The 52,433-nt window shown below is 45.8% G+C and overlaps 2 protein-coding genes across 5 annotated transcripts; one reads left to right on the plus strand and one right to left on the minus strand.

Moving 5' to 3' along the window:
* Positions 1 to 20,007: 20,007 nt before the first annotated feature.
* On the minus strand, positions 20,008 to 27,177 carry CEP19 (centrosomal protein 19). Its single transcript, XM_044291902.1, has 3 exons — positions 27,146 to 27,177; positions 22,328 to 22,486; positions 20,008 to 20,747 (listed from the first exon to the last, which is right to left on the minus strand). The coding sequence occupies exons 2-3, from the start codon at positions 22,452 to 22,454 to the stop codon at positions 20,386 to 20,388; spliced, it is 489 nt and encodes a 162-aa protein (XP_044147837.1). The 5' UTR covers positions 22,455 to 22,486; positions 27,146 to 27,177; the 3' UTR covers positions 20,008 to 20,385.
* A 217-nt stretch (positions 27,178 to 27,394) lies between these two features.
* Positions 27,395 to 49,266, plus strand: PIGX (phosphatidylinositol glycan anchor biosynthesis class X). 4 transcript variants are annotated; one of them, XM_044290832.1, is made up of 7 exons: positions 27,395 to 27,437; positions 30,223 to 30,298; positions 32,929 to 32,989; positions 44,958 to 45,099; positions 46,718 to 46,928; positions 47,841 to 47,941; positions 48,953 to 49,266. In XM_044290832.1, the coding sequence occupies exons 2-7, from the start codon at positions 30,229 to 30,231 to the stop codon at positions 49,094 to 49,096; spliced, it is 729 nt and encodes a 242-aa protein (XP_044146767.1). In that variant the 5' UTR covers positions 27,395 to 27,437; positions 30,223 to 30,228; the 3' UTR covers positions 49,097 to 49,266. The 4 variants fall into 4 exon arrangements, with proteins under 4 accessions (XP_044146767.1, XP_044146766.1, XP_044146764.1 ...); XM_044290831.1 differs by having other exon boundaries at positions 27,397 to 27,437; positions 32,926 to 32,989; XM_044290829.1 differs by lacking the exon at positions 27,395 to 27,437 and adding an exon at positions 28,620 to 29,189 and having other exon boundaries at positions 32,926 to 32,989.
* The last annotated feature ends 3,167 nt before the right edge of the window (positions 49,267 to 52,433 follow it).

Consider the following 52,433-nt stretch of genomic DNA (forward strand, 5'->3'; position numbering starts at 1 on the left):
ACAAGTTGAATTATATTACAAGTCTGGATCTCATTTACTGCTACCAAGTTCCTCAATTACTCCTACTAGCAACACTCAATTTATTGCAAGTGAGCCAGGATCCAAGAGTCCAGCCGTACCCAGGTAGGAGACACCGTTGACACTACACAGAGACACTATCCCCACTCTGGCATTCCTCACCTGGTACCTGAGTTATTACATCTTAAAGGGCCCTGCAACAGTACCCTGCGTACATTGCAATTGGCGTCAAGGACAAACTATAGACTTATACATCTATCCTGACCCACTGCATAGTTGGCCACCGTACCACGGTCCTGCTCATTGCACATCTTATAAAGGGAAAAGCAATGAGCGCTTCCATCTTTATTGATGGAAGCGCTCATTGCTTCTGTTCTGGCACCCCCCTGAGAGCCGGCACCCGGGGTGGAGCACGCCCCCCCCCCCTCGGGCACGCCACTGATGAGCCCTAGTTCCACGGTTAGCCCAGCGGTCCGTGCTGATGCCGCTGCCCCTATCAACGGGCATAAGTGCCGGGCTCCCTCTTTCTCATTCATGCCGACAAACACGGGCAGCAGGTAGCTTAACTATGCCATCTGTGTTCCATGTGGGGGCCGCCCTATAAGGTAGCATAATAATTCGACTAGAGCTAGCCTGATGTAAGGTCCTCTTTAACTATGCTATCTGTGTTCCATGCCAGAGTTTCCTTCCTACTGGAGACTTGCACTGCTGTTTGAGCTTGCGTGGGTGTGTCTCTCTTCACCTGTGAGGCAACACATACACGCCCTCTCTCTCACCAGCCTATGGCTGGATTGCAGCAGGTATTTAAAGGCGCTTCCTACTACAGGAAGATGCCTGAGCAATCTCATAGTTTTTGCTTGTCTATCTCCAAGTGCTAAGTTGTCTCTCTTGTCTGCTTCACTTTGTACCGGACCTTGCCTGTCCTTGGCTGCCCATTAACCCCTGAAGAAGCCAGAATACTGGCAAAACATGTCGGGGGGCAGTGTTAGTTTTTAATCGCTGTGCACCACTCCACTGTAAACCAGCAACTAGCGGTCAGGTGGCCGAGGTTGCTTGGTTTGGTTTAGCAATCAAGTTAGTTGTGGTTTGCAATCAAGTTAATTGTGGTTTTGGCTACTGTGCACCGAGTCCGTCTTGCGGTGTTAGTTGCCACTAATCCCAGGCTGAGATCAACTGAGACGCTTTATGCGCCATTCACATAGTGGGTTGATTTCCATTTCTCCCACCACTCTATATGGCTGTTATTACAACCATTCTCAGCTGGCAGAGTCACCGCGGACGGTGGTACGGTAGTGTTCTGCCCTTACAGTGGTAAGGGTGAGAGATAGTGCACATCTCTTCACCCCGCCTAATTGTCAAAGCAATACACCTATCAGTAAAGTGGTGTACTGTGTTTTTAACACCCCTTAATTTTTTGGTTCTGTTTAAGTTCAATTAAAGAGTGCACCTCGCACACACTTAGCATTTAGGTTTTACTTGTATTCAAATAAAAGTGAAGTATTAATTTATACCTGGGTCAAGGTTCTATTGCCTGGATAGGCATTTGTAAATAAACTAGTAAAATTACCTTACCCAGGTCAGGTCCTAATTATATTCATTCGGACCTTGCCTGTTTGCCATCTGCCTCTGACCTTGTTTATGAACTTTACCTGTTTGCCGCCTGCCCCTGACCTCAGATCTAGTTTATGGACTTTGTTTACTGCCTGCCTCTGATCTCTGACTTCGCTTACTGATGCCGATTGATTGCCGCCTGTCCAGACCCGGAATCTCCTGGCCACGCAAGTCCCCTCCGTGCTTGCACCGAGTACTCTGACCCCCTGGTCAGCTGCCACTGACTCGGGGACTGCTCTGGAGTAGCCCCTTGCAACTACCCTAACGGCCCAATCCTATCCTCACCATCAGAAGCTCTAGTGAAGACCAGGTAGTAGCTTAGTTACGCCCCTCCAGAGTATACCCAGTGAGTGGCGCAGTGGGTCCAAACCTGCTTGCATAACAACCAACTAAAGTAGTCCCAGTGGCTCCAGAGTCTGAACGAAAGAAAGATTTGCTGTGGGGACATGTGTCCAAGATTGCTTGCCATCCAGGTCAATGTGGGACCTTGAATCTCATCTCCCGACATTACTGGTGGCCATTCGTGTCAACGGATATTAAAGACTTAATGGATTCCTGTACCTTGTGTGCCCAAAACATATCTCCTAGGTTGAGACCTGCGGGTCTATTTTTGCCAGTGCCTGAGGTCACCTGGCAGCGTATTGGTATGGACTTTGTGACCAATTTACTTGTCTCTAATGGTTGTACAGTCATCTGGGTTGTCGTTGACCTTTTTTCCAAAATGTCACATTTTATTTCGCTTCTAGGTCTGCCATCTGCTCCCCGTCTGTCTGAGCTATTCATTATTCATATTTTCTGCCTACATGGATTTTCTCATCACATTGTCTCTGATAGATGGGTACAGTTCACCTCCCGCTTCTGGAGATCTTGATGTAAGTCTCTGAATGTGTCTTTGGACTTATCCTCTGCTTACCACCCACAGTCTAATGGCCAAGTGGAATGCATTAACCAAATACTCGTCAACTTCCTGCAACATTTCACCAATACCCATCAGGACAACTGAGTGAATCTTCTTCCCTGGTCGGAGTTTGCTCATAACAATCGAGTCAGCCTAGCCACAGGTAACTCTCCATATTTTTTGTGGTCTACGGTCCGAGTGTTCCTCTTCCTGTGCAGCCTTCTTCGGCGGTTCCTGCAGCAGATTTTGTGTGTAGCAGTTCTCTCGGTTCTGGTTTGACACTAAGGAATCTCTTCGGAGAACAGCAGATCAGATAAAAAGGTCCACGGATAAGAGGTGCAGACCTCCTCCTCAGTTTGCCATTGGAGACAAGGTATGGCTTTCTTCCAGAAATATTCGTCTCTGACTTCCCTCTTACAAACTGGCTCTGCAATTCTTGGTACCATTACCAGTAATCAAGAAAATTAATTCTGTTGTCTATAAGCTCAAGCTACCAGCCACCTTGCGGATTTTCGACTCATTACATGTTTCCTTACTTAAACCAGCTGTATTTAATAGGTTCTGCAGACCCCTACTCCTGTCACTATGGATGATGAATTCGAAGTCAAGGACATCATGGACAGGAGGATCATCAGGGGTAAGACCTTCTATTTGGTGGACTGGAAGGGCTACGGGCCTGAAGAGAGGTCTTGGGAATCTGCAGAGAATATTCATGCCCCTATCTTACTGAATAAATATTTCTGCAAGTTGGCTGTGTGGAGGAGGGGGCGTGAGAGGGGGAGTACTGTCAGTATTAGGTCCGTGGCCTCACCACCGTGTGGCAGACCACCATCTGCACACTGCAGCGCCATGGGTCCCAGCTCTGGCCTACCTCGCAGGAGTAACAGGCACCCGCCAGCATTGCCTGACTACGAATCTGCCTGCCGTCATATGTAAGTTCGTCTGGACCTCTGACCTTGCACTACCTGACTACACGACCGCCTGACCCAGTATACCGCATTACTGTGAACTTTTTTTGCCTTTGTTTCAAGTGACTGTTGTCTACCTTCTGCCAGTAAAGATATGTTCCATTACTCTGCCTTTGTTGGACTCTGTACACACTCCTGCAGTTAGCTGTTTTCTGGGTGACTGATATAAACACCAGGGTCCTGACTCTGGGAGTCAGCAGTCAGCAATATTGGGCTAATTCCTAGTCCACTATCAGCTGACCCAGAGGATCCACATCCTCTGGTCGTGGCAGACGTCACATACATCACATAGCCTGTCCGCAGCTCAGTTACATTTAAGTGAATGGGACTGAACTGCAATACAAAGCACAGTGGCTATGCAATAGACAGTGCATTTCTTGGTAGATGAGCATCACATCTCCTTCAAACAGCTGATCGGGTGGTAGTGGGAGTCAGACCCCCACTGATCTGATATTGATGTCCTGTTTTGAAGTAGGTAATCAAAATCTAAGTCTTCGGCAACCTCTTTAAACTGTTTGTACACATTAGATTGACAAATCCCATTTTTCTGGTTCCGTTAATGCTTTTCAGATCGGACAATTTAGAAAATCTGTCACCAATCTGAGGACTGGGAGACTCCCTTTGTAGACCCTTCAAAGGGGAAATGAAACAGCCACATTAGTTATTTTTCTTGTTGGTTAATTTTTCGTCTTTTCCTTAAATGGAGTCAATTCGCTTTCCCTAATCACTATGGATGAAAATGCAGAAATGTTCAGAATACCGTCATATTTTGATATCTCTCTATTGCCCAGATAAATTTTGTATGTTCCCAATAATGGCTAATCTGAAAATAACTGCTGGAGGATGAGTCCTGTCAGGTTAAAGGTAACTATACACATTAGTCTAAAGTTGATCAAAGCAGATGATTTCAACAAAAATGATCAGGTGAAATCTAACAACAAACAATTATTTCAGCCGACCAACGGCAGACTGTTATCATCTGAATATGAATGTGTATGGGGGAGCAGGAGCGAGCCTGGAGAGATAGCTTTTGGCCAAACGATCGTTCATTTGACAGCTACTGAATGAGTATGGCCGCCTTACAGGAAATTTGTAACCCCGTTTTGTGGTATCCTAACTAAGGGTAATAAACTAGTGACAGATCCCTTCAGAAAATGCTGGGCCTCTTTCTTTAATTGATAACAGCTCCATTAAACAGCTTCAGCTCATGCTGATGAGTCCGAAATATTCATGAGCTTCTGATTTTCTCCGCAGGGGGAGGAAAAAGCCAGAAGCTCATGAATATCGGGACTCGTTGGCATGCGACGGAGCTGTTTGAACTTAGCAGCATCAAACTGGAGACAAATTCCCTATAGGATCTTTATTTGAAACAATGTTCACAGAAAGCTCTTTCGTCCATTGCCCGGTTTCATTGAACTTGTATGGACAGTCTGATCAACTGGAATGGCTGATATGGACTAAAATGTGTATGGCCGTGCCTGCAAGAAGATTGTTTGTTCAACTGCTGCTCAACAAACTTCTACCATAAAGGGGTTTTCCAAGATTTTTTTTACTGATGACCTATCCTGAGGCCCCCCCCCCCCCCCCCATTGTCTTTTCAAACAGCTGATCGTGGGGGGTCTCTGACTTGGAATCTAGAAATATTATTAGTTGTAATCAGCTCGCATCAAAGTTTGTGTAAGGAAAAAGGTAAATCCCTGTTCCCTTAGCCACAGTCAGAGACAGACCCAGGTGCTACCATCTTGATTGAATTCTGAACAACTCCTCTCCTCCCTGCTCAACTTGTGTCTTTTTCTATTTACTAACAAAAGGTGTAAAAGGGGCTGGCCCAAGACAAGGATATGACATACAGGAAGTGATGACATATCAAAGGACAGAGAGAGGCAATCAATGTGGCTGGGCAGACAATGCACACACCCCATCCCTGTATAAGGAAGGATGAGTCATGCCCATTGCCCGACCAGCCAGGTGGCCACCCACCCCCCATCACTGTCAACATGGACCTCATTCAATACTGCTCAAAAGTGATCAGTATCTAATAAAGATCATTCTACTGGATCTCAAAGGTTTGAGATTATCTGCGAGGCATTGCTACGGCTATTGTCAGTATACTGTACGAGTATACCGACAAGGCAGATATGCATGTCTTAAAAGCAGATATGTATCCAGAAAGGGATAGCGAAGCCGCAGCAGAGGTATAATATGTATCTCTCGTTATGCAGACTTCACTTCTCTAATGTGTATAGACATTTGAAGGGAAGAAGCCCAGTGCTTGCACTTAGTGCTCACAAACCAGCAAACACCCCCCTACACACTGAGAACACGTCTCCAAGCCCATGAGAAGGTTTTCATACTGACGGTTTTACCACTGGTCCCGATTCAGCCAAAGTACCCTCTGCTAGAGTGTTCTCTGACTAAATCCGACACAGGGAGACAGATGACAATCTATAAAAACACACACACATCCTAAAGTAAAATGTCTGCATAATAAAATTTCCACAACACAGGTTAGCACTCGCCTTTATTGCAGTCACCTTATTTGGTCAGACGAGCACGGTTCCCGCTGCTGAGACGCCATCTTGGAGGCTGCATAGAGGCCACCACACACCCGGCCCAGCGGCACTAGGGGACCCTTCAGATAACGGCGACCACGGTGGCTCAGGTAGCGGTGACCGCTATTCGTTTTTTCTGCCCCACTGACCACGGTCGGCTCCTACTCCATAAACGGACTGCCATATGATTCACTGACCGTATGGCCCTCCTGCTGCCACTACTCTCCATTGTTCCATCAATACTATACCCCTTCAAAGGCACAGCCTTAATTTCTTAATTTTTACTGAACCCTCATCCAAAAAAAAATAAAAAATCAGGGGTTCTACTCTTCATTCTGACACTTAAAGCTCCTTTAACCCAATTTTTACGGCCACCCCAGGGACCACAAAAATCATGTACCCCACCCCATCCCGGTCCCAAAAGCTGCTGCACTAACCTCCCTTCACCCAGAAAACCGGGGACACCAACCAGGAGGAAATCTGGACATACGTGTACCACCGGCAGTTGATCACACATGAAAACCAGTCGCCGTCCCACAGTAATGGTGAATATACAGGTCCTTCTCAAAAAATTAGCATATTGTGATAAAGTTCATTATTTTCTGTAATGTACTGATAAACATTAGACTTTCATATATTTTAGATTCATTACACACCAACTGAAGTAGTTCAAGCCTTTTATTGTTTTAATATTGATGATTTTGGCATACAGCTCATGAAAACCCAAAATTCCTATCTCAAAAAATTAGCATATCATGAAAAGGTTCTCTAAACGAGCTATTAACCTAATCATCTGAATCAACTAATTAACTCTAAACACCTGCAAAAGATTCCTGAGGCTTTTAAAAACTCCCAGCCTGGTTCATTACTCAAAACCGCAATCATGGGTAAGACTGCCGACCTGACTGCTGTCCAGAAGGCCATCATTGACACCCTCAAGCAAGAGGGTAAGACACAGAAAGAAATTTCTGAACGAATAGGCTGTTCCCAGAGTGCTGTATCAAGGCACCTCAGTGGGAAGTCTGTGGGAAGGAAAAAGTGTGGCAGAAAACGCTGCACAACGAGAAGAGGTGACCGGACCCTGAGGAAGATTGTGGAGAAGGACCGATTCCAGACCTTGGGGGACCTGCGGAAGCAGTGGACTGAGTCTGGAGTAGAAACATCCAGAGCCACCGTGTACAGGCGTGTGCAGGAAATGGGCTACAGGTGCCGCATTCCCCAGAAACAGCGGCAGAAGCGCCTGACCTGGGCTACAGAGAAGCAGCACTGGACTGTTGCATGTCATTCGGAAATCAAGGTGCCAGAGTCTGGAGGAAGACTGGGGAGAGGGAAATGCCAAAATGCCTGAAGTCCAGTGTCAAGTCCCCACAGTCAGTGATGGTCTGGAGTGCCATGTCAGCTGCTGGTGTTGGTCCACTGTGTTTTATCAAGGGCAGGGTCAATGCAGCTAGCTATCAGGAGATTTTGGAGCACTTCATGCTTCCATCTGCTGAAAAGCTTTATGGAGATGAAGATTTCATTTTTCAGCACGACCTGGCACCTGCTCACAGTGCCAAAACCACTGGTAAATGATTTACTGACCATGGTATCACTGTGCTCTATTGGCCTGCCAACTCTCCTGACCTGAACCCCATAGAGAATCTGTGGGATATTGGGAAGAGAAAGTTGAGAGACGCAAGACCCAACACTCTGGATGAGCTTAAGGCCGCTATCGAAGCCTCCTGGGCCTCCATAACACCTCAGCAGTGCCACAGGCTGATTGCCTCCATGCCACGCCGAATTGAAGCGGTCATTTCTGCAAAAGGATTCCCGACCAAGTATTGAGTGCAGAACTGAACATAATTATTTGAAGGTTGACTTTTTTTGTATTAAAAACACTTTTCTTTTATTGGTCGGATGAAATATGCAAATTTTTTGAGATAGGAAATTTGGGTTTTCATGAGCTGTATGCCAAAATCATCAATATTAAAACAATAAAAGGCTTGAACTACTTCAGTTGGTGTGTAATGAATCTAAAATATATGAAAGTCTAATGTTTATCAGTACATTACAGAAAATAATGAACTTTATCACAATATGCTAATTATTTGAGAAGGACCTGTAGGTCCCCAGGAACATCGCCATACCCCTTCACACAGGCTCCCTGGACTCCTACATACAGAAAGGTCAACCAACTGCTCTAGCTATATCCTCTCAGCCGCGTAAATCTTCCCCAGGCAGAATTGCAGAGAGATATCCCTCACCTAATTTACAAGAAATGGATAGTGACGGTAAAGATACACAGGATAACAAGAGTCTCCCCATTTTAAGATCTTTTCTTGGCAAAGCACTCTCTAAAGCTCTTGAACCCGTCATGAAAGAACTACAAGACGTTAAACAAGACATGAGAAATATTGAAGGAAGAGTGGAGCAATTAGAATCTACTCAATCACAGCTGATTTCATACTCAGAAGTAGCATACTCGGCCTTCAGCTCTTGCCAAACACATATGAATAAAAATGGTGAACTGGCTGGAAGACCAGGAAAAGAGAGCACTCCGCAACAACTTACGACTAAAAGGGGTCCCTGAATCAATCCAAGTCGAAGCCTTACCAGAAAAAGTCAAACAGATCTTTATCAATTTTGGGAGACTCATACCCACTAGAGATCACCACCGAAAGGGTACATAGATCCCTAAGGGCAAAACCTGCACCCACGACCCACCGAGGGATGTAATCTGTAGACTCTTCCACTCTAAAGTCAGAGATGATATCTCACACTTGGCCAGAAATAACCCTCCTGACCCTGACCACAAATACAACACCTACAGACAGAGATAAGCAAGCTAGAGAAACTACACAAACAATCCCTAGCCTCAACCCACCTTCAGCAACTCACAGATGCCCGTCTACAATTACGCGAACTTTTAAACAAAAACCTAGTTAAAGTCTATATGTCCATGAAACACTCCTTCTATGCCCACGGTGACAAAGCATCAAAGCTTATGATGTCCCTTATCAAAAGACGAAAACCCTGCACCCACATCACTGAGATTCGAACTAAAGCAGGCCACCTCTTAACAGATTCAGCGGTAATAGAACAAGAATTTATTGACTTCTATACTTCATTATACCAAAATAACCCCTCTGAACAGACTTGTCAAACACAGGACAAAATCCCATCCATTACGAAATTCCTATCACGCATAACTTTGCCTTCCCTCCCAACCACAGCACACACTGCACTACTTAAACCCTTCACCTTAGACGAGGTCCGGTCCACCCTGCTGAGGTGCCCAAAAAGCAAGGCCCTAGACCCAAATGGATTCCCATGTTCTTAGTACAGATTCTTCTCCTCGGTACTACTCCCACGACTGACACATTTAACACATACCTGACTGGGGCCCCAATCCTAAAACAATCACTGGAAGCATATATCAAACTGATTCATAAGGAAGGGAAGGCCCCTGCAAACTGCGGAAGCTACAGACCCATCTCACTACTGAACACAGACTTAAAGCTTTATGCCAGTCTACTCACACACAGAATGGGACCATCTTTAGTTTCTCCTGAACAGGTTGAATTCCTGGTGGGTAGAGAGGGGAAGGATAATACTATGAGAGTGCTGTCCCTACTACAGAATCATAGCGTCTCAAAAGAAACAGCCACTTGTGCTATTGGGGACAGATGCGGAGAAGGCCTTCGACAGGATGGACTGGACTTACATGAGGGGGGTCTTAAGCCGTTTTAACTTCCCTCCTCCCTTCATAGAGGCTATCTTTGCAATGTATTTATGACCATCCGCCAGACTATGTATTAACCATTCTTTAACCTCCCCATTTTAAATTTGCAACGGAACAAGACAGAGTTGCCCCCTATCCCCTATTCTGTTTGTGTTGTCCCTAGAGCCCCTCCTGCAAATCATCACAGAACACCCAGATATAAAAGGATGCACAAGTGAAAAATCCACGCATTATGTGGTGGCATATGCAGACGATATCCTCGTGATTCTGACGAACCCTATATATAATGGCCTTTCCAGCACTACAATCTATTCTGCAAGACTATGGTGCCATTTCCAACTTCAAAATAAACACCACCAAATCAGAGGCATCACATATTTAGGGCTCAAAATCAGCCCTCATTGGAAAGACCTATACACTCTGAATTACGCCCCTATCACAAATTTATTCCAATCTACCCTAGAATCATGGTCGCTACCGTTCCTTTCATGGATGGTCCGGTACAATCTTATTAAGGCAATACTGCTGCCAAAACTTCTTTACTTATTTCAAACTCTCCCTATCCCTCTCCCATCCCTCTCCCCCTCAACTTCTTTGCTACGATCAAGAAAATAACAAACAAATATTTGTTGCAAGATAAAAGACCACGTCTAAACAATGCCCTTCTCACCAAACATAAGGTGGAATGGCCCTCCGAGATTGCAGGCTTTTTTATGAAGCGGTGAACCTCACTAGATTGTTACACTGGTCTAGAGCAGATGTCAGTAAACTCTGGGTACCCCTAGAGGAACACCAAGTGTCCATACCATTACGCCCCCTTATATGGCATATAGACAACTCCCAACCTACTCATCACACACGAAACGTAGTCATCAAAACCACACTCGAGATCTGGGACCAGTTCAAGGACAAACTCAGCCCTACCCCTTCCCTAATCATGTCAGTAGCGGACCTCTCTGACCTATACCTCCCCAAATACGCTGACATTCAGCTGAAAGGGACAGACCTCAGATTTATCCCAATCTCCTATTTAGACGCCGAGGAAAACGAAGACCCACTAGTCGCCACCTCATTACATTCCCTGCAAAAAGCTCATATCAAATTATTCCTTGCCTCCTACCACTCAAACTCAGACTCTAGAAGAGCCCTCACACAATTTGAAAAACTGATGGCTTCCACACTCCCTCCGAAACACCTGTTATTCCAGATATACCACATTCTCTAACAGAAACTAAATTGCTGTATGGAGTAAAGATTTTGACACAACATGGACAGAGTTAGAAATAAAACAACTGTACCGCTTGTGTCATTGTATCTATCGTTGCACACGTCTTCAGGAGAACTCATTCAAACTGATCACCAGAAGGTATCTCACTCCAGTACGTCTCAAACAAATGAACTGCCTAAGCTCAGACACCTGTTTGAAATGTGCCCAATCCCAAGGCACATACCTGCATATGTGGTGGTCATGCCCAGTGCTACAGACCTTCTGGGCTGAGACCCTAGAGTCCATTAGGAAAATATGCTCTTTGAACAAGCTCCCAACACCTTTCTCTGTACTATTAAATATTAGATTACAAAACATCCCTCAGACAAAACAGACACTTTTCCAATACTTGTCCGCCGCTGCTAAATCCTTAATACTACATGCTCACTTGGTGAGTTGGATCCATAAGGCAACTTATCCAGTAGAGCTGATTTTGAAGCAGCCTGGCTATGTGCGTCTGGTGTAGCAGAGCTGGAGGACTGGTGTAGCAGACTGAAGGATCAATGCTGCAGAGCTGCACAGCCAATGTATCAGAGTCAAAGGGCTAAGGTGGTAGCTTCATGTGTTAGGCTGTAGATATAGCAGAGCTGGAAGTCTGGTGTAGCACACCTGTAAACCCGATATAGCAGAGATGTACTAAGGGCTGATGTAGTAGAAGTGAACTGAACACTGATGAAGTACAGCTGAAGTGAGGACTGATGTAGTAGACAATGGTAAGGGAAAGATAAAAGCATAGAGGCAGCAAATCCCCCTGTCACAGATGGTTGGGGGTGTGTTAGTGTTAACTAGCACCAAATGGGCCCCAATGTAATTTTTTTAGTGCCCCCCTTACATATATAATGCAACATTGTGGATGGTAAAGTACTAGACGGGATGTATATCTTACCCTGAATGTTCAGATGGGTCAGGAAAGCTAGGTGGTTTCAGCAAAGTGTAGTCTGTCACCATGATCTTGGACTATTATCTGAAGTAATACACGAGTACTATAACACATAAGGAGTCCAGATCGCTGTTTTTTATTTACCTGCCCCTCATTCTTTCGCTGTAAGAAAAATGCAGCACAAAAGTATTCTTCAATACTTCTTTATTTTCTCATATAGTGCATAATACATTCACAATGCGTTTCGGCCCATCCAAGCCTTTGTCAACCAGCAACCCTCATTCTTTCGCTGTCAGCTCTCCAAGTTGCACTGAAATACACAGGCCAGACTGATGTGCTGTGTACACATAATGGAGAGGACACCTATGTGTAATACGTGTGCGCAGCAGTTCTGACAATATATTGCAGCACAGCTTTAAACGCTGGCAGTGGGGGAAGGGGGGAGTGCAGTAGGGAATTAAAAAGTAGTGATCAGGATTCATTATCTGCTGTACTACTCATGGGTTACTGCAGATAGTTTAAAATCGTGGGGATTTTTATAGAATGGTGGGTAGGTTGGTAGAGAGACCTGCCAATCCCTCCCGACTCCAGTACAACATTTTTCCCTCGCCTGAAGTAATCCCAGGTGTAGATGCTGGGCTCATTACTGCGGGGATAATTACCAGGCTGAAATGCTCATTCAGCTGAGGAGAGTCTGATCGTGTGTCCACCAGCTACCTAGGTGCGGTGATGATTCTGTTTAGTTAGTGCCCAAACGGGAACAATACTTTTGTTGTTTATGGACTATAGTGGACTATTAAACTGCTAAAGCTACATTCACACTAGTGTTAAATTTGTCCAGCAGGCTGTTTCGGCAGGGAACAGCCTTCCGGATCTGTACTAACGCTTGCATAAGTGTGCTGCCGGAAGTCCAGCCCCATTCACTATAATGGGGACTGGCGGAAGATGCGGACGAAGTTCGGCAAACATGCCGAGAGGCAGCCGGACAAATACCACAGCGTGGTGTTATGACTGACCCCACCTACACGTACAGGTCCCAACAATATATATATATATATATATATAGTATATATATACTTTAGATAAAATATATATATATATATAATTTTATTTCCTATTTCTCACAGCATTGTACTGATATATACTGTACCTGGATATCAGAGCAAGAACATTTTATAGTGATTGTCTAATGGTAGGACAATATTAAATATAGTAACCGGACAGAATATTTCCCCTAAAGGGAACAGAAGCAATGGAAAGTTGGCAGGAAGGGGGGTCTTCGTGCCCATTAACTTCCTCTTTTAGTGCAGTTCTCCAAGCTTTGCACGTTTCTTCAGAGGAAATCAGTTACTGAAGAATAAGAAAGGAGAAGGCCTTCATGACAGCAGCTTCCTGCTCCGCACTTCTTCTTTCTCAAGAGAAAGCAACTGTTCATGGTGACTAATGGATTGCTCAAGAGGAATGAACAGAGGAATATACAACATTTAAGTGCTAACAGCTAAGCAACATCCTAACTTCTAATGGTAGGTATTGCACATGTGTGGAACCAGAGGCTGTCTTTACCACCACACAATGTAACTGCCTGGAGTCCCCGCCTGTCAGTCTATCTGAGGAGTGGTGTAAGGTACTAGTAGAGATGTGCGGCCACCTATTTAAAGTTAAAGTTACTGCAGGATATGGATTACAATTTAAAAATGTGACTTTCAAATGTACACTCCTGTGAGCGGCGGGGAGGGGGATCTGTGGATGACACTGTTATGGGGTGGGATCTGTGGATGACACTGTTATAAGGAGAGGGATCTGTGGATGACACCGTTATGGTGTGGGGGATCTGTATATGACACTGTCATAGGGTGGATGACACATATAGCATAAGTTGCTGTATACGGTATGTGTCATCCACAGATTCCCCTCCATAACAGTGTCATCCACAGATCCCTCCCATAGCAGTGTCATCCACAGATCCCCCCATAGAAGTGTCATCCACAGATCCCCCTCCATAACAGTGTCATCCACAGATCCCCCCATAAGTGTCATCCACAGATTCCCCTCCATAACAGTGTCATCCACAGATCCCCTTCCATAACAGTGTCATCCACAGATCCCCCATAAGTGTCATCCACAGATTCCCCTCCATAACAGTGTCATCCACAGATCCCCCTCCATAAGCGTCATCCACAGATCCCCCTCCATAAGCGTCATCCACAGATCCCCCTCCATAACAGTGTCATCAACAGATCCTCCCCCATAAGTGTCATCCACAGATCCCCCTCCATAACAGTGTCATCCACAGATGCCTCCATAACAGTGTCATCCACAGATCCCCCCCATAAGTGTCATTTACAGATCCCCCTCCATAACAGTGTAATCCACAGATCCCCATAATTCTTATGTACAGGATTCGTAGGATTCCAAATTTCGAAAGATTCAATATATTCGAGAACCTTTTCGGATTCGGATTTGAAAAAAATTGGATTCGTCCCACCTTGTTAAAAGGGAACCTGTCACATTGAACATAATGTCTGAGAGGCAGGCAGCAGGTCATAGAGCAGGAGGAGCTGAGCAGATTATTATATCGTTTTCTGGGAATATATTCAGTAAAACTTATCATTAATTCTGGTCTTCAAAGTCCAGGAGGCGGTCCTATCAGTGATTGACAGCTATCTCTGTATAAAAAACATTTCCCGAACTTGGGTTCGGTTCCAAGTGGTACCTTGGAACCGAACCCGAGTTCGGGAAACGTTTTTTTACAGTATAAATCAATTTCTGAAGTTATTATGCGAAGAACTTCAGCTCATCGGAGCCAATACATTCTAAAACTGTACGGAGCGCTCGCTCTGTACAGTATTGAAACGAAGTTTTATGCGAATCAACTTCGGATGTTTCATACGAAGTCGATTCGCTCGTCCCTACTGTCAATCACTGATAGGACCGCCTCCTGGACTTCAAAGACCAGAATGAGCAGGAATTTAAATGAATAAATTACTAGTTTTTCTGAATCTTTTCCCATAAAACTATATATCAATCTGCTCAGCTCCTCCTGCTCTATAACGTGCTGCCTGTCGATTAGTTTACAATTTCATGGTAACAGGTTACCTTTAATTTCACAATTGATGCAATATTATTTATCCAAAATCAGGAGTAGATCCTAACCAAATGAAAAGCATATGGGAGAGTGTATACCCTTCTCGTTTCCATGGTTATGACCACCCTGCAATCCAATGTTGGTGGTCGTGCTTAAAGGGAACCTGTCACCTGGATTTTGGGTATAGAGCTGAGGACATGGGTTGCTAGATGGCCACTAGCACATCCGTAATACCCAGTCCCCATAGCCCTGTGTAAAACGATTTGATACATATGCAAATTAACACAAAAGAGTCATATCTTACTTGTGTGACCAAAGAAGAGTCATATTTTCAAGCTCTGACTCATCTCAGGTTAATTTGCATATGTATCATATCGGGTTTTTTTTACTCAATAAAAGCACACAGAGCTATGGGGACTGGGTATTGCGGATGTGCTAGCGGCCATCTAGCAACCCATGTCCTCAGCTCTATACCCAAAATCCCGGTGACAGGTTCCCTTTAAACACTATAGGAAAAAGCCTCGGCCTATGTACGCTCCTATGGTCCTGGCCACCAGAGAGGCCAGCGCTTTTTTCTATAGTGTGCAAGCACGGCCACCGATGCTGGATTGATAAATGGTCATAACCCCTGGAAACAAGCAATGTATAATGTGATGGAAAAATTAAACAGCCAACAAAGGAAGCAAAAGAGATAATCACAATACATTAGTAAGTGCCTTGTATTAATTTTCTCTACATGATAAATGCCATTTACTGAAGTGAGACAACCCCTTTAATGGAAAAAATAAAAATCAGACATCATATAGTACATGACAATCTCTTTCTAACAAAGCTAGATCCAGCCCTGTACACTTGGATCCAGAGATCTCCACATTTATTGTTCCAATTGCTCCGCTAGATTTATTTCAATCTGGCAGATCAGGACGTATGTCCATTGTGCTACAACTTTCTCCCTATCACAGATCAGGGGTCATGTCCTTTCTGCTGCAGACCTCTCCCCATGACAGCTCAGGGTGTGTGTCCTTTCTGCAACAGCTCTATCACAGATCAGGGGTCATGTCCTTTCTGCTGCAAACCTCTCCCTATGACAGCTCAGGGTGTGTGTCCTTTCTGCCACAGCTCTATCACAGATCAGGGGTCATGTCCTTTCTGCTGCAGACCTCTCCCTATGACAGCTCAGGGTGTGTGTCCTTTCTGCCACAGCTCCATCACAGCTCCAGGGGCGTGTCTTGTCTGCTGCAGCTTTCTCCTTCTAACCGTCACAGCTCAGGAGGTGTGTCCTTTCTCAGGGGGCATATCTGTTCTTCTGTAGCTCTCTCGAGTAACTGTCACAGCTTCTAACTGTAGATATGGCTGGTGGCAATTGAAGGATAGAACTACTGAGCATGTGTGACCACCTCAGTAATTTTACTGAGGTGGACAGAGAAATAAGGAAAATAACAAACAGCATGTGGCACTATACAGGTAAGTATTATAACTCAGCAGCTACACAAAATTTTTAATTACATACAAAAAATATTCAGATCCACCTGCTGGTTTGAAAAATGTAGAACAGTTTTGTGGCAAAAACCCTTTAAAGTAAAAAATGGAGCGAGTATTTATAATTACACTACACCACCGCTCCACAGGAGATGACGTGTAATGAACAGGAAGTACAGCTCGCATGGAGTGCTGCCACCTCAGCTGATCGGCAGGGTCTCGGGCGTCGGACCCCTACTGATCAGATATTGATGACCTATCCTGAGCATAGGTCATCAATATAAATGGCAGAACAACCCCTTTAAAATCCAACACTAACATTAGTATGACCCCCCCCCCACCATCAATATCAGACTGGGGGGGGTGCACCCACGCCGATTCTGCTCCACTTCAGTCAGCCCAATGCTTACAAGCTCATACAGACTGGGGAGCCTCTGAACTATTGTTATGCAAAAATATTCTGATTAGCTGGCATTACATATTTTATAGTACTTTTCTCTTAAAAGAAGTTAAAAATACACAATTTACCTACCGGTAATTTGTGTTTTTTTCCAATGTTTTCAGTATGAAAGACCAATAAAAGACCTCAGTCTATTAGGCAGTATTCACACAAGCAGCTTTGGTTGCAGGTTTTTTTTTGAGTTGGGGTGAATAACATTTTATTAAAAATGACAGGTGTGAAGCCAGCCTAATGCAGAGGACATTTATCTATATCAATATACCCTTATAATAGTATGTATGTTCATATATACTGTATGTGTATTGTGTGTGGATTCGCTCTGGTAGTCAGGATAAGCGGGCACAGTACAGAGGCAAAATAAAAGTTTGTAATTCAAACTTCAGTGTTTATTCACACATGGTGCCAAAAACAAAACATCACTTTTGCAGTGTTGGTGTTACTTCACACCCAATGGCAAGTTATTATAACTAAAAATCACGTTGGTGGCAGTTCTGCCTCAGAAAGTCCAAATACAGGCTTTAGGCGGCCAGATCCCAGCACACAGACATGGCTTCTGGGCCCAGCTGCCTATTTAAGGACAGCCAGGTGCTGCCAAAACCCGGACGGGCACTTAAAATCCGGTCCGGTATTTGACCTCACCTGGCTGTAAATTAGCCTTGCAGCACATGCTGGGAGGAAAATGTTTTCCCAGACCAAACCTCTCACTGTGTCACAATTGTTATATATTATATTATTACCATTTTATATACAGTATCATGCTTCCTGTATTTTGCTGGAGCAGGCTATACACATCTCTTTGACTCCTGGCTATCTCCTATTTTTATTTGATAATCTGATATTGTAATTGTATACCGGTATATTGGTGATGAAATAAAGAATCATTTGTATTTTTGGATATTTCTTCAGCCTCACTTTGGTTCCCTTTGGTATTATTACTAATATGATATCTTGTAATAAGGGAGACAAAACAGAAATAAAAAATGTTGCAAAATATTTTTATTTGTTGTGATACAAAAATCAAGAAAAACATTAAAACGACGCAAATTTAGAGTGAGGATATAAAAGCTCTTCTGTCATATCAATTATATAATTTTACAGTCATGATCCATAGGAATAAAATATGTTGTACATATACAAATAGTTTTTGGGGAAAAATAACATGAAATGAAACTTACTGGAAGTTTTGGCGGCGCTGTGTAATAACAAGTACTCGCTCCAAATGGAGGGAGTACTTGTTATTACACTATGCCGCCGCTCCACAGGAGACGACGTGTAGTGTAATGAAGAGGAAGCGGCATTCGCATGGAGCACCACCTCCTCTTTTAGGCTGGGTTCACACCTGAGCGTTTTACAGCGCATTCCTACGCGCTGTAAAACGCTCAGACAAAAACCAATGATTCCCTATGGTCATGGTTCTCACCTGAGCGTTTTACAGGGCGTACGAACGCGCTGTAAAACACCCTACGCCCCAAGAAGTACAGGAGCTTCTTTGGGGTGTAATGTCCTACCTGCTTGCCAGGGCTGGCTCCTTCCTTCTCCTCTTGACCTGCGATGCTCCGCTGGGTTCCCTCGCTATAAACATCCGGTTTGACCTCACCTGCAGCCAATCACTGCCTGCGTCGGTGATCGGATCCCCTTGCGTCATGTGACCATTTTTCATGAAGTAAGTGGAGCTGGTTACCGCTGCAGCCAGTGACTGGCTGTGGAGATATCAAACTGGATCTTTATAGTGAGGGAACCCAGCGGAGCATCACAGGTCAGGAGGAGAAGGAGCGGGGAGCCAGTGCCAGGAAGCAGGTAAGTATTCTTCCCTTTACAGCTCCTGTAAAGTAGGGGTGGAGGGGTGTGCCAAAGCTCACCTTAATGCATTTTTCAATTCAGAAAATATGGAGGAAGACTCTGTTTATAACGGAAACCACAACACTCTGCTGGATCCGTTGCATGACAGATATCAGCAACAGATCCCATCAAGTTCTAATCACATCTGTCATGTTCAACTGAGGTGTTCATAGCTTTCAAGAGAAAAACAGTATTGCAATCAGAATCAGTGCTATTTTGGAATCTGCAATGATAGCCTCCTGTGAACATTCTCATACTGTATGATCACACTGGCGGCTTACTAACCTATTTTATTATTTGCGGATTCTGCACCAAACATCGGTAACACAGACCAGTGCAAGAAACTGAGTAGGGTGTTACATACACAAAAATCTGTGTGGATTTAAGGACATGGCACGGATTTCTCTTTCAACAATTCTTTTGTTTGCTGACAGCAAGCAGAGATCTTGAAAATGGTACAGAAAATGCAAACCATATGAAAAAGTGGTACAATAATTAAGATAAGCTATGACTGAGAGGTCTTCATGTGATCTTTCTGAAAAACCTCCAGTCCCCAGTAAAATAAATCATTTTCTAAACATAGCTTATATAAAATGTGCATAAAAAATAGTACAGTACAGATTGTAGTGATAGGAAAAAGGATAAGTAACTGATCCAGCTCTGTAAGACGCACAAAACTCCAAAACACACATCATAACAATCTACGCGTTTCGGACCATCACATGTCGGTCCTTACTCATGATACATGCTACAATAACTCCATGGTATATATATATATATATATATATATGTGTTTGTCACACCAATCCCAAAGGGTTTAGGGGTCACGTGACACACAAAACATGGAGGGTTAAAAAGAGATTGCAGTGATACTACGTAAATGACCCAATTCCTTGCAGGTGCCGCATCTGTACAGTGTCAGAGCCACAAGGTCTTGCTACTTATTGCATGGTCTTGCGGCCCTGACTTAAAGGGGTATTCCAGTTATGTAAAGCTATCCCCTCACCACAGGACAGGGGATCACTACTAGATCGGTTGGGGCCTACCGCTGGGACCCCCACCAATCACAAGAGTGGAGACCCTATTCCTCATGGAGCCCCCCTGAAATGGAGAGGCCGGCGGGGCATGTGCGCAGCCGCTCAATTAATATGGACTCTGCAACTTCCACAGAAATGAATGGAGCGGCTGCACACATGCCCCGCCGGCCTCTCCATTCACTTCAGGGGGCTCCTTGGGGTACAGAGTCCCCTCTCTTGTGATTGGTGGAGGTCCCAGCAGTAAGACCCAACCCATCTAGTAGTGATCCCCTGGAATAACCCTTTACCAGCTCTTCCTAGAGCATGTATACAGCAGTTATTGGTGTATACTGCATCATAGTCAAGTACGATAGATGGATACTGAAAATAGTCAGCCAGCTTAGGTAAATCATCAGAGTAAGCTCTGTGCAGAAGGAATGCTGGGAGACTGCAGCTCTGAAGCCTGGTGAATTGTGAATGCAGCTCTGGACTGTAATACAGGTTGTGATGCAATGCATGATGCTGATTCAGAATTCAAAATGTTTGCAAATGCAAATAACGTTAGCGCCATTTCACCTATCAGTCCTGAGGTCAGAAGCCCTGCTCAGAGTCATCATCCCAACCACAGGTTTCTACAACCCCTTCCTGAGGAAAATCCACCTCTACGTTGTACTCAAAGTCCGGGTCGTCTTTTTTCTTTCTGTTCTTTTCAAACAGTTCATCCATGATGTTCTTCCTCTTGGCGAGTTCCTTGTCGTCCAGTTTGTTCAGGTCTTCATCCGGATCAATAGATTCTTCCTTCTGGATGAGCTCGAGGCTCACCTCTAGGCTCTCACCTTTCAGATGTGCCTTTACTAACTTATACAATCGTTCCAGCTGCTTCAGGGATACCCCTTCCAAGTACTGCCTGTGCCGAGGGTTGTTTTTAAGTTGCTCCGCTGCTCGGGTGCAATCTACGGACACAGCAAATCAACAGCACATTAAAGCAAGCAGGACCTCCAGTATGGCCGAGATGAAGCATCCGGCATGTGCTCTGACTATCTCCGTTCTCTATCACCAAGAAGTATTTATCATCCTAACAATCTGCTTTACGTACAGCATCCGACCACTTGAGTAATACAGCAAATAGGTTTTCTATAAGGATGACAACTCTTTACTGCCACCTGCAGGTGGAACAAGAGAACTGTCTCCAGAGCCGTCTACAGGTGCATTAGATGTATGTAAAGAATAGTCAGGTACAGCCTGAATCAATATGGTGCCACACAGCCCCTCCCAGTGGTGAACCTAGGGTATTTGGCACCTAAGGTCAATCCTTTCTCTGGAACCTCCTTCCTCGCAAATAAAAAAATTAAAAAAAACAATTCCACATGTACATGTCTCACTGTGGCTCCCACACAGTATAATGACCCCAAATACCCCCCATACAGTATAATGACCCCCAGTAACCCCCATACAGTAAAATGACCCCATACAGTATAATGACCCCCAGTGACCATCCCATACAGTATAATGACCCCCAGTAACCCCCATACAGTATAATGACCCCCAGTGACCATCCCATACAGTATAATGACCCCCAGTAACCCCCATACAGTATAATGACCCCCAGTGACCATCCCATACAGTATAATGACCCCAAATACCCCCCATACAGTATAATGACCCCCAGTAACCCCCATACAGTAAAATTACCCCCATACAGTATAATGACCCCCAGTGACCATCCCATACAGTATAATGACCCCCAGTAACCCCCATACAGTATAATGACCCCCAGTGACCATCCCATACAGTATAATGACCCCCAGTAACCCCCATACAGTATAATGACCCCCGGAACCCCCCATACAGTCTCACCGTGGCTCCCACACAGTATAATGACCCCCAGTACCCCCATACAGTATAATGCCCCCCATGCAGTATAGTGCCCCCCATACAGCATAATGACCTCCAGTAACCACCCCATACTATATAAAGACCCCCGTGGCCCCCTCACTGGGGGTCATTCTATTGTATGGAGGGCACTGTGAGGGAATTATACTGTATGGGGGCACTGGGGTCATTATATTGTATGTGGCCACTGGGGGTCATTATACTGTATGGGGGAGTACTCGGGTCATTATACTGTGTGAGGGGCCCTCACACACTATAATGACCCCCCAGTGGCCTCCTCACATACCTGTCATTGCTGGAACTCTGGGGAGCTGGCGGTCCTTTTACTCTGTGAGGGCGCTCATCTCCCTGCGCAGCTGTGACGCACACATTATGACGCCACTACTGGGCCAGGCGTGGAGTGGAGAAGGAGTGTGGGGAGATGAGCTGCGGTCAGGGAATGAAAAGACCACCGACTCCCCTGAGCTCTAGCAATGAGCGCTTCCATCTGTATTGATGGAAACGCTCATAGCAGCTGGCACCAGGGGCAGACCCCCCGCCTGCCCGTACATCAGAAGCATAGAGAAGTGTGGCTATAAATGTGGGGGGGGGGGGGGCGCCAGCTATTCAGAGCTAAATAAAATGTAGCTACATACATTACCTGAGAATTTGGAGAAATTCCTGATGGGCATAATGCGCTGTCTGGATTTCCCTTCTGTCTTCTCATACACTAAGATAATGGCCGGCGGCTCAAACCGAATACCGCATTTTTTAGCCTTGTAACTCATGTTATAAAATGAAATCCCCAGAACGTCAGCACCTTAAAGATAAAGAAGAAAGAGACTCATCACTTATCATGTACACTCCAGCCATTACCCACAGATCTGCTTCAGACAGATGTCGTCCCCCTGGATTTAAAGGGGATGTGTCATCAGAAAATGACCTGTTGTCTAAATCAGATTTTTATGTTTAAGGCTAGTTTCACACTAGCGTTCATAGGTCTGTTCGTGAGCACCGTTTGAAGGACCCGAACGCCTCCATCCAGCCCTGATGCAGTCTGAATGGAGCGGATCCGCTCAGACTGCATCAGTCTGGCGGCGTTCAGCCTCCGCTCCACTCGCCTCCGCACGCGGAGGCGTGCGGATCCGTTCAGACTTACAATGTAAGTCAATGGGAACGGATCCGCTTGAAGATGTCACCATATGGCTCAATCTTCAAGCGGATCCGTCCCCCATTGACTTTACATTGAAAGTCTGAACGGATCCGCTCAGGCTACTTTCACACTTAGAATTTTTTCTAAGTTATTAATGCAGACGGATCCGTACTGAACGGAGCCTCCGTCTGCATTAATATGATCGGATCCGTTCAGAACGGATCCGATCGAACACTAGTGTGAAAGTAGCCTAAAGAGGACCTTTCACCTTGAAAAACAATGTGAACTGAGTATGCTGACATGTAGAGCGGCGCCCAGGGATCTCACTGCACTTACTATTATCCCCGGGCGCCGCTCCGTTCTCCCGTTATAGGCTCCGGTACCTTTGCTCTGTAAGTTATAGTAGGCGGTGTCTGCCCTTGTCCTGTGGGCGTCTCCTTCTCCTAGGCTGCAGCGCTGGCCAATCGCAGCGCACAGCTCACAGCCTGGGAGAAAAAAACCTCTCAGGCTGTGAGCTGTGCGCTGCGATTGGCCAGCGCTGCAGCCTAGGAGAAGGAGACGCCCACAGGACAAGGGAAGACACCGCCTACTATAACTTAGACAGTGAACATACCGGAGGGCATAACGGGAGAACGGAGCGGCGCCCGGGGATAATAGTAAGTGCAGTGAGATCCCCGGGCGCCGCTCTCCATGTCAGCATACTTCGTTCACATATTTTTTCAAGGTGAAAGGTGTTGTTATTTTTCATTTCCATGTTGTTATCGTTATAAAAAAAAAAAAATCCTAAAATCCTGCCATTTTCTCACAGGCCATTAAAGGGGTATTCCCAACAATGGGGGCATATCACTAGGAGCAGGAAGATGGTGGCTGAAGGATCCAGGGGTCCTCCGTCCACCACCAAGCGCTCTCCCCGTAGTAGTGAATGGGACGGCACCGCGATTGTGCGGCCGCCGCTCCCATTTATTTCTATGGGGCTGACGGAAATAGCCTAGCCAGTGCTCGGCTATTTTCGGATCCACAAAACACATGCGGACGTCTGAATGGAGCCTTACAGGGGGGTTATCAATGACAGGGGGTGATCAGGGTGATCACCCCCCTGTCACTGATCACCCCCCCTGTAAGGCTCCATTCAGACGTCCGCATGATTTTTACGGATCCATGGATACATGGATCGGATCCACAAAACACATGCGGACGTCTGAATGGAGCCTTACAGGGGGGTGATCAATGACAGGGGGGTGATCAGGGAGTGTATATGGGTGATCACCCGCCTGTCATTGATCACCCCCCTGTAAGGCTCCATTCAGACGTCCGTATGCGTTTTGCGGATCCGATCCATGTATCCATGGATCCGTAAAAATCATACGGACGTCTGAACGGAGCCTGACAGGGGGTGATCAATGACAGGGCGGTGATCAATGACAGGGGGGTGATCAGGGAGTTTATATGGGGTGATCATGGGTGATCAGGGGTTTATAAGGGGTTAATAAGTGACGGGGGGGGGGGGGTGTAGTGTAGTGTGGTGTTTGGTGCGACTGTACTGAGCTACCTGAGTCCTCTGGTGGTCGATCCTAACAAAAGGGACCACCAGAGGACCAGGTAGGAGGTATATTAGACGCTGTTATGAAAACGCTGATCGCCGCTGGCAGGCTGGAGATCCACTCGCTTACCTTCCGTTCCTGTGAGCGCGCGTGCCTGTGTGCGCGCGTTCACAGGAAATCCCGGCCCTCGCGAGATGACGCGTATATGCGTCGTCGTGCGCAGGGCTGCCGCCTCCGGACCGCACATCTGCGTTAGGCGGTCCGGAGGCGGTTAAGCCTAATAATAGGCACCAACAGGCATGATTACAATGACAGATATCACCTTTATGTATAGATAACACAGGGCCCATCGTTCACAATAGGTGCTATCACAGCTTATCTACTCCCACCAGACCCCTACACAGGTCACAGAGCATGCCTAGAACACTCTCCCCTAGAAGTGAATGAGATCCCTGTCTGTTCTATGGACCATGTGGCTGCTGTAAAGCATGGCTCTAAATGCTGTGAAAAACAGCTCAGGCAAGATGGCCGCCCCCATAATTATATACAGGAAATAGAAACAAGAAATCTGCAAACAGATTAGAATAAAAGTATATGTGTCACTATTTGGTTTTAACTGGCAGAAACTATTTCGGTGACACATTCCCTTTAAGGCTATGGACATGACAAAAGAAAAATGACAGTCCGCACCCACAGTGAAGAAGGACATTCTTAGCAATAGCATTCATCAGTAACTACCAGGGTAGCAGTTGCTATGGGGCCCGAAAACCCATTCACTTCAATGGGTCCGCAAATCCGGAGATGCGGTATGGAAGCACAGAACAGAACACTACGGAAGCACTACGGAGCGCTTCCTGGGGTTCCGTTCCGTGCCTCCGCACTGCAAAAAGATAGAACATGCTATATCTTTTTGCGGAACGGAGGGATCGAAGACCCATTCAAGTGAATGGGTCCACGATCCCCATGGGGCTGCCTGTGCAATGCGGACCGCAATTTGCGGTCCACAGAACGGGCACGAGCTTCACACGTTCGCGTGAAAGAGCCCTAAAGAAACGCCACACTGCAGTTTATGCCGCCAAAATAGTGGAGTCAACTCTGCGCCAAAATTGCAGCAGTGGCTGCGTAGTGTCTACCTCCCACTGCAGTTCGCATTGCCAGCGGTGTAAAGCAGTATTTTGGGCACGGACTATGCCCTTAGGGTCCATTCACACGTCCGTTGTTTCTTTCCTGATCTGTTCCGTTTTTTGCGGAACAGATCTGGACCAGATCTGTACCCATTCATTTTCAATGGGTCCTGAAAAAAAATCAGACATTGTGCTGTCCGATTTTTTTCAGGACCCATTGAAAATGAATGGGTCCAGATCTGTTCCGCAAAAAACGGAACAGATCAGGAAAGAAACAACGGACGTGTGAATGGACCCTTAGGGTACCTGCACATGTTGTGGATTATACTTGCTTTCTCTGCACGGACAAACGTCAGCGTCATACAGTACAAAGTGAATTTCATAAATCTCATGTACAGTTTGCTTATTTTTTCTGAGCGGACCAGCAGGATGTCAGTTGTGCGGATTTCACCCTTTGGAATGGAAGGGTGAGATCTGCAGAAAATCCGCATGCGGATTGTGGCGCATATTTGGTGACAGAAATCCGCACAAAAATTGGTGCAGAATTGTTTTACGGTGTTTATGCAGCTGTATTCAGTCTTGTTACACAAATCCGCTTCAATTGCATAATTAAAATCACAGATGAAAAGTTTCAAATGTGTCCTAATGTGCGCCAAAAATAAGCCGATGGATGCAGAAATAGTCAATAAGAGAATTCCCTGCACCGGATCCCGGCCCGTGGGTGGAGGACGTGACAATAGAAGAGAGACACCTACTGATTGATTTAAACGTGTCTGTTCATATTTCAGTATTTTTTTACTGACGGTGGGTATGAGACATACGCTACTTTGATCCGCGATGCGGACCAAGCACGCCTATTTAGGTCTATGGGTACGTGAAAATCACGGATGGTACTGTATCAGTGTTGCGTCCGTTTTTCACTGAAGACTGCTAGGAGATTCTTTGGAAATTAATTTTCAGCTGAGCAACGTCAGTGAATTACGGATGACAGACAGATGGCAAAAACGGACACACGGATCCTTCACGGATGAAACATGTACGCTATTTTTCACGGATGTGACACTGACAGAAATGTGGACGAGGCCTGGACAGCACACTGCAGAGAGTTTGCGCCATCATGCAGGATCTGACCTCGGTGAAGAAGAAGAAGGGCTGGTCATGTAGCGGTATGGTCGTTCAGCGGGCTGGCGGCAGCGGCGACTCCGCGGGAGACTACTACACGAAATACACCAGTTATATATCCCAGAACTAAAAAGGGTTTACAGCAGATTCAGAAGACTACAAGTCCCAGCAATGCAGGCATGGTTTGCTACAAGGCATACAATCAGTTGGCCACCTTCTACACCAGGGGTCACCAGGTGAAACTACAACTCCCAACATGCACTATTCTATAAGAGTTCTGCCAAAACCCAAGCAAGTGTGCATGCTGGGAGTTGTAGTTTTACCACAGTGGAGGGTGCTGACCCTTGTTCTACACCAGCAGTCTGCCACCAGCTGTACTAAAACAACTCCTTCCATCATGTACATTTAAACACAAATGGCAGCGCAATGTTTTACACTAGATCACTATTTACACTAGTTAATGAAGGCTGTAGGGGTAGAGATCCTTCCTCTACAGAAGCAGAAGCCATTTATATTATATGAAACATTGGAGCACTCACCTGAGACCGCAGAGACAAGGCGTTACCTCGGCAACCAACTACCAAGCCCCCTCAAAGAGGCTGCCCTAGCTGCCTGCCGTTAGTGACAAGGTCGAACGACCCCGAACAAGAACTATGACGAGTCCTTATTGCTATAAAATAATTCGCATTGCATCTGGACTGCAGTACAAGGCAATATTGGGAGATAGTCCATGTTTATTTAGAGCAGGCACTTTATTGTGCGTCTATAAAGTGTCCTTTGGAGGCCCCCTGTGGAACGCGGAAGTGACTGCAGGATGCGCGGCAGCCGTTGGTAGGTGATGGCTACTGCATACAGTAGGAGCTATGAGACATTGAGACTGGCACATTTTATGTATATAATATAATATGTCTATATATATATATATATATATATATATATATATATATATATATATATATATAATCACATTCATACAGCGTCATACATTATGTGTGTGTGTTATCTGACCACATCCCCTGAGTGGCCACTGCCCCCACCTCCACAGTCATAAGGACCCTTCCATTCACTAGTTGAAGATCTTATTCTGGTTCCTGTAATTTTAATCCAAGAGCATTTTTTTTTTTTTTTTAGTCTTGTCTCATCTCAGACAATGAGGGCATATCACTAGGATATGCCACTATTGTCTTATAGGTGCGGGTGCCACCGCTGGGACCCACACTTATCTCCTAAACGGAGCCCCGCAAAGTGGTGGCTGGAGGACACCTGTCCGGCCACCAACAAAAGCGCGCTCCCCATAGAAGTAAATGGGAGTGCACCGCGCATGACCTGCCTCTGCTCCTATGAAATAGCCGAGCCAGCACTTGGCTATATTTGGCAGCCCCATAGAAAAAGGAATGGAGGGTGGCGGCGCATGCACAGTGCATCCTCTAACACTTTTGGGGCTCCCCTCTCGATATAGCTGTGGGACCCACACCTATCAGACAATAGGGGCGTATCCTAGCGATATGCTCCCCATTGTCTGAGATGAGACAATATGTTAGGCTTTACTTATGTTCCCAGATATTGCTGTTCTACAGTCCTCAAGTAATAACACTAATTCAGCAGCGCAACCCCTTAAGGGTCCATTCACACGTCCGTTTTTTCTTTCCTGATCTGTTCCGTTTTTTGCGGACCAGATCTGGACCCATTCATTTTCAATGGGTCCTGAAAAAAATCGGACAGCACAATGTGTGCTGTCCGTTTCCGTTGTTCCGTTCCGCATGTCCGAAAAAATATAAAACATGTCCTATTCTTTTCCGCAAAAATCGGATCCTGGTACAATACAAAGTCAATGGATCCGCAAAAAACGGAAGACATTCGTATGTCATTACGTATGTCATCTGTTTTATGCGGATTCCGTTCGTGGAAATTAAATCCTGCAAACAGAAACGTTTGGATTTCTTTGAAAAAAAAAAAAAAAAAACTTTATTTGCTTATTGAAATTTATACATGTTTCCGTTTTTTGCAGATCCGCAAAAAACGGATGACATACGGAAACATTTTCAGGAACAACGGATCCGCAAAAAACAAACCGAAATTCGGGATATTGAAAAATACTGACGCGTGAATGTAGCCTAATTCTGTAGATCGGAGGGGGCGGCTTGGGTTGCGTTCACACGCTTTTGATTTTGGTGCAGAAATTTCTGCTACTGAAAATCCGTTCCATTCACCTGGCTTGCAGAAATCCATGTACTTATCTCCCCGTTCAAATTAATGGAATTTGACTTAGTCGCGGACATTTTTGCAGCAAAATCCCCAGAGTGTGAAGGCCCCCGTGGAGGTCGGAGCTCTACCAGTTATAGTGATGCCGTATCCTAGCAAGATTGGAATGCCGCTTATCCCACAAAAAATATTTATTCCCTCTGCAGAAGATAAGTGACAAATACCAGATTACCGAGGTCTGAAAGCTGAGGCTCCCAGCAATCCTAAAAAACAAAGGGGCAGTGAATAAAGAGGTGGACCAACATGAGAGCTACAGCTCCGTTCAGAGGGGACCCCTCTTTCTCAGGACTCTACATCAACACGTGGACCCTCCACAATACAGTATTTCTAACCTATTATGTAGCATTCATGATTGATACTGCCACCTGCTGGCCATGCTGGTTATGTATTTTCTAAAACCGTGTCTAGAGCCCAGTAAATTGTGTGGTATAATATGAAATTATACAGATCTCCCATAAACAAAGCAAGTTATCACAACTCAAAATTTGTGTTGAGCGAACGTGCGTTTTCAAGTTTGGCGTACAAGGTTTGGGTTATGTAAGAATTCCGTTATGGATTCCACTACCACGGACCATAAGTTATAGCGGAATCCAGAACGCAATTCTTAGATAACGCAAACCTTAAAAAACACAAGTTCGCTCATCTCTACTCAAGATGTATTACACATGAAAATGCTGCATGAGTACCTAAAAAGCTGCCATGGCTTTCTAGTCGCGCCTTGTGTACATCTTATATCACTTTTCCATGGTTAAATGGTGGTGACAATCTGGAGGCTACTTTCACACTGGCGTTTTGGTTTCCGTTTGCGAGATCCGTTCAGGGCTCTCACAAGCGGTCCAAAACAGATCCGTTTTGCCCCTCTGTTCTGTCTCCATTCCGCTTTGGAGGCAGATACCAAAATGCTGCTTGTCCGTCCGACGAAACTGAGCCAAACGGATCCGTCCTGGCACACAATGTAAGTCAATGGGGACGGATCCATTTTCTCTGACACAATCTGGCACAATAGAAAACGGATCCGTCCCACATTGACTTTCAATGCTGTTCAAGACGGATGCATCTTGGCTATGTTACAGATAATACAAATGGGTGTGTTCTGAACGGATGCAGACGGTTGTACTATCTGAATGAATGCATTTGTGCAGATCCATGACTGATCCGCACCAAACGCGAGTATGAAAGTAGCCTAAGAATCCGCACCATGTTAGGAGATGTGCCGTGTGGGACGCATTATACTGCGGTTACGCGCTCAGTAGTAAATGTACCACAATGCACGTGTGTGAATTGGTATAAATCGGAACAGTCCAGTGACTTTTTTTTATATGTTTATCATTTAACAAGGTTTTTTTTATTACAGGCTGACATGTCGAAAGCAGCAGATCCTTTGACGTTCTTAATACTGACAGTTTTCTTCTGTTCCAGGATTAGTACAGGTAAAAACCAAATCATAACTGGACATCACAAAGCTGAAGTCCTACATTGCGTGACTCTCATTATAGTAAATGTTTTATTATACCTCCAACTGCTGCGTCCTTTCTAAGGGCTCATGCACACAAACATATTTTTGTCCATGTACGTTCATTTTTTTTTTTTTTTTTTTGCGGCCCGTATGCAGACCATTCACTTCAATTGGGCCGAAAAAACGGAAATGACTGTGTGCATTCCGTGTCCATTCCGCAAAAAAAGAACTTGTCCTATTATTGTCCACATTAAGGACAGACAAAATGCGGAATGCACACGGCCGGTATCCATGTTTTCAGGATCGCAAAAAATAAAAATGGTCGCGTGCATGAGCCCTAAGCCTGTGATGTCACATGATCTATGAGCAGCTCAGTCCCATTCAAGTGAATGGACCTGGGCTGCAGTACCGAGCACAACCACCGTACAATGTATGGTATTGTGCTTGGTGAGCTGTGAGGAGGCCGCAGGGCTGAACTGCAAACAGGGTGGAGTTGCTGAGAACCGGACCCCCACCAATCAGTTATTGGGGACATCATCAGTACTGTGCTTCCAAAATACCCTTTTAAGCCCTGCGCACATAAGTGTCCCTGTGGAAGGAAACATCCCTAGGGGTATGTATTATACAGCCATAGGCCGCTCTCACATGAACGTATTTGCAACCCGTACATGGCCCGAATTTAATGTAAAGGAATCCGCTGCTAATGTTAATGACTAGCGCTATTCACTTGGGTGTATCATTTCCGCTGCATGTCCAAGTTGTGTGGATTTGTTTCCAAATACGCCCATACAGTCTATGGGAGTGCACTGAAAATGCAGGGAGGAAAGAATACACATGAAATCCTGAAGCAATACTGATGGTATATCCTCGGGAATCCGTGCCTGATCCCGAGCCGGAATACGGATGATTTCAATATGCTGGTGGGAAGGCAGCCATAGTGTATGTGTGAGGAACCATATTCTTTTCTAGTAGCAATTCTTCTAGAAGAGAAAACCTCTGTTCCCATCCGCTTTTTAATGGAAGCCACAACACTGCGAAGGATCTGTTGCACTATGGGCCTCAGACTTATAATGGAGTCTATCAAGTTCTGATAAGATGTCTGTCATTCGAGCCTACACCACAGATGTGAACAGAGCCTCATACAGTATCCAAGGGGCAGGGAATGTTTTTTTTTTTTTTTTTTGTGTGGATTCATGACTTTTTGCAGCATTCATGTATTGAGATGTCATTTCTTCCGATCTGTTCCAACTCTATTGCAGCACTTTCCAATACTTTTATCTGGAATCTGCAATACCCCCCCCCCCCCCCCCCCAAAAGCATTACCTGGTCAGCCTCTGCAACATTTCCCTGGGACCCCCTGATTGATCCTTTAATAAGGCCTTATTCACATGTCCGTGCCAGTGTGAAGTCCGTGAAAAAAATCTTGCTCACAAAATGGACAAGAATAAGACATGTTCTATCTTTTTTGCGCGGCTGTGGAACAGACGTACTGATGCGGACCGCACATGGGTGCAGGTAAACATGCATAAGATCTGCCCAAACGTCCATGCAGATTTCTGTGCGTTTACGCACCTAAGGCCTCATGCACACGACCGTTTTTTTTTGCGGTCCGCAAAACGGATTTCCGTTGTTCCGTGATCCGTGACGTTTTTTCTTCCGTGGGTCTTCCTTGATTTTTGGAGGATCCACGGACATGAAAAGTGAAAAAAAAAACGAAGTCAAGTTTGCATTGAAAATGATAGGAAAAACGGACACGGACCACGGACACGGATCACGGACATGGATGACTATCTTGTGTGCATCCGTGATTTTTCACAGACCCATTGACTTGAATGGGTCCGTGAACCGTTGTCAGTGAAAAAAAATAGGACAGGTCATATTTTTTTCACGGACTGGAAAAACGGATCACGGACGCGGAAGCCAAACGGTGCATTTTCCGATTTTTCCACGGACCCATTGAAAGTCAATGGGTCCGTGAAAAAAAACGGAAAACGGAACAACGGCCGCGGATGCACACAACGGTCGTGTGCATGAGGTCTTAATCCGCAAGTGTTACTTGGATGCGGTTTGCCACAGATCTCGCCCTTCCATTTAAAATGTTGAAATTTGCAACAAAAAACGCACTCTTAATTGTCATGCTGCGGATTTCTAAATTCTCACAGCAGGTCCTTCCGCATGGAAGAAAGAAACGGTGTACATGAGATTTGTCTGGTCTCATACACTATGCAGCGGTCTCTCTGCATGGGAATCTGGACGGAAAAAACGCACGTAATCCGCGTGTGCAGGTAGCCTTAGGGCATGTTCTTCATTGTGCTAAGGGGCAGCACAGGGACCCATACAAGTCATTGGAGCTATTAATGGACCTGTGTGTTGATACGAGAAGCTCCCTGCATGTCCTATTTTTGTCTGTTTTTGCAGATAATAGCCCTTTGTGTTGATGGGAGTGAGAAATAAAACGCCCACAGTAGCGTCCAGAGATCTTTATTCACATTTGTTTTCTCCAGACCGAAAATCGCACACAATTGTGTGGATAAGCTATCGTTGTTTGTTTGCTACAAAATTCTCATGTTTCTTCTAATGGGCTCATATCTTTCATTTCAGCAGCAGAATCTTTCTGCCGAACACTGAGTGTAAGGAGAGAGATCCTGAAGAATGGATTCCACAGGTACAAAGGAATCGAATGAAGTCAAAGGGGTGAAAGTTTCTGCCAAGTCTTGTTTCCTCTTCTCATATAACTGTAGAGACTTTTTTTTTATTTTTATTTTTTTTCCCCCTCAAACCTTTTGTTTAAATTGGGGCAGTATACAGTACTACAATTTATAGTCAGGCGAAGCCGTAAACTCACTGACTGACAAATTAAAACCAGTAAATTCTGCATTTTCCATCAAAGAACACTGCTGGAGCCATTCCCTTGTTGTTCCTCCTAGAAGTGTATGACTATATTGACAGCTGGGCATTACAATGTCATTTGACAAAGGGGTCTTCCACTACTCAGTCTGATGCTGCCCAACTACCACAGACAGGGCCAGACTGTAGAGGCAGACCCTATTGACATATAACACCTGATTGACATTTGCAAGAGGAAGAGGGACTGTTATTCCTTTACTTCAGTTTGATCATTACCCCTGTGGTATGACATCACTGACTTTATTATCCCTGTGTAGAGACAGCACTATCTTTAGCCCTGCGCTGTGACAGCGCTGTGTGTGTTAGCCCTGCGCTGTGACAGCGCTGTGTGTGTTAGCCCTGCGCTGTGACAGCGCTGTGTGTGTTAGCCCTGCGCTGTGACAGCGCTGTGTGTGTTAGCCCTGCGCTGTGACAGCGCTGTGTGTGTTAGCCCTGCGCTGTGACAGCGCTGTGTGTGTTAGCCCTGCGCTGTGACAGCGCTGTGTGTGTTAGCCCTGCGCTGTGACAGCGCTGTGTGTGTTAGCCCTGCGCTGTGACAGCGCTGTGTGTGTTAGCCCTGCGCTGTGACAGCGCTGTGTGTGTTAGCCCTGCGCTGTGACAGCGCTGTGTGTGTTAGCCCTGCGCTGTGACAGCGCTGTGTGTGTTAGCCCTGCGCTGTGACAGCGCTGTGTGTGTTAGCCCTGCGCTGTGACAGCGCTGTGTGTGTTAGCCCTGCGCTGTGACAGCGCTGTGTGTGTTAGCCCTGCGCTGTGACAGCGCTGTGTGTGTTAGCCCTGCGCTGTGACAGCGCTGTGTGTGTTAGCCCTGCGCTGTGACAGCGCTGTGTGTGTTAGCCCTGCGCTGTGACAGCGCTGTGTGTGTTAGCCCTGCGCTGTGACAGCGCTGTGTGTGTTAGCCCTGCGCTGTGACAGCGCTGTGTGTGTTAGCCCTGCGCTGTGACAGCGCTGTGTGTGTTAGCCCTGCGCTGTGACAGCGCTGTGTGTGTTAGCCCTGCGCTGTGACAGCGCTGTGTGTGTTAGCCCTGCGCTGTGACAGCGCTGTGTGTGTTAGCCCTGCGCTGTGACAGCGCTGTGTGTGTTAGCCCTGCGCTGTGACAGCGCTGTGTGTGTTAGCCCTGCGCTGTGACAGCGCTGTGTGTGTTAGCCCTGCGCTGTGACAGCGCTGTGTGTGTTAGCCCTGCGCTGTGACAGCGCTGTGTGTGTTAGCCCTGCGCTGTGACAGCGCTGTGTGTGTTAGCCCTGCGCTGTGACAGCGCTGTGTGTGTTAGCCCTGCGCTGTGACAGCGCTGTGTGTGTTAGCCCTGCGCTGTGACAGCGCTGTGTGTGTTAGCCCTGCGCTGTGACAGCGCTGTGTGTGTTAGCCCTGCGCTGTGACAGCGCTGTGTGTGTTAGCCCTGCGCTGTGACAGCGCTGTGTGTGTTAGCCCTGCGCTGTGACAGCGCTGTGTGTGTTAGCCCTGCGCTGTGACAGCGCTGTGTGTGTTAGCCCTGCGCTGTGACAGCGCTGTGTGTGTTAGCCCTGCGCTGTGACAGCGCTGTGTGTGTTAGCCCTGCGCTGTGACAGCGCTGTGTGTGTTAGCCCTGCGCTGTGACAGCGCTGTGTGTGTTAGCCCTGCGCTGTGACAGCGCTGTGTGTGTTAGCCCTGCGCTGTGACAGCGCTGTGTGTGTTAGCCCTGCGCTGTGACAGCGCTGTGTGTGTTAGCCCTGCGCTGTGACAGCGCTGTGTGTGTTAGCCCTGCGCTGTGACAGCGCTGTGTGTGTTAGCCCTGCGCTGTGACAGCGCTGTGTGTGTTAGCCCTGCGCTGTGACAGCGCTGTGTGTGTTAGCCCTGCGCTGTGACAGCGCTGTGTGTGTTAGCCCTGCGCTGTGACAGCGCTGTGTGTGTTAGCCCTGCGCTGTGACAGCGCTGTGTGTGTTAGCCCTGCGCTGTGACAGCGCTGTGTGTGTTAGCCCTGCGCTGTGACAGCGCTGTGTGTGTTAGCCCTGCGCTGTGACAGCGCTGTGTGTGTTAGCCCTGCGCTGTGACAGCGCTGTGTGTGTTAGCCCTGCGCTGTGACCGCGCTGTGTGTGTTAGCCCTGCGCTGTGACCGCGCTGTGTGTGTTAGCCCTGCGCTGTGACCGCGCTGTGTGTGTTAGCCCTGCGCTGTGACCGCGCTGTGTGTGTTAGCCCTGCGCTGTGACCGCGCTGTGTGTGTTAGCCCTGCGCTGTGACCGCGCTGTGTGTGTTAGCCCTGCGCTGTGACCGCGCTGTGTGTGTTAGCCCTGCGCTGTGACCGCGCTGTGTGTGTTAGCCCTGCGCTGTGACCGCGCTGTGTGTGTTAGCCCTGCGCTGTGACCGCGCTGTGTGTGTTAGCCCTGCGCTGTGACCGCGCTGTGTGTGTTAGCCCTGCGCTGTGACCGCGCTGTGTGTGTTAGCCCTGCGCTGTGACCGCGCTGTGTGTGTTAGCCCTGCGCTGTGACCGCGCTGTGTGTGTTAGCCCTGCGCTGTGACCGCGCTGTGTGTGTTAGCCCTGCGCTGTGACCGCGCTGTGTGTGTTAGCCCTGCGCTGTGACCGCGCTGTGTGTGTTAGCCCTGCGCTGTGACCGCGCTGTGTGTGTTAGCCCTGCGCTGTGACCGCGCTGTGTGTGTTAGCCCTGCGCTGTGACCGCGCTGTGTGTGTTAGCCCTGCGCTGTGACCGCGCTGTGTGTGTTAGCCCTGCGCTGTGACCGCGCTGTGTGTGTTAGCCCTGCGCTGTGACCGCGCTGTGTGTGTTAGCCCTGCGCTGTGACCGCGCTGTGTGTGTTAGCCCTGCGCTGTGACCGCGCTGTGTGTGTTAGCCCTGCGCTGTGACCGCGCTGTGTGTGTTAGCCCTGCGCTGTGACCGCGCTGTGTGTGTTAGCCCTGCGCTGTGACCGCGCTGTGTGTGTTAGCCCTGCGCTGTGACCGCGCTGTGTGTGTTAGCCCTGCGCTGTGACCGCGCTGTGTGTGTTAGCCCTGCGCTGTGACCGCGCTGTGTGTGTTAGCCCTGCGCTGTGACCGCGCTGTGTGTGTTAGCCCTGCGCTGTGACCGCGCTGTGTGTGTTAGCCCTGCGCTGTGACCGCGCTGTGTGTGTTAGCCCTGCGCTGTGACCGCGCTGTGTGTGTTAGCCCTGCGCTGTGACCGCGCTGTGTGTGTTAGCCCTGCGCTGTGACCGCGCTGTGTGTGTTAGCCCTGCGCTGTGACCGCGCTGTGTGTGTTAGCCCTGCGCTGTGACCGCGCTGTGTGTGTTAGCCCTGCGCTGTGACCGCGCTGTGTGTGTTAGCCCTGCGCTGTGACCGCGCTGTGTGTGTTAGCCCTGCGCTGTGACCGCGCTGTGTGTGTTAGCCCTGCGCTGTGACCGCGCTGTGTGTGTTAGCCCTGCGCTGTGACCGCGCTGTGTGTGTTAGCCCTGCGCTGTGACCGCGCTGTGTGTGTTAGCCCTGCGCTGTGACCGCGCTGTGTGTGTTAGCCCTGCGCTGTGACCGCGCTGTGTGTGTTAGCCCTGCGCTGTGACCGCGCTGTGTGTGTTAGCCCTGCGCTGTGACCGCGCTGTGTGTGTTAGCCCTGCGCTGTGACCGCGCTGTGTGTGTTAGCCCTGCGCTGTGACCGCGCTGTGTGTGTTAGCCCTGCGCTGTGACCGCGCTGTGTGTGTTAGCCCTGCGCTGTGACCGCGCTGTGTGTGTTAGCCCTGCGCTGTGACCGCGCTGTGTGTGTTAGCCCTGCGCTGTGACCGCGCTGTGTGTTAGCCCTGCGCTGTGACCGCGCTGTGTGTGTTAGCCCTGCGCTGTGACCGCGCTGTGTGTGTTAGCCCTGCGCTGTGACCGCGCTGTGTGTGTTAGCCCTGCGCTGTGACCGCGCTGTGTGTGTTAGCCCTGCGCTGTGACCGCGCTGTGTGTGTTAGCCCTGCGCTGTGACCGCGCTGTGTGTGTTAGCCCTGCGCTGTGACCGCGCTGTGTGTGTTAGCCCTGCGCTGTGACCGCGCTGTGTGTGTTAGCCCTGCGCTGTGACCGCGCTGTGTGTGTTAGCCCTGCGCTGTGACCGCGCTGTGTGTGTTAGCCCTGCGCTGTGACCGCGCTGTGTGTGTTAGCCCTGCGCTGTGACCGCGCTGTGTGTGTTAGCCCTGCGCTGTGACCGCGCTGTGTGTGTTAGCCCTGCGCTGTGACCGCGCTGTGTGTGTTAGCCCTGCGCTGTGACCGCGCTGTGTGTGTTAGCCCTGCGCTGTGACCGCGCTGTGTGTGTTAGCCCTGCGCTGTGACCGCGCTGTGTGTGTTAGCCCTGCGCTGTGACCGCGCTGTGTGTGTTAGCCCTGCGCTGTGACCGCGCTGTGTGTGTTAGCCCTGCGCTGTGACCGCGCTGTGTGTGTTAGCCCTGCGCTGTGACCGCGCTGTGTGTGTTAGCCCTGCGCTGTGACCGCGCTGTGTGTGTTAGCCCTGCGCTGTGACCGCGCTGTGTGTGTTAGCCCTGCGCTGTGACCGCGCTGTGTGTGTTAGCCCTGCGCTGTGACCGCGCTGTGTGTGTTAGCCCTGCGCTGTGACCGCGCTGTGTGTGTTAGCCCTGCGCTGTGACCGCGCTGTGTGTGTTAGCCCTGCGCTGTGACCGCGCTGTGTGTGTTAGCCCTGCGCTGTGACCGCGCTGTGTGTGTTAGCCCTGCGCTGTGACCGCGCTGTGTGTGTTAGCCCTGCGCTGTGACCGCGCTGTGTGTGTTAGCCCTGCGCTGTGACCGCGCTGTGTGTGTTAGCCCTGCGCTGTGACCGCGCTGTGTGTGTTAGCCCTGCGCTGTGACCGCGCTGTGTGTGTTAGCCCTGCGCTGTGACCGCGCTGTGTGTGTTAGCCCTGCGCTGTGACCGCGCTGTGTGTGTTAGCCCTGCGCTGTGACCGCGCTGTGTGTGTTAGCCCTGCGCTGTGACAGCGCTGTGTGTGTTAGCCCTGCGCTGTGACAGTACCGATTTTTGCAAATCTGACATGTCTCTTTATGTGGTAATAGCTTTGGAACGCTTTTACTTATCCAAGCCATTCTGAGACTGTTTTCTCGTGACACATTGTTCTTCATGACACTGCTAAATTTGAGTCAATATATTTCACCTTTATTTATAAAATAATTCAAAATGTACAAAACCTTTTTTAGAAATATTTACAATTTTCAAAATTTTAATTTCTCTACTTTTAAGACAGATAATACCTCATGATATGGTTATTGGTTTACCTTCCCCATACGTCTGCTTTATGTTGGCATCATTTTGTAAATGTCATTTTATTTTTTTAGGACGTTAAAAGGCTTAGAATTTTAGAAGCTATTTTTCAAATTATCACCAAAATTTCCAAAACCATTTTTTCAGCACCAGTTCAGTTATAAAGTGATTTTAAGGGGCTTGCGTAATGGAAACCCCTCATAAATCACCCCATTTAAGAAACTAGACCGCTCAAATTATTCAAAACTGATGTTACAAACTATTAACCCTTGAGGCGTTCCAGAAGAATTAAAGAAAAATGGACGTGAAATTTAAAAATGTATTTTTTGGTAGATTTTTTTTTTTTTTAAATGTTAATCAATTTTTTTTCTTTCAACACAGCAAAGTTTAACAGCAAAATAAACCTCAATATACATTATACTTAAGAACTATATTACACTGGCGCTTTTATCCTCTATAACCTATCACTGACACTGCGGTACCGCCACTGCTGCAAAATGCAGGAAAACTATAATAATATGGTTCCGCGCGACATTACCCCACACTTCCTACAATACCACAAGCAGAGGTAAACGTGCATTCACAGCATTAATCCAAATATGTATATATGTACCTGTTTGAACTTTTCTGTGCGTACCTATCCTCTTTTGTATGCTGGTACTTTTATATTAGAGTGGGATAGGGAGCCCTATGTAATTTGTTAAAAATGCGCTTGCCCCGGCCGGTGGCACCGCTCGATGTTAGACTCACTAGCTTGTGCTCAAATCCGAGCGCTATGTGACGTCACTAAACCCGAGTATAAGCCGAGGCCCCTAATTTTACCCCCAAAAAATGGGAAAAATTATTGACTCGAGTATAAGACTAGGATGGGAAATGCAGCAGCTACTGGTAAATTTCAAAAATAAAAATAGATATCGTACCAATAAAATTAGATTTTTGGGAAAATACCAGTTCATGCGAATTTTTATGGGAAAATTTGAATGCGATTTTTATTTTTAATTTTTTTGCGAATTTTCGCAATCAAGAAAATGCCCCTCCCTACTTCATACTTGGCCAGGGTGGGGGTGCTGTCCAGGGGGAGGGGGGATGTCCAGGGGGAGGGAGGGCTGTCCAGGGGGAGGGGAGGCTGTGCAGGGGCCGGTACTTACTGCCGGTGTAAATCTCGCGGTCTGCTCCCAGTGTAAATCTCATTTACACTGGGAGCTTAACAGAGGTGCCGCGTGGACGTGCTGGGAGCTGACCGGAGCAGCTGTAAAGGTAAGTAACAGCTTCTCCGGCCCCCAATATGACAATCTAAGTTGCCATAATACAGACCAAGACTCGAGTATAAGACGAGGGGGCTTTTTGAGCACAAAAATATGTGCCAAAAAACTCGTCTTATACTCGAGTATATACGGTAATTTAATCCCTGAGTTTAACCCTATTGGTGCTAATGTATTCATATTAAAAATCCAACGTGTCTCCACTTTAGCCATTTTTTTTTTTTTTTTTTTTTATAAAATCTCCTTCTTTTATCTCCCTACACTATTTCTATTCCACTAAATTGGGTTCCCTCACTTAAACCCTCTTGTTTCTCCTGATAATGTTGGGATAAGGGGTGGCCATCCTATTTTCTATTGTTTTTTGTTCTATTAACCTATCTCTACTGTAACCTTTTGATTCAAATTTATGTTGTAGTTCCTCTGCTTCTTTCTCATAATCCTCCCTTTTTTTGTACAGTTTATTTTCATTTGCATGAATTGGCGCCTAGGTATATTTTCCTGCCACTGGGGAAGATGACAACTATCTCGTGAAATAAAACTATTCACTGTGGGTTTGTTATATGTCCTTCTCTATATAAATAGTTAGGTCTAAAAAAATTAATCTCCCTTGTACTAAACATCAATGTAAATTCCAAATAAAATTAATTTCTATTTAATTCTTTAAAAAATTGCACCAATTCTACTTCACCCCCCCCCCCCCCCCCCCCCCCAAATAAAAACTAGGACTAGATTCCCCTGAAGCTTGCTATTGGGGTGGATCACTTCATGTTCCCACCGTCCTACATATAAATTTAAAAAATCTCGTCCCCATCGCAGTACCCCACTGCTGAAGGTAAAAAGTATCCTCAAAAATAAAATATTTTTTCTTTAAAATAAACCAATATATACTCCCCTATTAAATCGATTTGATCTCTAGGTAGTTTTTTTAGGATTTTTTTCAGGCCAGAAGGAAAGGAAATACAAAAGGGAAGTAGGTGAGGGAAACTCACCAAAAAGAAGTACCGTAATCATCAAATGAACCAATAAAACAATCGGGACAAAAGGTTTATAATTTGAGTAAATATACACTCAAGGAAGGAGAACTAAAAATATTAGAGAAAGGTTTGACACTTTTTTTTTTAAATAAATTTGAGGCATTCATAGTTATCCGAAAGTTCATGAGGAGATTAGCATTAAAGAAATATTTCATGAAGAAAAAACAACAAAAAATGAAGGAGGAGATGAATAATGACTACAAACTGACTTGAAAGTTAAGTCTAGATATCACCCGATACAGGAGTACTGTCTTTTTTAATACATTTATGAACCTAGTAGTAAAGGATATACGGAAGGTAAAGGATCTCAAAAAATCCAAAAAACTACAATATATGAGCAATAATCAAGAGTGGAGAGGGAAGCTGTGACGGCGATGCAAGAGAATAATATTATACGTCCAGCGGACAAAGGTGGTGGCATCGTAATTATGGATAAAGAAAATTATTGTAAGGTGGTATGCAACTTATTGGGGGACCAAAAAACATATAGAATATTGAAGAAAGATCCAACGGAAACCTATAAAAAAATAATTAAATGGATTAATACAAAGGGGCAAAAAAGCCAGGTATATTAAATAAAAGGAGGCGGAATTTGTAGAAATCGGATACCCGAGGATTGCGGCCTTCTACCATAATCCCAAAATCCATAAAAGTAAAATGAAACCGCCTGGTAGACCGATTGTATTAGGCATTGAATGTCTAACCAGCAAATTATCGAGGTATGTGGATTTCCACTTACAGCCTTGTGCCCAGATGTTACCGACCTATTTGAAAGACACTAAGCACATTCTACAGATATTAAATGAAATAGAATGGAGATCACATTATATTATCGGTACACTTGATGTAAAATCTCTTTATACCATAATAGAAAATAAGGGATGTAAAGCTGTAATTTTTTTTGAAAAACAGGGAGAACTACTTAGAGATCAAATTGATTTCATAGGGGAGTGTATAATTTTTTTTTTTACCTTCAGCCGTGGGGTACTGCGATGGGGACGAGATTTGCACCGGGGTTTGCAAATTTATATGTGGGGCTTTGGGAACATAAAGTGATCCACCCCAATGGCGAGCTCCGGGCGAATCTTGTCCTCTAGAAATGTTTTATAGACGATGCGGTTTTTATTTGTGAGGGGGGATTAGAATTGGTGCAATTTTTTTAAGAATTAAATAAAAAAAGTTTATTTGGAATTTACACCGATGTTTAGTACAAGGGAGATTTTTTAGACTTCACCATTTATATAGAGAAGGATAAAATATGTACAAGGACATATAACAAACCCACAGATGTGAATAGTTTTATTTCACAAGATGGTTTTCATCTTCCCCAGTGGCTGGAAAATATACCTAGGCGCCAATTCATGCAAATAAAAAGAAACTGTACAAAAAGGGAGGATTATGAGAAAGAAGCAGAGGAACTACAACATAAATTTGAATCAAAAGGTTACAGTAGAGATAGGTTAATAGAACAGAAAACAATAATAGCTGAATTAGAAAGACAGGAATTAATTAAGAACAAGAAATGTGAGAATGAAAATGGAGAGAAGAATGATGGGGAACAGTTTGAAATACCGCCTATTATTACACAATATACTGTAACTGTCAGACTAAGATGTTTAAAAACATCATTAAAAAACATTGGGACATTTTGAAAAATAGTAGGTGATTATATCCCCAAGTTCCCCAAACTTATATATAGGAAGGCTAGAGATGTGGGGAATATGGTGGCACCAACAAATAAATGCATAAATATACAGGATACATATATACATGCATGTACTTAAATAAGAGAGTGGGGAACATGTTTACAATAGTCACAGAAAATACGATGGCCACCCCTTATCCCAACATTATAAGGAGAAACATGAGGGTTTAAGTGAGGGAATTCAATTTAGTGGAATGGAAATAGTGAAATGAGATAAGAGGAGGAGATTTTATTTTAAAAAATTCTAAAGTGGAGACACGTTAGATTTTTATTATGAATACATGAGCACCAATAGGGTTAAACTCAGAGATTTAATTATTTGCATTTGAATGAAGGAGAAAAGTATGAGAGAAAACCAAGGGTTAAAAATGGGAGTGGAGGAGAATCCTATATAAGGAATACTAGGAGAAACAGTCTACATCCCTGACTAAGGGTAACTATTATCCGAAACGCGTTGGGGCTTTTTTTTTTTTTTACTCCTAGATACCCGTAACCTAGTTCAGTGATGTCACATAGCGCTCGGATTTGAGCGCGAGCTAGTGGTGCCACCGGCCAAGGCAAGCTCTTTTTTTTTTTTTTTTTTTTTTAACAAATTACATCCCACTCTAATATACAAGTAGCAGCATACAAAAGAGGATCGGTACGTGCAGAAAAGTGACATACACGTTTACCTCGGCTTATGGTATTGTAGGAAGTGTAGGGTATTGTAGGGCGCAGAACCATGTTTTTGATCTCAATATACATTACTCTGATTCTACAGTTTACAAAAATACCCTATATGTGGCGGTAAAGTGCTCTATGAGCACATGGCAGTGGTCAGAAGGAAAGGAGCGCCATATGGATTTTGGAGGCAGATTTTGCTAAGATGGTTTTTAGGCACCATTCTGTATTTGAAAAGACCCTGACGTACCCCTATAGTGGAAACCCTCAAAAAGTTTCCCCATTTTGGAAACTACTGGTTTCCAAACCAGTACTGACCACTTTGACCCCCTAAGCATTTTACGGAAGTTGGAAACACTTGGCTGTGAAAATGAAAAGTTTCGTTCCTTCTTACAATAAAGTGTTGCTTTAGCAAAATCCTTTTCAAAAGGGGTAACAGAAGAAAAAGCACCCCATAATTTTTTAACCATTTTCTCCTGAATACGGCAACACCCCATGTGGTGGTGAACTGCTGTGGGGGCTCATGGCAGGACTCAGAATGGATGGACCGCCATGTCTTTTGCAGCGCAGATTTTGATGGATTGGTTTACGGGTGCCATTGGTTTTTATTTTTTAAGTGATTGTCTTATGTGGGGACTCATTTTCTGCGGGATGAGGTGACTGCTTGATTGGTACCATTTTGGAGTACATAAGATTTTTGATCGCTTGGTATTAAACTTTTTGTGAGGCAATGTGAAAAAAATGACTGTTTTGGCATCCTTTTTTTTTTATCTTACAGCATTAACCTGAGGGGGCTTATAATGTGATATTGTTAGAGCAGGTGTTACGGACGTGACGATACCTAATATGTCTATCGTTTTTAGGCATTGTTGAACAGAATAAAATCTTGTTTTTGTGTTGCCATTTTCTGAGAGCCCTATTTTTTTTTGGGGGGGGGGGGGGGCGATTATATTGGGTAGGGGCTTATTTTTTGCGGGATGAGATGACTGTTCGATTGGTACAATTTTTGGCTAAATATGCCTTTTTGATCACTGATACAGCAGAGGTCCGGTTATCAGTGACTGCCGGACCCCTGCAGCTCCTGCACCTACTGCAACTACGGGTCTGGTATCCTAAGGGTTAATTATTTTGTCCTGTGACCTCACTGTGTTAATTATTTTGTACGGTGACTAGGCATGAGCGAATTTCATAATTTGAAGTGCGGGTACGTGTGGTGGTATTTACTGAATTGCGTTATGGATTCCGTTACCACGGACCATAACGCAGTTCCATGACGGAATGCATAACAGAATGCCTTTAGAGGCATTACGTTATTCATTCCGTCATAATAGAAGTCTATGGCCTGCATAACGGATCTGTCCGGTTTCTGTTATGTAGGAGAGGACTCCAGCATAATGTAAACCGGACGGATCCGTTATGCAGACCATAGACTTCTGTTATGACAGAATGAATAATGGAATGCCTCTAAAGGCATTCTGTTATGCATTCCGTCATGGAACTGCGTTATGGTCCGTGGTAACGCAATTCTGTAAATACCACAACACAAACCCGCATGCGAACTTCAAACTATGAAATTTGCTCATCCCTAACTGTGACATCACATGGCTGCAGTTATTATCATGTGACATCACTTTGATCACTGCTCTTGTCCTGTGATTTTGCTGCATCCCTGGGTGTAATTATATGAAGTGCAGGAGTTGCAGTCATACCTGGGAACCGGCTGGTGATGTTACCCAACATTTCCCCTGCAACATAAGGGTATCCCAGTATCAGTATTATACCCTACATGTAATGTTGTAGGGGCCCTGTTACAGGAACTTCAAGTTACATCTCAGCTGAAAATACAGTTGACAGAGACACATTTTTGTTGGTTTTAGGGACCTGGTAACCAGAGTGAAGGTTCACAGTCCTGCAGAGCAGATAGATGGCTGCAGCATATTGCTTCGGGAGACTATCCCATCTGGACTCTTTCTGGATCCCTATCAGCTGTCCTCGCTGAGGCAGCACAATCTAACCGAGGTAAGATCGTGTTGTCACTGACTGACAGGGGTGTTCCAAGAGTTAAAAATGATGCGTGCTGCAAGTTTTTTTTAGTTTTTTTTTTTTACAATTTTTTATTTTATTTATTAACATTAGTATCAACAGAAGCAACTTTGTTCTATCAGTTGTTATAGTCACATTGGTTAGACTCCATTAATATCCATACAAAATGCCCCATGTCTTTTCTGGGAAACTCCTTTAATAATAGACATGCTGATATATAGTTAAAGGGGTATTCCAAGGGTGCCAGTTGTCAGGAAACCAGACCTAGCCTGAGGACAGGTAATCAATATTGGGAGCCCAGAAACCTCCTCCTTTAAAGGGGCATTCTGGTTGTGGAAAGTTATCCCTTGGACAGTAGTTAGATCCCCACCGATCACGAGAACAGGGTCCCCTAAAATAAATGAATCAGCAGGTTAGGCATGCACGCTACTGCTCCATTCATCTGTATGGGAGATTCAGGACACAGCCGAGTACAGTGCTTGGCTATTTTCAGAACTCCGACAGAGATGAATGGCACAGGAGTATGCATGCCCGACTTGCTGATTCATTTATTTTAGAGGGCCCCATGGAGTATGGGGTCCCTGCTTTCGTCTTTGGTAGGGGCCCCACCAATTTAATAGTTGTTCCCTATCCCAGGGATCAGCAAACTTTGGCACTTCATTTCTTCTGAAATCACAACTCCAAAAATCCTTTCAATTCTATAGAAGTTCTAAGAACAGCTGAGTAAGTGTGCTTGTTGGGAGTCGTAGTTTCACAGCAGCTGGAGTGCCGGAGGTTGCTGATCCCTGCCTCATCTTATGGATAGAGAAGACTTCCGCCTAGCAGAGAGCCTGTTGACGTCAGACACTAATGGATGGTCTTTAGCACTGCCCTAGCCTGTAAAACAGCTTGGGGCAGCGCTATAGACCGCCCATTAGTCTTGGTGATGTCAGCGGGATTACTGCTAGGCGGAAGCCTCCGCCTAGCAGTGCACAAATGTAAACAAAACAGCCCTTGCTGAAATGCTCAGATGCTGCACTCATACGGGCTGAATGGGTGAAGAAGGGGTTATGCCCGGGTTCAGCTTTGGACACAGACAACCCCTTTAAGGCTAAAATGTATTGTCACTAAGGGGTTAAAAATGCAGTTGTCGCCTGAGTTGTACGCCAACCAGATTTACTGCCGACACATATTTAAAAAAATCTACAATAAAACATTTTAGGGAGTTTTTTTACAATTTTAATGCGACCGTTAGGAGTTTTCTTGGTTCCCAATATTGATGACGTGACCTCAGGCTTGGTCTGGGCTTCTGACATCCGGAACCCCCTTCACTGGTGCCAGAACTACCACTATGAATGGCAAAGTGTTGTGTGCCGGGTTACTTTTCAGTGAATGGTAGCTGAGATGCAGTAAGCCAGCATGGCCACTACACTTTCAGAGCGGTCGTTCTGGAGTGGCAGCTACTGGAAACAGCGGAGTAGCGGAGGTGCTGAGTGAGGGACCCCCACTGATCTATCCTGAGCACAGGACATTTATAGCAGGAGCTTGGGAAACCCCTTTAAGTGTTGATAATTAATATATATAATGTATTGCAAAATACTGTCTTTTTATTAAGGTCCTTTTGCTAAATTCAGTGGATTTGGAAGCTCCGGAGTATCTGTCCACAGAATCAAATGCACTGGTGTATACAAGACCAGACGAGACATGTGGTGATTGCTTCATCTCCTCAGTGCCAATCCATGCTAGATACCACCGCCCATCAGCGCAAGTCAGTGAAGTGTCCATTGTTCTACACAAGCCGCAACTGCTCGTCCGCTGCAGCAAAGGTAAAGTCACTGCTCAGGATAAAGGGGCAGATTGATGGAAAAGCTGTCTGTTGCCCACAGCAGGTAATCGGCGCAGCTTTCATTTTTCATAAGAAATGAAAGCCGTGCTGTGATTGGTGGCTAAGGGCAATAAGGACAGTTTCTCTTTAAGTTAGCTTCATAAATGTTCCCTGGTTTGGGAAACCCACATTTGATGGTCTGGCCGCATGCAGTTTTTCCCCCCTGTTTCCTGGATGATAATTTCTTAGCCTGTAAGACGTTCTGCAAGCTCCTGAAACAACCTGACTACAGGATTGAGCCATTCACTTAGTAGATCTCGTCATGATTGACCAGAGCACTGAGAGGTGGGACCTAGTTGTGCTTGGTGTCCTCTGGGTGCTCCCATGTACCATCTAGTCTGGGCAGACGCTGCACGACAGATGGCCGCATCTGGCACATGTGGAGGTGCAGGGGATTCTGTTACCTGCTTGCACTGGACACATCCATTTGCCCATCAGCATCTGCCCAGAATAGACGGTGCCCATGAGCAGCCAGAGGAAACGATTGACACCATCATGCAGGCCATGGATGCTGAGGGTGACGGGTATGTTTGCATCATGGACGCTGGGGTCCTCCATTAGGTCAGCTGGGAGACGGTATACAGTCATGTATGCTCCATACATGCATATATCTCCCCTTTAACATCTGCTTCTGTTTAGCATGCAGCCTTTGTTTCAAGTCTGAATGGGAACTAAAAGGTCTGTTTTACACATATTAGTGACTATTGTTACATACGTGTTTTTGTGAAGCAGTGATCTGGATCATGTAACAAGACAGGTTCTATGGAAATCACTCGTAACAATGTTCTCCTTAACTTTTCTTGTTTTCCCGTTTTTTATGTATTTTTATGTATTTTTTTACTTGCATGAATAGACTATCTTTTGAGCGGCTGCTTGGATTACCCTTTAGTTGAAGCTCCCTGTGGACCTACTGATGAAATACAATGCCAGTGGATCGATATGCCTTACACTCAGGTGTGTGCTCATCTTTCTGTGTCCCATGGATCATTTTAAATGATCTCTGATATTCATGAAATATTGAACAAAAAAAACAAGGAAAATACTTCACTGGGACAGTGTTGGCAGCAGGGAGTGAGGTAGAAGTCTGAAAAGTATAGTGCATGCCCAAATAACAGGTTCCTAATTTCTAACATCAGGAATGTTCCAATAAAACACATGAAGAGTCTACAAATTTCCTGCTGGTATCACCGAGAATCTAATGCAGGAGGAGCTGACCACATTGATGATTAGTTCTGTGGGAAAATATTCAGTAAAATTAATTTGTATGTTTATATCTCTGCTTTTTCTGACCTTAAGATCGCCCCTGTGTACAGCTATCTCTGTATACACACACAGGGAATGCCATCAGTCACTGATAACACCTCCCCTGTGTACAGCTATCAGTGACTGACGGCAATTCCTGTATACACCCTTACACAGAGAATGCTATCAATCACTGATAACATCTGCCCCGTGTACAACTAAAGTAAGAAAATCAGATATATAAATTACACGTTTTAATGAATGTATACCCACAAAACTCAATTTCCCACCACTACAAACCAGTAAAATGCTACTTTCTCTGCAGATAAATAAAGTATAAACTTTTTGGGTGGAGATTCTTTCAGATAAGACAAAGAACACAAATTACACTTTTCAAATGATTAGTTAACACCGGCTTTGTGTGGAGAAATAACAAGCCACTTAGACACTCAGTCAATCAATGGAAGGGCCACTTTTGTATTTTGGCTAGTTCTGATGTTGCAGCTCATCCCCATACACCCCAATACCAGACACAATACAGGGACAGCTGTAGTGCTCTTTCTGGAAATATAAAGTCATGCCCTTTTTTTGTATCCCCAAACGACCCCTTACATCAAATTTAATTGGCATTTGGATTCAGTTAGAATAGCTACACCCAGGCTTGTATGTGTCTCACTTCTAGAGTGGATTCCTGAGACTAATGATACCTTTTGCCCTATACAGGTTAAAGAGAAACTCTCGCTCCAGGTGCCAGTGGGCATGACCCAGCATGGACCAGCAGTGTGTATTATTACGGTAGCAGTCACCCTGTGTTGCACTGGACTGATACTGACATCAGTGTACAAGCACAGAAAGGTTTACAGCTAGCACGTGACACTCTATTCCCAGCTAGAATAGAATACCCACTTCTCTTGTAGATTGTAAGCCCTCGAGGGCAAGGTCCCTTCTCCCTCTGTACCAGTCTGTCACTGTATTTGTTTATGTTCATTGTACTTGTTTTTATCGTATGTTATGCAGTGAAACCCTATGAACCCCTATCCTATGGGTGCTGTCACACAGTTTTTTTTTGGGAGTGGGGAGGAAGGGGGATTTGGTCTGTAAAAAATGCTATAAAATTCATGCAGTTTTGTTACCAGTGTTTAATTTTTTTTTTGTGGTGTTTTTGAGTCCCATATTTTACTAGCTTCTTCAGACTTTTTTTTTTTTTTTTCCCAATCGAGAAGTCTAGAGGGTGCTGTGATTTTAAAAATATAGCAGGAGGAGCGGAGAAGATTGGGGGGGGGGGGGATTCCAAGCTATGGGGCCCCCATGGCTTCTTGTTACACCATGCTCTTGGAATTTTGTAGGTAGGTACTTGTGTTTTGTATCTTTAAAAGGAATCTGTTACCACATATTAATGCTTTAGTGGCGAGTGTAACGGTATCACCTGTTGGCGACGTCCTTCTCCCCTAGTCAGAGTGGCGCTGTAGAGTTGCTCCAGAGACTTCCAAGCCGAGTTGTGATTCGCAGTAGCTGTGCAGCTCTTACAAGAGCTAGTAGTGATATAGCTGTTCCCTACAACACGAGACCAGGCTGCGAGTTGAGGGTAAGAAGATCAAACTTTATTGGTGCCACGCTTGGCTTTATATGTAAGTCCCCATGCAAGGGGACCTCCCCGCTGGACCTGATGGAGAACTTGGTGACAACCACACAAACCACATTTTCTTTTTTATCAAGAATTAAAAAGTACCCCAAAATCCACAATATCCCCACAAATGTGACCATCCCCTGATAGTCCTGATCTGGGTGACCAACATATCCAAAAATCACCCACATCAGAGAAGGGGTTAAAGTATTTTCTGGAGGTCTTGTTTCTGACCGACCACATACAAGGCTCCTGCCCAAAATCGTTCCATAGAATCAGGCTGTGTGGTCGGTCTCCTTTCGAGAGTCGAAATGTCTTTTAATACTTAACAGTTCACAACTTTATTTTGTCCATAAACCTCGTTCGGGGGTTTGACATAATTAAATATCTAAACAGAGGGCTTCTGTTACAGTGAGCAAAAAGCAGGACTTTTGGTGCAACAGTGAGGCCCTCTTTGCACCTAGCAGCTAATTTGCATATAATAAAATTAAGGATTTCTCAGGGATGAGCGAAACAGCGTTTGAATTAAGAGACCAGAAAGAGCATGTATGACACTTGACATGGATTACTATAGATAGAAGTATGTGGTGACACATATTTTTTTTTTTTCCTGCGTTTTGGCACCCTGGCTCCTGTGTCCAGTGTGGGCTGCCAGGGAGTGGGAATAGAGAGCAGGTACGGGTGTTTTCACAGGTACAGCTCGTGGGGGACAAAGGCCTCTAAGGCTATGTTCACATGACAGACTATGACAATGTCCAAATCCGCTGCATGTTCTGAGGCATAACCCTCCGCAGTTTCTCAATTTCAGTACTGCCCCCAATGAATGCAGCTAAACCGTGAGAAGAACCACACCTAAAGTGGATATATGGCGTGGGCTGGAAAACCACCCGTAAATAGTCCGGAGTTACCTGAATGGCGGAGCAGACTCTCATTGAAAACAATAGGAGGCGGTTTCAGGAATCTGCATGGAAATACATGACTAAAGTTAGAGGCAAAAATCTTCTGACAACCTTAAAGGGGTTTTCTGGGGCTTTAAGGCTAGGGCTACACGACAACAATAAGTCACGTGACACAGGGCTCAACTACACTGCAACATGTGTCGCGTGACAATTTTTATAATGATAGTTTATGGCAGTGATGGCGAACCTTTTACAGACCGAGTGCCCAAACTGTAACCCAAAACCCACTTACTTATCACAAAGTGCCAACACGGCAATGTAACCTGAATACTACAGTCCAGTATAGTATATCTTCCATGTACTCTATCATTTAGCTATAATAGCCTGCATACATTTAGTGCGCTGCCTGTGCTGTTCATAGTTTGTCCTGCGCTGATGAATGGCAGGAAAAGTCATATCGATACACCATAGACTTTTTCCAGGGTGCGGGTGCGGGTGCCCACAGAGAGGGCTCTGAGTGCCGCCTCTGGCAACCGTGCCATAGGTTCGCCAACACTGGTCTATGGTGTTGCACTTCAACATGCGACATGCTGCGACGTGACAGTCACAGAAAAATCCATCTTGGATGGATTTTTTTTGCTACAGTTGTGACACAGTCGCAGTGCGACACCATAGACTATCATTATAAAAATTGACGCGCGACACATGTCGTCGTGTAGCCCTAGCCTCATACTGTTAACCTTTCCTCTGGACACCTGGTTTGAGAAGGCAGCGGCGCTTGCAGTAGCACCACAGACGTCTCTCATCTTTCCTCTGAGGAGCGCCGGTGCCTTCGCACAGTTTACCCTAGGCCAGTGATGTCACGTTCATTGGCCACGTGGCCTAGGCACAGCTCAGCCCTACAGAAGTGAATGGGGATGAGCTGCTAAGGGTACTTTCACACTAGCGGCAGGGGAGTAAACAGCCTGTCGGATCCGTCCTGCCGCTAGTTTACGTGTGCCCCCGGATTGCCGCTCTATCCCAATTGACTATAATGGGGGCGTAGCTCTGGCGGTAGCATACGGTGAGAGGCAGCCAGACTAAAAGTACTGCATGCATGCTGCCTCTAGCCGTGCGCTGCCGGAACTCCGCCCCCATTATAGTCAATGGGGACAAAGTGGCAGTCCGGGGGCACACGTGAACTAGCGGCAGGACAGATCCGTCAGCCTGTTCACCCGCCGGAACAGCCTGACGTTAGTATGAAAGTACCCTAACGAGCACAGCCGCTGTGCTTGGTGAGCTGAGAGAAGGCTGCAGCACTACCGCAAGCTCTGCTACCTTCTCAAACAGCTAGGACCCCCATCAATCAGATACTGGTGACCTATTCTGAGGATAAGTAAACTCTCGGAAAACCCTTTTTTCTGAGATTTTTATATTGCTGACTCCCGGCATCCCAACCTATCAGCTGTTCAGAAGAGACTTCAATGAGCCCTGCGGCCTCTTCCTAGCCCATTATTCATAACGGGACCAACCCTGGGTAAGGTTTATCAAATAATTTATTTACAGATGCCTATAAAGGCGTAGAACCTATCTTGCCCCAGGTAGAAATATTAATACTTCACTTTTATTATTGTTTGGGTTAAAATACTTGCTTTGAACCTTTATTTAATTTTAATTAACGAACCAAAAGAAAGAAAAAGGT

This window comes from Bufo gargarizans, chromosome 4 (assembly GCF_014858855.1).
Source record: "Bufo gargarizans isolate SCDJY-AF-19 chromosome 4, ASM1485885v1, whole genome shotgun sequence".
In the NCBI taxonomy this organism is placed as follows: Eukaryota; Metazoa; Chordata; class Amphibia; order Anura; family Bufonidae; genus Bufo; species Bufo gargarizans.

Excerpts from the sequence above, each read along its gene's own strand:
- PIGX (XM_044290829.1), top strand. The coding sequence starts at position 29,112 with ATGAGAGCTACAGCTCCGTTCAGAGGGGACCCCTCTTTCTCAGGACTC. Across the intron at positions 46,929-47,840 it reads GCTCGTCCGCTGCAGCAAAG|ACTATCTTTTGAGCGGCTGC; the intron begins GTAAAGTCACTG and ends TTGCATGAATAG. Across the intron at positions 47,942-48,952 it reads TCGATATGCCTTACACTCAG|GTTAAAGAGAAACTCTCGCT; the intron begins GTGTGTGCTCAT and ends TGCCCTATACAG.
- CEP19 (XM_044291902.1), bottom strand. The coding sequence starts at position 22,454 with ATGAGTTACAAGGCTAAAAAATGCGGTATTCGGTTTGAGCCGCCGGCC. Across the intron at positions 20,748-22,327 it reads GAATTTCTCCAAATTCTCAG|ATTGCACCCGAGCAGCGGAG; the intron begins GTAATGTATGTA and ends CTGTGTCCGTAG.